This window comes from Taurulus bubalis (assembly GCF_910589615.1).
Source record: "Taurulus bubalis genome assembly, chromosome: 4".
Classification (NCBI taxonomy): domain Eukaryota; kingdom Metazoa; phylum Chordata; class Actinopteri; order Perciformes; family Cottidae; genus Taurulus; species Taurulus bubalis.
The window spans coordinates 30764349-30836437 of record NC_136592.1 but is presented as its reverse complement, the minus strand read 5'-3'; the positions used below and the strand labels follow the sequence as shown (position 1 = coordinate 30836437).

The window sequence follows — 72089 nt, the reverse complement described above, 5'->3', positions numbered from 1 at the left end:
ACACACACACACACACACACACACTAGACACGGTGGAGAAAGAAGGAATGTATCGAGAGAGGAGAAAGAAAAAAAATGTTGATGATTTTTAAAGCAATCACCAGCCCCCTTTGATTATTTGTCATCATTTGTAACCACAATGCCATCTTAAAGTCGGAGGACGGTGCTCAAAATCCTTTAGGTTGCTTCTATTCTTCCACCAATAAGCTTTTGTGGAGCGTACACTGGGAGTCCACTATGCATACAAAGATATGAACAGAGAGCCGTCAGCTGCTGCCATGCAAATCACCTTTCCACTCCTCCCGGGAGACCCTGATTAATGCCATCATTGTAATACAATTGGTCACAATGCGGCTTCCTTTGAGAGAAAATAAAGTCAAATATGTAACTCCCTAATAACATGATACTTATCACCAGGGCTGGCTTATAAAACTGTTAAACCATGACACCAAAACACACAAATCATATTAAGGTCCCGGTCACGCTCCCCGGCTCTCTCTTACACACACACACACACACACACACACATACGGAGGTTAGAGATTATTAAGCTGTCACAGACAGTGGGAGTGATAAGCGGCTGTTAGGTCCACAAATTAGGCCTAATTAAGGAGACATGTTGCCAAACAGAGGCACAGATATCTTCATCTGGCCCAAATATGACAGCATCCCCGTCCCATGCCAGGATTTACTGGGACAAATCAAACTGGGGATGAACTCAGGTGTTGGGGGGCAGATAGTGATGCCTGTGTGCTTTAAGTCTTTCAGCCGCTCGGTGTCTCGCTGGCTTAAGGGAAGCCGAACAAAGTTGTACATCTAGGGGAGGGGGGGGGGGGGGGCGTCGATGGCGGCCGTCCATTTTTCCCCTTCTTTCTTCTTCTTTCTTTCGTTTTTAAAGGGCTTAATGTTCATCCCTTGTTTATATCTACAGCCACCAACAGACATGCACAAACATTAATGAGATTAAGAGGAAGCGCTGTGCAATATTTATTAGGCTAGACAAACACTTCGGGGCTTTAGTGTGCTGGAAGCGGGGCTCTCTCCAGGGGCCGGCGTTGGCACAGGCTGCCCAGGCAGGAGAGGCAGATGTCTCGAATTGCCAAGAGGATCCGCCTGCCTGCCACCCTCAAGATTGCCGCTCCACTTCTCCACACAACTTTAAAATACACTTGATGTGCATGGGTGTGTGCGCTCGCATCGTGCAAGAAATTCCCTCCCCCGCTTTGCCCCTCCCCCTCCTCTTCATTTCCACAAGTTACCGCCTCCCTAATTTTTTTTATTTCTTTCTCTGTGTGACCGCTCTTTAAAAACTTAAAAATGCAAATGTGTGGATTTGTTGTGATCGTTGATGAGGAGCTCTTTGTATTGTGTGTTAACCTCCATTAGGCGGGATTACAGGGACAGAGGCACGCTGGCATTTGGTCAGTGTCACAGTGACAGCACTTGCTGCTGGAATGCCCGGCTGTCACAGTCGGCTCTATCGCTGGGCTTTCTCTCCTCCGAGTGTGAACTAATAAGCCTAGAAATTACAATTGCCTCCCTGCTAAATCCCTGATAGGCGGAAATAATGATATCAGTGCCCTGCTAATCTTCTTGCCTTGCCGCTTGGCATCAGCCTATTGAGGCACCAGTCATACTTACGTCTGATGAGATGAATTTAATCTCACTGTCCGTAATGACAACAGGGGCCATTTTAATGTTATGGATGATATTTGTCAAGGTTCTGTCTTAGATTCCCCCCAACCCTCTTTCTCTTGCACGTACCCAATTTGACACCTTCTGTCAAGGTATCAGGACACTTGGACATTAGGTAAAGCGGACGCAGATAGCAAGTCTTTCTTAATTTCCTTCGTGGAGAAACGAAACAAGTGGCAACAGCGGTGCAGTTTTTGAATTTAAATACGCTGAATGTTCCTTGAAGTAATAGGATGTTAAAAGTACTGACAGAGCTAAGCAGATGCACCCAGACTTCTGCCAAGAAGATACACTCTAATTTCTCCGCTGCTAGCTATTACCCAATGATGCCGGGTCATTCAGAGCTCCACAATGTCCTTCAACTCATTATAATCCGAAATGCATTTGACCACGTTCAGCATTCTCACAATACTAATGCATTTCATTATGAGGGATGTATATCATCATAAAGGTGTGTGTGCTTCCTCTAGCTGTCGTTCATTTCCTCCGGGGGGGACGAGCAATACGACAAACTTACATGAAATGTTATTCTCTGATAACGGCAGCATCCAAGGACACACCTTTCCAAGAATACTCCAATCTATTCTCTGCCAGTTGCCCACCACCTGAAACCACGTAGCCCATTGCTGTGAAGCGCCAAGGTCACACGGCAGCCATAGCAGTGACCTACCTGTGTGGTGCAACAAGAACGTGGCAGCGGGAATTTAGCTAAGTGTTTTGGAGAGTCCAAGAGTGGAGATCTCTCTGACTCTCGCTCACAGGTGAGTACTAACACATAATATGAGCTGCGTAAATATTCATGCACATTCTCTCTCCAGCTGCACACAACTCCCAACCTCCCTAAACTGCAAAAAAAAAAAAATGTCGCCAATAAATTGCGTTCTCTTTTCTCGCTCGTTCACAGGAGTGGAGATTTTACAGTGACCTGAGCCGGGACTCAAAAAGGGATCTGATCTGACGCAGTTTTAGGAAGATGAAACAGATTCACATTGCTGGTCTTCAAAAAAGTCTTTAGACTTTGAATGGTTGCGCAAAAAATGGAATATTTCTTTTGCATATATTTATATATTACTAACATCAGAAGTATGCCTTATATGTAGCACATTAATAGATTAGGCATCATTGCATTAATCTAATTACAAAATAAGGTTGATGTCTTAAATATATATCACTTTATGATCTTGCAGAGATACATTTAAAAGATCAACCCGCTTTAGAAATAAAGGTGATAATGTAGATGTTGTCAGATTTCCTTCACTTGAAAGACAGTAAAAAAGTGTTAATTTCCCTCAGTGCTTGACAATAAAGGATATCACAGGATTGCAGTTCAAATTCACTGGTGGACACTAGACACGCTGTGGTATTGTGATGAAATAATAAGAAGAAATGAAAATAAAAAACCTTGCGCCGGCAGCTCAAGAATGTAATAATGGAATACCTTTAAGGACAATTAGGACAAAGTATATCTGTCCGCTGTTCCTGAATGTGTTTTACACAGCAAACGCTTCGTGCACCACACACACACACACACACAGCGGGAGGATCGATTGTCGTCATAGAAACTCTGTCATTAGATAAATGACTGCTTCCCCGAGCTGTCAGATTAACTTTGACAGAACAATCAACACTATGTTATTTATGCTTGGCTGACAAAGAATCGTTTTGGCTTGGCGAGAACTGAACAATCCCACTGTGTCCCTAGTTGTCCTATTCAGGAAAGTACGCCATTACAAGGGTTGAGTTATGGAACATTGGACTTCCTTTACTGTCTGTTTATAGGCCAACATTTGAATCGTTAATGGAAATCAGGCTTCAGCTCATTCATTGACAACTTGTTGAAACCGACTTCCTCTCAAAACTTATAGTTTTAAAGTAGACGAATAAATAATTGGTGTATCCTGTCGGAAAAACTAAACATGTGTTTATAAAAATACAGTTTAAAGAGCGCGTTTGAAGTGAAGGGAACAATATATGCTATTATTATTTGATGTGTTTGGTAGGCCGTTGACATTTGCTGCAGCAAGTTACGATACCCGATTACATTTTCAATGGATGCCTTTCATGTGTTAGCGGTGATTAAGAAACACAAAAGATGCAGAGTTTACACCAACAGCCGTGGCCAAATGTTCAGCCACTGCTCGCGTACACAAATCCTCGTGCGTGGGAACACAATATCAGCACACCGTCTGCTTTGTTTCCATCCTCAGTGTTTTCTTTTTTTCGCCAAACTGATTGCCTCTGCTTTATGCTCTAATTTGAAATCTGTTTGGCTTTCCTGGAGGAGAGTATTGTTCTTTCACTGCACTGTGCTGTTAATGAGTACGGTTAAGAACATCATTATTTTTTAAGTATCATTTGGGTGTTCACAGTGGGTGATCTCGACAATAATCTGTTTTCTTGTTTCATATCCAGAGTGACAGCAGTGGGTGCCTCTTTAATACCCAGAAAATCATTAGTGAGAGAGAGAGAAAGAGAGAGAGAGAGAGAGAGAGAAATTGTAATGAAGACGTATTAACTACGGGTAATTTGGTTGTTCTTCAGCTTGAGTTTCCCTTCGCTCTGCTTGTTGGTTTTATTTGCATTGATGTCTCCTCAGAAGTAGTTTGCTTCTTGAACAAAGGGGCTGGCGTATGTTAAGTGCTTTTGAAATCACAAGCATTGCAGGCGCGAGGGCCGGCCCTGATGAAAGGGTGTGAAATACAATGTGGAAATCGATTTCGCTATCTTCCTCATTTGGCCTCTGCCAAAGCACGGTCTCACGTCAAAGCAGCAGACACGGGGGCCGCTGTGTGCATGCGCGTACATTTAGCGACACTTCACGCCATGAAGGGCTGGGGAACCGCTTTAAGCCTGATAAGTTCATGCTAATTTATCGCTATGCTATGGACAGAATACATTGAAGCTGTTTAGTCTTGATATGAAGGCTTAACCATTAGGAAAGAAATAAAGAGAGAGTGGTGGCGTGAAGGGATGCTACTGCACCATCACTGGGAGGGCCGCTACCGGCTAACTAGCTAACTAAGCCATTTGTAGGACCCCAGCACTCAAAATGGCAGCTGAGCCGCTGAGTAAAGTTCCCCAGGATGCCTCACGTTTTCACACCTGAGTGTCTATGACTCCTACGGGTTTTCGTTCATCTCCACAGTCGCCCGTCTGCTTGCTTAACTCTAAACTCTTAACAAAGAGTTAGCCCTGCGCTAGTAACCCGTCCCTTCAGGGGCTGCTACCGTCAACTGAGCATTAGCGTAGCATAACAGGACATGGATATGCACAAGTATTGATTTGGTTTAATGTTGTTCACTGAACTATTGTGGTCATCTTTTTGTACTTTTTGGGTATCGGGTACATTGCTGAGTTGATGTTAGTTAAATTATCTTTTAAATAAAAGGGCTTCATGAATCTTTACTGGTCTATTTAATGTTGTGCAAGAGTGAATGCTGCCAACCTCTACCATTCAGAACGTTAAAGCACTATTAGCAATTGATGTTGATATTAATGTTTGGTTGGAGCTATTCATTTAATTATGAATCAGTTAATAATGAATAATCTATCTTTTTTGAAGGGTGGTGTCCCCAGAAACTTAGATTTAAGTTATTATTTAATATATTTCTCCTACAAATACGGATGCCTTTTAAGCCGTTGTTCCTACAATGCAAAGGTCAAATGCTTTATTTTCACTTCCTCAAGCACACAGACAATGGTATTACAGTCACACTGATGTGAATGCTTGTCATTCAAAAAGAGCGATGGGTGGAAAAAGGGGCAAGCCACAGGAAGTCAGGGGGCCCTTAGACAGTGTATGCACATGATTATACTCGCTGCAATCTGTCAGCGCCGCACCAAGCTAGCATCATCAATTTCTTTCCGTTTCCAGAAAAACTGCTTTTTTTTGTCTTTCCAAATAGCTACGTTGTTGCCATGGCTCGGGTCATCCATCCCCAGTGTATGTGGCTATTGAATGTAAATGACAGCTCTGTGTCTATACTGTCACAAAAGGGCCACAGAAAGCGGGGGCGATGGAACAACAGTGCGAGAGCTCCAGTGTGGAGCGCTGGCAGTACCATCTGTGGAGATGGGTAAACAGGAAACGTACACAATGAAATTATAAGGTTTTCTCTCTCCTCGCTTCTGTGATTAATGGCAGTGATATCCGTCAAGCCGTTTCACCATATTTAACACCGCTACAGCAGTTTGCAGCTGTTGTATTTTCTCCCAGTACGACGAGAGAGAGAGAGAGAGAGAGAGAGAGAGAAAGAGAAAGAGAAAGAGAGCTAAAGCACAAGACAGTGACGGTGAGCCGCTCAATTAAAATACAGAATGACTCCTGGCTGTTTTTTTAGCACCTTAAATCAGAGCAGGGTGCATAAACACAACCAAGCGCACCCGATAACAAGACCGATTGACGCAACACCGGCCAAAACAACAAAACGACCACAGCGCTCTCCGTTTGGCCCCGTGAGACGAGGCCTCTTACTGCATGGGTGGGATCAGTGAGACTACAGGTCAGGCAATGAGCTAGGGGAGTCAATTAAAGGAGCTCCGTCTTAATAGGGCTGTGATGTGCAGCCATAACGGCGTTATCTTGGCTCTCGCTCGAGGTGGCCAGATCTCTTTTGTGACACCAGCCAAGTAAATAAATCGCCAAATGAGGGCGCACAAAAGCGTCGGCAATATCCCAGGGCACCTATTATGCAAGGGGCCGGGGAAAATTATGCCCTCAACAAATTGCTAATGATGAGCCAGTGATGTCTTGTTAAGCGACATTGTTTTCCCTCAGATCCCTTTGTGTCTGTGCCGTGTTCTCCATTTAACGAGACACACACACACAAAGCAGCCAAGCGGCTCTGCGATATTTTCCCTTTCTTCTCTTTCTCCTCCGTTCCCCTTTTTCCTTCTTCCTCCTCCTCCTCCTCCTCCTCTTCGTCTCTCCTTCGCAGTTAACTTGTGCATGCGCCTCTGTTTTTCCATCCCCTCACATCCGCTGCCACTCAAAGGGCCTGATTTGGCGCATGAGAACATGCTAGAGTGGGCCTGCTCAGCGGGGAAGGGCCTTTTGATGCAGACCCCCCTGGGATCCATCCACTGAACCAGCAGTACGTATCACAGATGTGACAGCTTTCATCTAACAGTTAACTTTTCCTAATTAAAGTCCCAAGTCTAATTACACACCAGCCTATCTGATATTTCTGAGATGGCCATAGCAGTTCTGGGGGCAGAGCCCATCAAAGATCAAAGCCTCGGTGATTTGGGGGGTGGGTGTTTGTTTTTTTGGAAGGAATCGAAGCGCCGCTTGTGCCCTGTGTGGGCTGTGGGCTCACCTGGGTGTGGGGGGCAGTGAGTGCCAAATGGCAAGGCCTCATCTCATTTGCAAAGATGCTGCCCCTGAATGTGGATGTGCAATTATGAATCAGGGAGAAAAAAAAATGGTTTGAAGAAAAAAACATTCCATAATTAGCAAGGCAACTCCAAGCACAAGCAATGGAAATTAGTCCTGGTGTAATAAATTAGCCTGTGCATATATTACATGAGATGAAGCCCCTTGGGGCTTCGAATTAGCAGTTTTGGCCGTACACTCCTGCGTATTTAAATAAACCAGTCACTCCTTCGTCCGGGCCCAATGACAGGCATTTCTCTTCAAAACCTCAATTCCTTTTTCTTTTTTTTTTACAACTCATCCCCACCGTGTCAGCTGGGTGTGGTCTCTTTGTGTCTATAATACCACATGGGCTATTGCATCCCACAGCCTCATTTCTCGGCACAGTCTGCCAGCCTTTCCCGGATTCGTAATCATTGGATATTTTGTGTTCCATTTTACATTGATTAGAGTTACCCATTTCTCCCTAGCTATTTTCTCTGGCTCTGATAAACAAATGTGAAATTAGAACCAGTTGAGATGAGCTGGGAGGAAATTTGCATCAAAATAATACAGTGTGCGGCTAAAAGACCAAAATCAGATAGCAGCAACAAAAGCTGGCAAATTGCAAATTAAAAGGCATGATGTAAATGGTATTTTGTCATTAAGCTTCAGCAGCCATTTTGGGGGCAGGAGGGGTGGGGGTGGCGGGGCTGGTGACGTGGGGCTCATGCCGCTGGTTGTGATGAGTCTTATCCAGAGCGATTATTCATACTTGTCCTTCTGCTTGAATTAAAGCAAGAGTGCTGGAGCCAGTTAAAGCCAAATACTTGAATGGCTAGTGAACTCTCACCTTCACGCGCATCCATTTAGCTCACAAATGAGAGCCAAGTACAGTCAGTGGAAAGCCATAATGGGTCTTTCTTCTTGCAGAGTGTGGCCATTACATACTAATTTCTTCTGGAGGCTCTTCAGGAATTTAAACACTTGGCTGGAGCCGCTGAGTCTTGTGCTGAGACGAGCAGACCCAACAATGCCAACACACAAGGTGTTTGTGCCGGTCACACTCATGTCGACTGACCACAATTGTGCTAAATTGGAGGGCTCCAGCATGTTGCTGCATTTGGATGAGGGGCTGCATCTTTTGTCCAGTGGAATGTATTTTTAGTGATTTAAAAAAAAAATGTTTTACAATGTTCTTCTCTCAAGACTCAAAAATGATACACATTTTGTGCCATCATGTAAAAAATACTTTTGAGATGTTCATTCAGACTAAAGGTTCATTTAAATATAATGGATATAATATTTCAAGTTCAAGATGGATAGATAGATAGATGGAAATTGGTTTGTAGCAGCAGGAAGCAAAGTTACATAGGAAACATACAAGTATTAAGTATGAAAATACTCAATATATACGATACAATAAAATAGCAGAGCAGAACATATTATTTTATGAAAATTAAATAATAAAGAAAATGCAAAAATGCTAAGTAAATACAGTGTATATAAGGTATATACAGTAAAATAGAATAGTTATTAAATGAATTAACTAAATGACAAAAGTGGTAGGGTTATTGATATTGGTTCAATTGAAGCAGGATCTGGCCAGAGGCAATATATTATAAAGTCTTATTGCAGTTCAAGGTATTTACTATTTAATGCACAACAATTACAGAGAAGCATGTGTTGGCAATTAAACCATTATATTTGAGGGTCCCTCCAAATGTGCTCATTTAAATATGTATAGAAATAGATTCACGCAAGTAAAAACGTTAAGTTAAAAGTTTCCTACAACACTTAAAAGTGTGGAGATGATATACAGAAAATAAAGGCATTGTTGGTCAAACATGTTATACATATACAGAGAATACATGTTTTCCTTGATTCACAGCTGAGTAGAAGCACACATTCAAGAATGCATCAGTATTACAATATCATTCTCTACTCTGACAATAAATAAACAAAGCCCATTTGTCTAATGTCACATCCAGTTTATATCACAATGGTGTAAAAACTGACCAGAACTGTTTGTGTATTTCTGAAGTTGTCCTTGCTGTGGTCCTAGACATCCATTACCATTATCAACCAGCCCACATTGTTGATGAGTGGTATTTTTTGCACCAGATTACCCACTGCACATCAGTAGCACCCAGGAGGCAGTGATTTAATTATGCAATTAGTGTGGTGGATGATTAACTGGCTTAATTAATAGAGGAAGATTGGGAATTTGGCTGGAGTTGACAATATTCAGCTAGCTCGCTAGTTTGTGTGGATCTTTCAATAATTGGTCTTTAGCTCTTTTGTTCAGCATAATGCATTGGTATGATGAGTGTGATGATGGCAAGGCAGCCATTGAAAGACTTCAAAATCCAACAATAGTTGCATTCATTTGGCTATTAGGGATTTAAAGTGACGTTCTTTTACTCACGGCTTTCAACAATAATGGCTAATATTTCTGCTATGCGACTCGCTAACTTGCTAATGACTCCACTTCGTGAATCAATAAATGTGATGATCTACCACTGTGAATGTTACTAGCTCCGTCCCACATGCTGTCTCAGCTGTTCCCATAAACACTAGGATTTCACACTTCATGCCTGCTTTGGAGTCATTAGATGTCCTGTGTTCCCCAGCTTTCCTCCTGTGGTTTGAGACTTGATCTTCAGACAGGATTCTTCTCAGTTCGGGGCTTTTGCCGAATTTACTGGATTAGTTCAGCTCCGAGCTCTCTAACACAGCGTAGTGTACACTTGTCCACTTGATTGACGGCCCGCGGGGAAACCAAGTGAGCGACTTATTTACTGCCCGTTTGTTTGCTCTCGCGGTGAGATGTACGGAGATACCAGATTGTGAGGTAAAGTCAATGGTGAGTTACACGGGGCCTTTGTCACTCACAAATAGTTGTTGCAAAGGCACAATCATTGGAGCGTGTCGTCTCCTGAGTCGAGCAGTGCTTGCCGTGAGTGTATATTGTTTGCAGCACTTGACACTAGAACGTGAGGGTGAGAGAAGCCTCGTGTTCTCCGGTCCTCAGACGCGTGACGTTGTCTTGTGTGCAAAGAAAGACGACCGTGTCGACGAGGCTGCTGTTCAACAGAATAGCCACCAGTGTGTAGCAATTTCTGTTATTCCTTCTTTGATACGGTAGGAAGGGTTTCACTAAAGATAGTGTTTCTTACTGCCGTCTGTCTGGAGTGGTGCTTTAATGCTTCGTACTCCCACAAACTGAAAAGGAACATTGTGGTAGAAGTCAATAGTTGTCTTTTTAATAGTTTAACCCCTATTGCACTGTGAAAGCTATGTGCAGTTTAACTTAATTGTCATGGATTAATTCAGAAATGAAAGTCTATTCATTTACTGCAGTATATGGTATTGTGTGCAGTCAATCAAGCCGTCGCTACAGTTGTCCGATTTTTCAATGTCTTGTTCAGAGCATGAATGCAATACAGTAGATATAATTACACTATTTTAATCACACATACTCAGTGGCCATAATCAAACGGGCAAATTACTAAGTGTGCAATTTTCCATATTTTCGTATGCACTAATAGAGGCTTTAAAGCTGGATATAATTATTTGCTTTTCATTTTGCATGGTTACATTATCCCTCTTTATTTTGTCTCAGTTGAATTGTAGCCAAGTGTGGGCTTCTCCCCACCCATTTTCAATAAAACAGCATCTCACTTACTAAATATCTGGTTCTTTAGTGATGCTCAGGAGGGTCACATTGTGGTCACTGCTGTACAAATCTAAAAGTCACTGCTGAATTGCCCCATGCATAAAAAATACAAAATCAGTATACTTAAATCTATATTTAAGTATTATTATTATTAATGCCCAGTATGTTACACGTACAAGGAATTTGGCTTGGTCCATAACAATAAACACTGTGCACTAGTGCAAGTAAAAATAGAAAATGAGAAAATGTACAATAAAATATGTTAAAGAAACAAACAAGAGTACGTTAAAACAAGTTTCTTACTAAAGTGTCACGTGTATATTAATAGAGAAGAGTTACCAATACTCCAAGTACCACAATATTCCAAGTCAAGTTAAGCAAAGTGTTGCTGTGAATATTGTAAATAAATCCACAATGATTGTAACAGATTTAAGAACACTAACTCCCACATTTAATCGCAGTATTCAAGCTTTTTCAGACGACTGAATAGAAAATACAATGTACCGCTGAAAACAGTGACGAGAGGATGATTTCCACCTCTGAACGAACTTGATGCAGCTTCCCCATGTTGCTGCCCCTGTCAGCAGCCTGTCAGTCTGCCATGCTGTGATTGAGACATCAACCTAATCCATGTTTACACTGTCCTGCACGTGTCACGCCTCGCCGTTAACCACACAGAATTAGGCCGTGTTTGACACCTCCCGCAACCCGCCACTTGAACCCATCATCGACTTCAGGCTCAAAGAGCAGTTCCAGTGCTCCGTAAGCAGTTACTGCATTGTCAAGGGCCGAGAAAGCAGAAATAAAGCAGGAGGCTATAAGGGGATCGGGGCGGGGCGGGGTGGGGTGGGGTGGGGGGTGCAAGGAGAAACGATGGATGGCTATGGGTAAGTGCCACTCCTTGAATATCCTCTCCGGCTGCCGTCCCACTCTGCCTCTCTCCCTCTGTCCTTCATTCTCCTCATGTCTCTCCTCCTCCCATCTCTCTCCCTCATTCTCTCTATCTTCCTCTGCTTCCCCTCTTTCTGTTGCTTACTCAGAGAAGCTGCCAGTGTTTGCTTCTCCTTATCCAGGTTTCTAATCCGCCGCCAGTGAAAGAGGGGGAGAGGGACAGGCAGGACCATTAGAGGAGAGTTTATCAGAGTCGCTCAATCTGTTATCACTCCTGTCCGTCTGTCCCTCCCGCCAGCCACCACCTCCCTCCCTTGTCACCGAGCTACTGATTGTAGCCGCTACCAGTCCCCACACACACACACACACACACACACAAAGCCCACCTCTAAGTGTGTTTGCGCATGTCTGTTCAACAGCTTTGTTGGCGTGCCTTGCCATAAGTGAGCGCATATGTTATTGTGTACCACTGGCCATCAATTTCTGCACCACCTGAAAATGGCCGCAGCCAAGAATAAATAAAACAGCCCCGCTCTTTTCATCGAGGGTGTACTGGTTAACTCCGTGTACCTGGTCACAAAGGGCCCGAGAAATTACATCAAACGCGGAGTATTTCACTGGGGAGACTGGAGAGGAGACGCTGACTGTCCCCTGAGGGCACTTTGAGGTGTGAAGCGGGTGCTCTAAAATATGCCTGCACAGTTTTGTTGGCATGGGTGCTGCTGGGACCAAGAGGGGAGGGCTAGAGTTTACCGAAAGGATAAATGTCAGAGGATCAGCTAAATTAGATCCTGCCTGTATTAAGACATCAACTGCTGCTGAAGTGGTGCACGTGTGCTCCGTATGTGTTGCTGTTCTGCTGTGTGGACCCCTGCTCTCAGACTGCAGTCCAGGCTAAAATGGAGCTCAAAATGGAAGTGGCAGAATAAGCCGTTACCTATAGTTCTGTCTAGTACAGAACCAACCAGTGAAGAGGGATGGTCCTCGTCTCTTATGTCACACTGTGCTGATCGTGGTGCAAATGAAATGCACTGCTAATAACTGCTGTTTTTATCAGAGATACAGAAGGTATAGTTTTGAAATCATGGACAATGGCGACTCCTCTGCTCATTTTTGTATGACTTATCCGTATAAAACCTAAAGCTCACGCTCAGAAAATGTATACATAAAGGCAGTTAAGAGTCTTCAGTGATATAAAGTGCATCAGAGCTCCTTGACCACCATCGCTGCAGGCTTCCTATCTCTATTTACCATTAGGGTTATATAGGTGGACACAGTGTAAGTACTGCTGCGGCCCTAAAGCATGAGGCAGGGAATAGGTCTCCTCTTCCCCAGGCCCGAATGTGCTATGTTGGCTGTAGCCACTGAGAGCACCGCTGCAGGGACTTTGAAATCATAACACCTACAACTACCACATTTGTTCTCGTATCTGAGACTACCCGGAACACAGCCTGAGAAACATGCTGGCTATCAATTTTATGTGAAAATACAGACGGAAAATGACTGCATTTGGATACAGTTGCTGTGGGTAATTTGCTGTGAAAACATTTCTGCTGGCTTTATTAGAATTTGTTGTGTTTTTTTTTTCAAAATGTGATGTCTCCATCTTGGTTTATGGGGGAAGCGCAGCGCAGCGTAAGGCAACAACAGGAAAATAGCTGGTGCGGAGTGACATTTCTGCCACTTCGTTCATGTTCCGTCATTTAGAAGTAATGGCCGTGACCACTGCCTCCCGTGTTTACATAGCAGTGGGCTCCCAGCACCCAGCCTGTGACAAATTATAAAAGCCAGGCCTCTGTAGCTGGGCTGCATTTCATTAAACTTTAACTTCCCTTATCTGCAGCGACAGAGGACGGAATAATAAAGGCTGACAGGTATCTAAAGATGTATGTTTGGACTAGGGGACAGGAACAGCATGAGAGCCTTAGCCAGCTTTGTCACCAAAGAAGGGACATATGTTGTGGGCTATAAAAACTGAAGGCAGATGTTGCCGTTTTACTGAAGCTGGGAGAGGTTGTAGACACTGATGGTGCTTCGCACATATGTCCACCATGAATGGCGGTCTGTTTCACTAACAATGCTTACGCCTGCACATGACAAAAAACAAAGAAATACAGGTGTTATTTGTTATCGGATCAAATACAGTAAGGATATAATATTCATGAAACATTTGTCAGTCCATTGCAGCAGGCGAGATATTACAATTTCTGCAATCTCTATGTTTTAATTGAAAAGAAATGACATTCATTAGGAAGTAAACGATTCAATTGGCGAGTTGAGGTCAAAGCAAAAATGTATAATGATAATAATATTGTTTGTGTAAAAAAAAGAGTTGAAGATACATTTAAGGTGACTCATTTAAAGAGGTTTCTTTGACTGCAGTGAATAAGTCAAATAAAAAAGAAAAGAAGATAACTCGAGGTATTCATTAGTGAGAACAATATGTCCACACACACACACACACACACACACACACACACACACACACACACACACACACACACACAAACACACACAGCTCTGAAATCCACTCTACACTAAAAGACCCCTCAGAAAAGAAACTTGGATCCCAGGGATAAGTTAGATGAGGTTTATATCTCAAAAGGACAATGTGGCAAGGCCAATATTAAACCATGTTAAGATCTTCTAAGAGAAGCAGTTGATTGATTCCATAGAACCTTGTTCATCAAGGCCACCAGGTTTGAACCAAAGACATTTGAAATGTGAGGAAGAAAGAGGTAGTTACGGCAACAAAAAGCTGCTGAAGCGGCCTTTGTACGTATCTGAAAGGACCTATCTACAGCTCGCTCGGCTCTCCCGTCGAGCAGACGAAAGGCTACCATGTAAATAAAAGCCAAGGGTGAGCTCACAAGTTTGCCTGCGTGAATAAAAATGCCCACAATAACATTACAGATGCATACACAAATAAAGCCAGCCATTCATTCACTTCCTTGTAATACCCAGCAGGCATCTTCTCTTTATGCAGCGCCCCCGAAAAGTATATGCATTTCTTGGTGAGGTTTAATTCAAAATACAAAAATAAATTGACAATCTGAGCACTGATTTTGTGAGACCAATGTTTGTCCAATATTGTTTTCTCACTTTATAACATCCAGTTTCAGGACTCGGCTGTGTACACATTTAAGTGCTGCCAATTTTCGTGATTTTCCTACACTCTCCATGAAAGGTTTCTTTTTCTTCTTCTGTGGTTTCACCAGTGTGAGCTGCTAGACAGCTACGCACACGGCGAGATAAGGTCAGATATGGCCTCCCCCGTGGGTGTTGGCGGTGGAGGGTATCGGCCAGCCTGAGGAGTGGACTAGGTGGCCGAGATAGCCTCCTCCTGCAGGCGAGTAGGTCTGGAGTGCTGCTCCCCCCAGCAGCCATGTCCTGTTGGAGTGAGCCCCTTCACCAAAGCTTTGTCTGAGAAGAGAGTAGCCGAAAGGGCCCTCTGACACACTGGACAAGACCCTTCAATATACAAGCGCTACCTCCACAGCCTCGTAACCAACCTCCACTACACACACACATGTGCACACATTCTGCATACGCTCATGTGTGGCACCACACGAGTGCTGATGTTGTTTTATCTCCTGCTTTTTGTGTGATTTTGGAGTTTGAACAGAGTGCTAAGCTCAAACGCAAACATTGGGAGCCGGAGGCGAGAGCAGGGCGCCATCTGCCCCGTTCAAGGCCTGTCGGGCTTTCACTGTCCATTCCCAACAAGAAGACCTCTGCATTCACTGCAAACCAGGGGAGAGAAAGGAGGCAAGATAGAGTTGTGCAAGTTTTAAATAGTTCTTTATCTACAGTTTTTTTTTTTTTTTGGACTGAATCTCCGGGAGGGGAAATAAAGATGTAATCAATAATGAACAACCTTGAAAATGACTGTAAACAGATGGCCTATTGAAAAGAGGCCGGCTTTCACCTTCTGTACTTTTTGCCATATATTTGTGTTTTTCTAATTTACAATCCAAAAAAGACGTTTTTGTCCATCGTCGTGCCCCTGGCTGCATCTGTTCCTGAGAAAAGATTGCAAGCCTCCCAGTCAATACCGGCACACAATTGTCTTTCGTGTTATCGTTAATAATAACAACCCACCTTTGCTTGTCTCTCAGGAGACATTTCCCAAGTCTCCACAGATAACTCACACCGTGTGTCACCGGGCGAGACAAAGCCCACACTGTGACATATCTAGACCGGCGGAGAGGACTCGGGGACGGCGAGGGAAGAAAAGAAGAGCGAAGACAAGAGCGGTGGAGGGGGGAGGGGAGGGGGTGCTAAAGAGGAATGCAGTATAATGTATAGTGGTTTTGTCCAGGTAACGGTTGGCTCGAATGCGGCTGTGACACATTTGAAATTGGCCCTGGCCTGCCTACAAAGACGGACAGAGGCGCTGCAAGCACTAGCCAATCCATACTCTCCAGACACCTGCTCGGATTGGAGAATCCTCAGATATTGACCTTCAATTCAGCCGGCATTCAGAGTTGATGAAAAGAGATAAGCACTCTAATCTGTCCGTCGTCTCCGCGCTCCCATTTATTGACTAACTGACACAGACTTATTTTAGCGCTGGCTGCATGCTGTCGCCACACGCCAATGGGATACATAAACCTAATAGATGTTTATTTGAAAGAGGCTAATATGAAAATTGCCGCTAAAGACACATGAATCAATTTTCAAAAGCAAACATAATTGGATATTCCGGGACACTTATTAAATGTGAATTGGCCCGGGTCTTCTTGTCTGTCACAGAAGTCGCCCCCCACCTCCCCCCCTTTGCTATGGTTCCTTGTGTGACATGTTATTATGCTCCGTTTCCCTCTGTCAGCCGTAGCCATTTAACAGATTGCCTGCCATGGAGAAACTGCTTTAAAACCTAAATGGTGTGTGTGTTTGTGAGAAATTAATGTGTGTATATCTAACCACATGTGTAGATACAGTCGCACGTTATACTCGGGTAGGTCCTCTTCTTACTCCTCCCACCGTGGCCCTACATTTTCCCATGACAGTTGCAGGCTGGACGTTAGAGGCACTTGACAATGAGTAGGGGAGTAGGAGGAAGTGCTTCCTGAGAGCCTCTGTAGAGGATAGTGATGCCCACATACTGTCTGTCTCACAGACCTGCCATGAGGGGTGACCATGTGGACGGATTCACACACACACACACACACACACACACACACACACACACACACACATACATACATACATATATATATATACATATATATATATATATATATATATATATATATATATATATATATATATATAATAAAAACATGTGCGAATGTGCAGATGATTGAAGGGATTCACATGCAGCCAACCACGTATCAGAGAGCCATCCGGTCATTTTCATATTCATATTTACATGTATATGAGAGCCAGCGCATCCCAGGAATACAGATCCATTTAAATTCAGACCGAATCCGTAAATACCCACCTCCGGAGAGCCGGGAGAGGGGGAGAGACGGAGAAAGAGGCCGGTATATTTATTTGAGTGACATTGTCTAAATTGAAGTTTGACACTCTTCACCACTCTAACCTTTATGCAAATGGGAAAACATCTATATGTGATGGACAGAATTCAATTAACTTAGATGACAGAAAATAATCTAGTGAACTGAATACATCATGCAGTTGAAAGTAACATAATCATCCTGGTAGGAAAGGGGGGTGGGTCAGCAGGAGAGAGACAGAGAGGGAAAGAGAAGGAGATAGAGAAGAGGAGGGGGGAGGAATGGGAGGGAGGGCACAAAGGAAGTAGAAGATAGAGCCCATTTCTCCGCCGTCTTATCGAATGGCACAAGCTCTATTTCTCCAAAGCGGAGTCTTCAGTCCACTAAACTCTTGATCTCAAATGAGAGACCCTGGAACACTGTTGCTAAGCAATTAGGGGGGCTTATTGAGCAGCTGATTCCCGCCGCTCAGCGTCCATCATTACAATTTTTCCTCAACCTCACAGACTTCCATACTGATGAACAACAGCCAGCGCCCAGTGACCACGGACAAGAAAAAGGGCCCCTATATGGGAAGGCTGCAAATTACACCACCAACCACCGCCACCCGTATTTCACCCAATAACACCCCCAAGCCCCCACTTTACCCCCCCAAAAAACAACAACAACTGTTGCTGCATGAGCCCTGATGGTGTGTGTGTGTGTGTGAGAGAGAGAGGGATAGAGAGAGAAATGAAGAGAAAGATTATGCTTTTTTTTTTGTGCACCAGAATATTCACAAAAAAGAAAATCTTCGACAACTCCCGGGTGTTTTCTGTTAAATCTCTTAAATCCCACGTTTAACACACCCGTGATCACGTGTCTGCAATTATTTAAATCCCCGTACGTCAACACAAAATGAGCATACGTAGTTTACGTACATCATCCATATCACCTAACATTAGCCTTCAGAATAGGAATCGGTGCAAAGACCGAGCCGTCGGGTGGGAACCGGAGGATTAACCAAACCCGCCTCGCACAATCCGTGCACACTGGTGAGCGGTTGGCCAGATGGGGGCACCCTTAACCAAGATATGAGCCACCAAGCTGCAGCAGTGGAGCCGCTCTCCACAAGGAAACAAGGAGGTGTGTGTTGTTATGCTCGACACTATTCAAAAGTTGAAATGCTTTACTTAGCGGTGAACTGTACCCGTGTAGACTTTTAAACTACCAGCACGCTTTCCTGCATGTAGCTCAATATGATACGCTGTGGGATCCACCCAGAACACATTTCACATTAAAAAAAAAAAAATCGACGTTGAATCACTATCATAGATCACTGCCAAAGCACAGAATGCTTCATTCAAATACGACAAAAAACAACAACATCGGTATAGATCAATATGAAATATACCTCACCGGTTTGCAAATCTCCTCTCAATTCACATATTTCGGCTCATTTGTATTAGAATGCTGATTTAATCCCCGTCCTTTACATGTGGCGAGATCACGGTGCTGCAGAACTGAAACCGCAGTCGTAATGGGCGGTTAAGTGACTCCTCACCGGATCTCTTACATATAATATAAGTTCCATTAGCCCCCGGAATGGCTACTGTACGGCATTTAATTAAATATAGCCTTTCAAAGAAACCCACGGCAAGCAATTTTGTGTGTGGTTACATTTAAAGCTTGTGTGAGGTTACCAGTGCTTTTAACTACTGCACCCACTGCATAAACTGTTAATTAACATATTGAGAATGAAGTAGATTTGCCATGCACTAATCGTTCTCTAATTCACTAAGAACTGCAGCCTTTCAAACAGTGGACAGTAATCAACATGCCAGGCCGAAACATTACATAATCTGTAATTATGTTTCAGTGAAAGAAAAGAAGAAATATATAAATAAATATACATAAATTAACAAAAGCCTATTGATGTGATTGGTTAATGGACGCCTTTACGTGTTGTGAGGGCTAGGGCTATTACACTTTGTGACCTACAATACACGCATTCACAGGAATGTAAGAGAGGAAGTGTCAGAAGAGGGAGCGTGTTCTCGAGTGCTCTTAATAACTTTCACCAATTTCAAATGTAGCGTTTCCTGCTCTTTGGAATTATCCCTCAACGATATAACCAATATCTGCTTGTTCCCCGACTGAAACTGTTATGGAAAAAGTGTCCACCCCACCCTGTATGATGCATGGGGCGGGCCTGTCCCAGAGGCCCCAGTGCACCATGGGTAATGTTTTGACTCCTCAGGTATAATAAGGGAGCTGTGGCTCGGCTGCTGAGAGGGAGAGTGGCAGCACTCCAGCCCTGACCCCCTCCAACTCCTGGGAAACCCATCCTGGACTGACTCCCGCCTCACTCTCAGCTTTAGGGTTGAGGAGAGAAACGGACCGCCGACTTGCTGCTCAGTCTCAGAGAGGACCAGCTGGGGCTCATTGTACCTGTGCCCATCAACAGGTTAAACATTGGACTTACTCTTAACTACACCCCTTCTGCTGTGATTCTCCTGCGGCTCTAACCGGATCACCTGTATCTACATTAGATGGGGCCGACTACTGAGACATAAGTACGGGAGAATACGTGGCTTATTTGCTAATGCATTTCAATTTTATGGCAAATAAATTATACAAGGCAGCACCCTTGTGTCATTACTTTATCGGTTATGAAATGTTTGTCTTCATTCATGGGAGCCTTGAATATACACCTGCACAAAACTGCAATGGTGGACGAAAACAAACCCCAAAAACCATTTCCTATTTTCTTTTAGATCATTTTAGTCAGTGGGAAAATTAACCATGCAAATTAGGAATGCTGAATCAGAAGAGAAAAAAAACGTGAAGCTCCATGGGAGGAAGGCAATCATTGGACGTCTTACTCGTGACCTAGGGTTACGCAATGAGCAAAACTGCTGCGGTTAAACAGTTTAGTATTATTAAAAAAAAGAAGTTTCTTTCTATCTTTAGTTTGGTTGCATTGCACTTAGGCACTGTGAGGGTTAAACACACATGTTTGGATTGAAAGAGGACCAATAAAGAGGAAACTCGCTGTGGGGGGTCATATATATATATATATATATATATATATATATATATATATATATATTCCTTAACGTCGCATTACTTCCCTCCCAGAGGCCTGTGGTTCAGTCACATACCCATCAGGAGAAGATCACACAGCAGGCAGGCAAGCCTCCGCTGCACTGGCTGTTGTCAGGTGACTCTCTCTGCGGCTTCGGCGGCGGCAGATCCCAGCAGGGGACGTCGCTGATTGCTGACCACGCACACAACAATGTTGCCTGTGAACCCACCGCTTTATGGCTGCCCCGGCTTTGATGCCACATCTAATTGGCCGAGATGAACTGTTGCTGTGGCAGCTTGGGGCCCGGCTCCACTGTACGCCAGTCCACACAGTCACTGTCTGCATTTAATTAGGTCCCCTCTGCCTTGTGAGTGTGTGTGTGTGTGTGTGTACTATATGTGTGTGCACACATGCAGTATATCAATATGTACATCTGCCTCTGTTTATGCAACCACTTCTGCGTATCTGCGTCAGTTGTCTGTGCAAGTTCGGTATTAAAAAAAAAAAAGGCAATATATTCGTTTGTGTCACGACAGATAGTCAGGAAGGAAATTATTTCTCACCCAAAAAAAAAGGGGAGGTGGGGTGGTTACACCAACAGGTAATCTGAGACAAGATGAGGCGCATGGCAGAATTAAGATGGAGAGGTTTAGGGCTTCATTGCCCGGCGGTTTGTTTTCTCAGTTCTTAGCACAGCTCGAGGTGCTGGTGATTGGCTCGGGTGGTGACGGGGTGCGGTCGACTAGAAGAAAGAGTGAAGGGTGTCGTAGTGGTTTGTTTTCGCAGGCCCTTCACTTCTCAGCGTTTGGCGATGGGTCTGGAGCCTGTTGTCGCCGCGGAGGGGCTGCGCGTGAGTGGCGCTTTGTTTAACTTCCTCTCAGTGCTGGAGGAACCAGCGGGGCCTGGTAATGAGTCTGCAAACAGGACTCACGAGGAAGAGAACCGCGTTTCCCATTACTAATTGCAGTGAGTGATGGTAATGTGTTGCTCTGCATTTTTAGCAAGAGGTTCTGTCTCAAAGGACACGGTGTTTACGATAATCACTCATTTGCCCATGAAAGATCGCTTTGCTCCGTGACAGACGCTTAAACACACGACTCGTATAAAAAAAATAAAAAAATAAAAGAATAGCAGAGCTGTGCAAGAGACAGCTACATGAAAGTTGCGTTGGCAGTTAAATGCCACAGACACAATCGTGTTAGCAATGAAGGGGCAATTTTAGAAGCTGTGCTGTTTTGTTTATTTGCATAAAATTGAAGAAATACCGCAAAGTATCATGTGTCTCAGCTTGTGCTGAACTCACCAGTGCACAATGACTGATTATGGCAAATTACTATCCCTGTACGAGCTGCCGGGAATCCGCTCTCTGTGCTGTATGTGGCCCTGAAGCAGGGAAGAGAAATTGTTCCGCCCAAGTACCATAAAAACAGATTGGAAGCTCAGCACTGTGAATTAGCTGCACAGGAAGCCCCCTAAACCCCCTGTTTTATTCATGAGCATGAAGGCTATCGGAGTCTAAGAAACCCCTGTGGTCTCGCCCGCTACATCAAGGTTGCATGCTGCGTCCATGGAAGGTTGCATCTTTTTTTTTTTTTTTTACACGCCACATTAAAAAGCATTAGAGATCAACTGCTGTTGTCATTTGAAAGCACACGACTAATGCAGCGAGAGAGATCAACCCAGCAGCCATGTTGAAAGATAAAATGGGAAAACCAGCATTCAACTCATTGGTATCCTGCTTGACAAGACCACAAGTTACATTTTCGGGGTCCGGGGCTTTGTTTGGCCAACCAGGGGGAAGAGCTGGTGTCGGAGGGGAGTGGAGGAACTTTGCACAACTGTTGATGAAATGCATTGTTGTTGGTAATCCTTTGGAAATTGAAATGGGGAGAGGCGGTGGCTCCTGAGGGAGAGCGGTGCAGTGGACACACACATGGCAGCGACATACACCAGAGCGTTGCGGAGCCTGAGAAGTTGGTGGTAGCCACAGGGGGTACAGTGGATTGGGGCCATGTGAGAGGAAGGTGAAGAGGCCACATCTGCCAAATTTGCAGAGGAGTGTACGAGAGAAAATGAGCTTTCGAGTTCCCAATGACTCCTGCAGTCTGTTTACTGTTTCACCGAACACTGTTTACGGCCACTGCTGTTCCTACAGCTAATTCTTCAGAGTTTAGCATCTGTTTTTAGGACAATAAAACAAAAAGGATAATTCTCAGCTCTCAAAACAGAGCCTATAAAAATAATACACATTGTACTGGGTACAATGTGTATTGTTTTGTTGCATAAATCCAGATGCTTTATTAAATCCAAACCTGAATACACAGGCTTTTAAATCTGTGGTATAAGCATGGAATCAAACATGAACAATTTACTTTACCAGTGAGAGGGGGATTAACTGGTCTATGTCTAATAAACAAGCAATAATAACAAAATTGCTATTTATTGCTTTTCCTTGTAGTTCCCCTTAAAAGCTATTAGATGCATCTCAATACGTCGAGCCACAGTATATGTAGAATTCAATGCCATGTGTCTTTGTTTACTTGGTTTGTCTGGGTGCCAACATTTCCTAATTGTCCTCTCTGAATTTAGCAACTTGGTCTCCCGTCATTACGGCGGCACTGACGTCCTAATGAGTGGAATTGTTGTCTGAAAGACGGCCCCCTTTTTTTTCCCTGCTGCGAAAGCACATTAGATCCAGACAGCTCATTTCCATTCCCCCTGTCATCTCTCTAGAAATGACGTGCAGTGCTTGAAACTGTTTATTTCCAAATTCAGACCTCCTCCGCGGCAGCCATCGGCTTCAATTACCAGTTTTTCCTGAGCGGAGCCATCAGGCAGCCTGACACTGAGGTCCAACCTAATTCCCACCTTCTCCAAAGTCAAGAGCATAATGTGCAGATAAAAAAGGTGGAAAATAGCCTGCCACTCATTAGCATGCAGCGCCTGCCTGTTCATTTGCTTGCTGCGAATGAAAGTTCTGACACTCAGCGCCTTGTGCAATACGAGAATAGTCCTCTTCAGACTGCCTCGTGTCCTCACTGCCGTGGAAAGGTCATCGGCAGAGGTGTGCGCTCACCAACCTGGCTCTCTGCTCTTCAGTGGCCCACCTGGGAGCAGGGTTAGCCGAGGGTATTGATTCAGGGAGAACCTCATTACCTGCTGAATCAACATATTATTGCCATGTTTCACCCAGCCGAATTGTTTACAAGTGTCTTTAGCGCGGGCAATAGCCTGCTCTGGTGGGCCACGACCGCATTCATTAGTCCCTGACCCCGGTGATTATGTGTTATCTGATACACTGCTATCTGGCTTGGCCGCATGTGCAGGGCCACTGGCCTGCATCGGCCTGGGCCCATTACAAGCCCTCTCCTTTTCTCTCTCCGTTTTTCTCTCCCTCTCCCCCTTGATCCCTCTTTCCCTCTGTCTGCGCTCCCTATGAATGTATCCATTAGCCTGCCGATGTGTAAATTGTTTTCACCTGCACTGCGGGCAGATGGGGAGCAGTGTCTCTGTCGTGATTTCCTATGCATGAGCTTTCTAATCAGTCGGAGAGTAACACGATTCCCTTGCTCCTTGCCAGAAAAAGGTGAGCTTGCGCGAGCATGCATGCACACATACATTACATACATGCACACACACACACACGCGCACTCACAATCTGCAATCAATATGCACGCTGTGTTGTGGGGATATTGGTGCGGCGGTAGTGGTGACAGGGTTCATTATATGAGCTCGCCTTACAACACTGATGGCTTAATACAGAGGAGAGGTTCTGGGCCCAGGCTGATCCTTGCCTCTGCCGTTCCCAATTTCAGTTCAAATAGATGGCAAATTTGACCTGGAACACTAAACCCACATAAGGGCAATGATATGCAGTAGCAGTGACAACCGAGTGTGTCCCACGGACGAGACAGGAGAGGATGCACCTCGCGCAAACAAATAAAGCATCTTAATGTGGATGTGACATGTGCCCCGTGGGCCTCTGCTGGAGAAGGGGGTCAAATGGGCCATCCAGGACTGGATTGGCTCTTTAGGAGTGGGGATGCTCATTAAAAGTCTTGTCTATTCTGTGGCTCAGATAGAAAGTTACAGTGCTTGGCACTGCATCAAAATTGATGATTGACATTGACCATTGTTGCAGTTTTACTGTATATGCAATGTTTGTTTTGCAATTATGCTGCAAGGTACAATAAAAACAGACACACCACTTCCACATTATGTCGGTGTAACATTGTTTTGTTGGTTGAACAAACAACATACTGAGTGAGATATAAAAAAAAACTAAATCAACACGAGCCACCTTCTTCAGCATCAGTAATAGGTTCACATCCGTGCAAGTCTCCTGCTCCCTGACAGCCAGGTCACTGCGGCTCAGCCTGAGTTGGTAAACATGGAGGTGGAAGGGCACGGTCTTAACAAGACCAGGGATGGTTGAAACCAACCAGGCCCACTACTGGAGCAAACACTAAGCCCTGGCTGTCAGACGCCTGACCCAAAACAGCCTAGCCCACATGAATCTCATCATCTGACAACCACACACGCTGCCCTTATTCGCCGCTGTGTACGACACCGCCCCTGCTATCAGCTGTCAGTCAAACTCCAGGCTCACAGACTTGTCAAACTGAGAGATGATCCTCTCCTTCCTGTCTCTCTCGCCCACTGACAGGATCTGCCCGCGGACCGCGAGCATGCGGAAAATGATTGGAAAAACGTCTGCATGAGACTAGCGGCAGATGTCCAAAAGGAAAGAATAAAGAAATTAAAGAAAATAGAGATTGAATCCACTCTGCAAACTACGACATCACTAGGCGTGCGTGTGCTAACAACAAGCCACTGTCATTAGGCCTGGCAGGCTTTGTTCAAAACCACACTGACGCATTGTGCTCTCAGACAGCACTCGAGACGGCCTTGATGTTTATTCAAATAAACAACAAGTGCAGCATCACGCTGAATCTGATCTCCCCATGCATCCTTACTGGCATGAGAGACAACATCTACAAAAAAAATAGATTAATAAAAAAGGTACAAAATGTATCTTTACACAGCTTAGCACAGCCTCTTTGTGTTCAATTTCTTCCTGAGTTGCAAAGGAAAAGGCGAGCATTGGAAACTAGTTCCCCTCCACCCCGTTCTATTTTGTATAAGCTTTCTTTTTCCATGAAATTATAAAAGGGGATTTGTTGCAGCTTTTCGTCCACTTGATAGCACTTAACTAATTGCTGTCCTCTCTTGGACAAAAACGCACTCACAAAAACATAGACATACAAATAAAGTACATGCAGGCATGCAGGCACATGCGTGCATGCACGCTGTGATATTTTGTAGCCTTTTTTTTCTCAAAAGATTTAATCAGACCTGGTTCTGAACAGTTGCTAGTGCTACTAATATCATCATCTGGACCCATTTAATCATTTTAATATAACTTTGTGAAAATACCTATACCTGTGCCAACTACAAGTGCCTACTTTTTGAAAACGATTATAAAAGCCCGGTCAAATCCCTTTCGCTAGGGGTATCAGCTAATTATAGAAACAAGTGACCATTGAATTAACACATGGAACTTGAAAGCTTTTGCACTCTGATGTAGAATGCTCTCTGGGAAAGAAAAAAAAAAATGTCAGACCTTAATTTGCAATTTCACAGGGAGTCACCTGAGTTCTGGTTAAACAATATGTTTCAACTCAATGGAAACCCAATGAGATTGTAAATGTTAGAATGTGCAACAAACGTGTTGATAAATGTCACAATTCCTCATCAACATTTTTGTAAATGCTATCCATACAAAACTATGAATGAATAATAAAAGTTAATTTTAAAACTTGCCACAATGGGCGACTCCTACACCGTCTTTCGTCACAGATGAGAATTGAGGATTTGCATTAACAGCCAACGCTGCTCCGGTATCTAAGTGATAGTGAAAGGAGTGAAGGGAGAGCCATGAAAACCAGAGCTGTGAAAGAACAGCCACAAAAGACAGATAAACCCAACACCACAGAGAGGTGAGCCAACTGTTCCAAGTCTCGCACAAGGGGCGGAAGAAAAAGGGAGGGGGCGGAGAAGATAATTTAGCATTTGTGTAAGCTGTTTATCAAATTATTAACTGCACAGATGTTTCTGACTAGCTAGGGGCTGAACATGGGCTCTGCCAGGCACGGGGGAACAAAGGTCTGAAGGATTCAACGGAGATGTGCACTGAATATCAATTTAATTTACTAGCTGTTAATTCTCATGCAAATTGTGACCTCTGTTAGGGCATATCAATGGCCATACACATTGTATGTCTTCAGAGGAGCAGCAGGCAGAAACACTGTAGAAAACTACAAATGGGGAAAATAATATTGTCAGTGGAGCCATTCATGCAGTAAGATTTGGGGAAATGTATGCACGGCACCTTCTTGTTTTTACTGATACACACACTTGTAAAGGCTGCACCTACTCTATCATGAAAACTGTTTTTGTTTTGCACCTTTTGGGCTGTCTATGCTTTCCGACCTAGAAAGGAGCTATACTGTAGGTGACTCATTGTGGAGTTAAAATGAATGCTGTTCAGGGAGCAGATAAGCACAGAAGAGAAGAGAGGATAATTCATAAGCCCTGAAGTTTTTCTGAGCATTTATCTATGCAAAGTGACTGAAATCATACTCACCATTATGAATGCACATTAATTGGAGTGTCTTTATTTTTCGATGCAATCGCGCTCAGGGTGCCAGGGCATCTTGATGAGCTTTCCGCCTGATACACAAAGTAAGGGAGAGCGTCGTGAGTAAACGGTGGGTGTGAATGTCATCTATATTGTGAGCCACAATCTGCTGAAAATGATCATGACTGCATGGTATGACATTCAGCAAAGGTTGATCACTGGCATAAACCTCAGCTGAGCTCAGCTGGAACGGCAATGTTGCAAGCCCCGATTTTTTCGTCACCTCCAAAAGGACCGCCTTTCAGCTCACCACAGCACAAACAAAAAGCCTGGCAACAATATCAATTATACATGCAGGAGGCAAACAAGGGGATTTATTTCACAACAAATAGCCTCATAGAGAGATGCTGAATGGGACCTATTAGCATTAGAAAAGGACAACAAAACTCCCCAGTTCAACAGCTAAAGAGCAATTTGATGGGACTGGAATTGGGGAAATTGCTTGATTAGGGTGTGCATTCGGATGGGGCTGCAAGGATGTGTAGTGGTGTCCCCTTTGACAGGATGACACGCTGCTGCAGTCAAAACATGACATTATGAGAACTGTCAGTGGTGAACTTTGATAACGCAAGACAAGATCAGGGGATGATACAGCATTCATCTGGTAAATGAGACATCAATCTGCATCTGATAGAGAGGGGGAAGCTTATCAAATGAAGATAGCCTTTTAATGGCTGGTATTTAGCTCTAATGTTGGAGACATTTCTTTGTGTGTAAGCACACAATGTGGTTTTCTCAAGTATACAATCCTCGAGGCATCATTTACACTTAATTCGAGTTAACCAAGTATAAAAGACCGCTGAAACGTATATGTAGTTTTACACTTTCTTAAAGGCCTATTTCAGTAAGTATTAAGGATTTAGGGAAATTACTATAGTTGTTCTTACCTGAAATATTTGTCTTACCTTTTTTTGTTTACCTCTGTATACCTCTACCATGTACAAATAACTTTTTAAACGGAAGTAAAACAAAAAGGGGGGGCTTGCGCCCGTACTCGCACCACGTGTTCTCTGTTTTTATCAGCAGGGATTTCTGGGTAGCGGTGCTCATGGTAACCGATGTAAACACTGGCCGTCCTCCTCCACCTCCCTGTTCTCGGCTCTGGAGTAGCGCCCAGGCGGACAAAAATGGCAAGCATGGCTCGCAGCGACGACAAGTACTACGAGAAGATATCATCGATCCAACAAGTCATGCATACAAGGTGAGCTCTCCCCTCTTATTCGTTGGCGGGACGTGGCCTGGTGGAGACCGCGGACTCGAGTTCTGATCTCTCCTGCCCGGCAGCCTCCTCCTGCCGCTTCCCACACGGAGCGAACAGGCTAGCTAGCTAGCTAGCTAAGCAGCGGAGTCAGGGCAGTCCGTTTACTTTGACGCTCTTTTTTTCCCGCTGTTGCGGCTGTTTTGTCATGTAGAAAAATGTTAAGCTAACCTGACATTAACTGTGAACCGTTCGCTTCCACATATGTGCCAACTTCTCCTGAAACTAATTCGCTCGCGCTTGTTTGTAATGGAGTTAGCATGAGCTAATTCGTACAGTACACCAACAATAACAAACGCATGCACTGTTAGCTGGGGTTGTGTAACGCAGCGTATTCGCACATCAACATTAGCATACGCGTTACAAATTGTTAACGAGTAACGTTAAATAGGTAAGTGCCGTTAATATTGATAATTACCCATTAATTAGCCGAGCAAACCCCGGGTGACAGTTCCCCTGACTGTGTTTGTGCAGGGAGAAACGGAGGCTGGAGCTGGAGAGGGACCTGTTTGCTTACTCCAGATCAGATTACAGAATGTAAGTGGCACAGATTTACTGTGCATCAGTACATATATTGTTCTTATACCTTGACTTACCATGCCCTGTTCTTCTAATTTGACTTTCATATTAAGCTGTAACTTTGAAATTGTGAGACATTTAAGTAGAGAGCCCTATATTAATGTTGGTATTTTATTTAAAATGTGTACCATACATGCATATGTTTAATGGATATCATGCATATAAACAACATCACAGGTGTGTGTGTGTGTGTGTGTGTGTGTGTGTGTGTGTGTGTGTGTGTGTGTGTGTGTGTGTGTGTGTGTGTGTGTGTGAGTGAGAGAGACGAGCCAGTTTTCATCGTAAATTGATTCTCATAAATATGAATGTGCCAGGTCAGAACAGCTGATAAGGGAGTTGAGAATGAGATTTAAATTTAAAACATATTGTGCTTAACCTTTTTCCTCTGAAAAGTCTAGCTCTTATTTTTTGACAATGTTCCTAGATAATATTTCTTTGGAATAATGGTTCTCCACTGCCTTCAGCTCACAGATAGAGCGTTCCAAACTGCGCAGTTATCTCAAGGAAATCTGTGACAGGGGAGCGCGAGCAAAAATGAGAAACCTTGAGCTTCTGAGAGATGTGGAGTGCATAGAAATTAGCATGAAGGAATATAGTCCTGACCATTGTCTCCTGCAACAACAAAAGGTATAACACACACACACACACACACACACACGCACACGCACACACACAAAATGTTTTTTGTTCAGTGGAGTAGTTTTTCTCATGATGGAGTTTTATTAAGAGCAATCTCAACAAACTCCCTGCCCACAAGGTTTATCCAGGTTTATACAATTGTACTTTTCTCAAACATATTTTATTACATTAAATTGTTTATTAATTTCTGGAGCACCGTGTGTTTAAAAAATACAAATTGTACACAATGCACCATGACTTTAGAATAATAATAATAATAATAATAATAAACTCACGGACCTAGAATACAATATAATTTTTCATGAAATTTATATTAATTATTATAGCATGTGTGGGATACACATTTGCCTGAATGCCGTGCTGTAATTTAACACAGTGTAGTAATATTTGCTTGCAATTGCTTGATGTGACAATAGTAAACACTCAAACTGTGCAATTTATCATGACAAGCAAATGAACGAGGGGGAAAACAATGAGCCAGTCAGATTATCACTTAAAACTCAACGACAGTGCTTGACAGCTTAATATCAAATTAACAAAATTGGCTAATTATGACTCGCTGAGTTAATTGCCCAATATAGAGACTCTGAAGTGCTCCAGAGGTTTAGTCATTCTCTCCCCTCAAGCAGTTGGTTTATTTCCTCTTGATGCTTTATGAGTCCTACATGTTTGTTGTTATTTTGGTGGTCCTGTTGCTCGTTGTTCCCATTGTATGAAGTCGCCCTGAATTCTGCTTTTGAAATATTATTGGCGCAGTGAAAAACTAAAATTCTCCAATGGACAGCGAGTAAATTGTAGGTGCACATGCCGAGGTGCCTACATTTATGACGATTTCAGTGTAATCTTTCTTAGTGTTGGTTAACATTTGAAAAACAAGAGTGGGCAAATGAGAATTCATGAAAGCTGCCTTTTTTAAATAGTCTGCTTCTAGTAAACTGCCATTGTTTTGATGAAAAGGTCTGGCGTGTTTGAGCTAATCCAAGTGCCCTTCAAATGGCCATTAGGTTTTTTTAATTGGAGTTGGGATTAATGCAGTAAATTAGTCTGTGGCCGGTCAGATAAATGTTAAAGGGTGTCAGCAGCTCCACAGAGGGCACTCACTTGGGAAAACCCGTTGTGATTGACTGATGCTTGACGCTGTCACCTTTTGCTCTCATACGCTCTGCTTTTACACCACATGCAGATAATATTCTACAACACTATCGCGGCGTTAGAACAGACAATTCCTAGTGTTTGCATGAAGAGTGAGTTTGCCTGCATATGTCGGTTAAATGTTACGTCTATCATATTTCTGTCATTTGTCTGCTCTTATCGTACTCTTATCTCTGTATCATTCTGTCTTTACATCTCTTACAGGCTGACGTTTTCAAAAAGATTTCCGGATTCATGCAAGCAAAGAAGAATATGGAGACAGGGCTCGATGCAGCAAAGGTAATCTTCAACATAAACTATTAGTATGGTAATAATAATAGAATTCATGCTGGGAAGTAACGTATTCTTACATCATGTGCTTTACACGTTTCGAATCTATGTATTGTGTGTCCTGTTTTTGTGCTTTTTACACATACTTATTATGGTTGGAAAATAGCACTTGCTTCTTTTTTTTCATGTTGGATCCTTTTTTTTTATGTTTACAAGGTTTATGCAGATCTCAGTTCTATCAAGCTATGTTTTCAGGGTTAGAATAACAAAGGCAAGTACACATTATGCCTGGTAAATCTGTAGAGGAGTCTACATTTATACTGTGTATCTGTAATAGCGCAGGTGTCTAATCCTAGCTGGTGCATCTGCACAAGCGATGTAGTTCAAGTCCATAGCTGCTTTCTCCCTTCACTTAAAGCAGTTAAAGCTCTTTTAGATGAAATGTCTAAGACATCTCATAATAACTTGGAGCATGCTGTCTAGAGCAGTCACTTGTAACTGTGTGCAAAACCCCCGTCAGCCTGTCGATATTGTAATGAGCAAAATGGTACCGTCACTCCATTATGCATACAAGCCATTGGCTGGCAGTGTGCATGTCCCTCAGGCTGCAGCATTCATTAAGGGAAGCTTACCGGGCTGAAAGCTGGAGACAGATGATAACGGGATATGATTTTCATATTTAATACATTCCTTGGAAGAGCACACGCGTGCCGCAGATTGATAGAAGAATCAATTGCTACTTTAGTGAAACACTTTCTACTTTGCCCTGCAGCTACCGATGGAATCACTCAGCCAAGAAATTAACTTTTCCTCTTTTTTTTTTTTTTTTTTTTTTTTTTTAACCTACTTTGTGGATCTGCTGGGCAGGCTGCATGGTTTACAGTGAATGTTATTAAGCAGCTAACTGTTTGGTATTTAAGACGCTTATCAGAAAAGAAACAGAAGCCATGCGTTTTGTTATTATGTTTGGAGGGAGCCCCCTCCCCTCCCCTCTCCCCCCCTCTGGTGACATTGCAGACATGAATCAAAACTTGTCTAAAGGATTTCTAATAAGATGAAAAGTTAAAACATTGATCCGGAGACATAAAAGATGTTGAGAAAAGCATTCTGACCGTGGCCCAAATAAGATACACTCATTCAAATTGTGAAAGTGGATGGAACATACTTGAGTTGCATTTATTTCAAAACAGGCTTATTCAACCTAAGCAATAAATGTAAAGTCTTTGAAGGGTTGTATATATTTACAAATATTATTTGTATGAGGTAATGGTATTTGTGTTATATATTTCATTGATTTTTTTTCTTTGCAGGATGAAGTGGTGCATAGACGGCACCCGGACCGCTCCCTCTCTCACCCAGCTCTGGATTTTACACAACCGTCAGCGGTAATTTTTATGGGCCGCCAGACCTCCAGAGGGTCTGACGCTGAAGCTGGCACCACAAGTGTACACTCACACCAAGCATTGCATCGTTCACCCAATCGCAGCATGCACTCCCGCGAACGTCTACCAAGTGGCCTTTTGAAGGACTTCAGAGTTGCCGGAGAGGATGCCGCCAGCCACCGAGCACATTTATCAGATGACATTTCAGGCTCAAACGATTCCCCTGACGGCTGTAATTTGAGTGACAAACATGAAAGAACGATGGCGGTGCTCCCGCCTGTTCCGTCCATTTGTGCCTTAATGGGCGCAGCTAGCGATGCGCCTTTTGGAAGTGATGATGAACAAGAACCTTCACCCCTGGTGACCTTGACGCGGCCTGAGAAGAGTCCGTCTCCCAGCAGCGGAGGACTCATGAAGGCTGAGAACTCCCCTGCAGAACACACTGACTCCCGAGAGGCGACTCATCAGCCACCCGTAATGGAAGACGGGGCGAGAGGTCTCGGCCATTTCATGCCTCAAACCACTTTTGGAAAAGAAGCTCAGGATATACCAGGTTTGCGATGCTATTCCTCGCTTATTACCTTGCAATATCTTTTTTACTGCTTTTTTTCCTCTTAAATATTTAATGCGTTACCCTTCAGGCGGAGGCAAGAGCGTCGGCACACCGAGCTCCGACGTGCTGTGGTCGGAGAGCACCGGTGATGATCTGTCCCTTTCGCTGACTGAATCTGAGCTGGACGAGGATCCGCCGGAGGGTGTGGCACCTGAGAGGAATGCCACTTCTGGAGCGAGCGATGATCACAATCGGCACAGTCCTGAATCCTCCCGCCACTCTGACGGGTCCAAGAACCCACCGCAGTTAAACTGTGAATCCTCAGCTCCAGGGGTGACATTGGAAAGGTACAGTGTGTATGACTTCTGAACATTGTTGTCTGGAAGTGGAAAGGGAATAAAAACACGAGCAAACTGCTTCATGGCAACACACTTCTTAAACAAAGGTGCACACTGCAGTCAGTGTTTCTTTCTCACCCCCTAAGATTTAAAGGCTAAGCGAGCTGCGAAAGGAGAATGTTCTGCACAGCCGCTCCGAACCACGGAGGGCTGTTAGTGATAGGAGCAGATGAAGACAGCGTACAGTTCTCGCCACCATCACATCAGAGGCTGACAGAGGGGATTGTGGGAGTCACGGTCCCTGCCGCCATGCTCGCTGTGGCTCGGCGGCAGCTGCGGTGGTGGCAGTGATGCATCTTATAGGGAGAGCTCAGGACCTGTCACCGACAATATTGCCATAATCCAAGATAATGCTGTAACAGAGCAATTTTCTGCTTGAGAGACCTCAGGAAGTCCCCAGTGGAGGAGGAAATTTGTGGCACCATAGAGTGTTCTGGAGGGTGGGCATGCGGACAGCACTTACTGCCACAAATCCTTAGCGTGATGATGGCCTCTGAGTTGAAGGATAATTTTGGATGGGGTTAGAGCCACAGACAAGCCTGTATGAATGTTTGTGCCCAGAGCGTCTGCATTTCCCTACAATATGCAGTATTTTATGAACAGGACCTCTCATGTCCTTGAAAAAGACGAGGAAAACTGTATTTGTTATGTAAATTATTCAAGGTCAGTCTCTTATTTTTGTGTTTTTCCTGCCCTTGGATTATGTACAATATGCTTGTTCACTGATAAACATAAGCACACATGCTCAAAATAATTCAAAAACAAACTCAATATTTCTGAACATTTTGTAAAGACGTGATCGAAGATGGGATTTTATTTTCTCTCCGCGTGTTTAGCATGTTCATGCCATGTGTTTCTGTGTGGTCTGCTATACTGTTCATAGTGTGACCTCAAGAGGAGCTGCAGTTAGCCTGCACCGGGGAGACGACGGTGGGGGCTGCAGCTTTCATTGTTAACACGAAGGGCTTCTGTGTATGAGGAGAAAACCAGAGGCTTTGATGTAAAGCTCAGAGAGCATCCAGGCTCTATCCGCTCCCTCTCTTTCTCCCTCTCTCTCTTAAGGTTAGAGTTTATAGCTCTCCCTCCATTCAGCTCACAGTCAGGAAAAACAAGCCTTGGCAATTCATTAGATTATCCCATTATATTTCTCCTCCAGCATGCCTGGGGTGAGTGAGGGTACATGACTGAAATATCCTCCAGGTTTTTTCTTCCAGACTCATCTTAATGGCCGCACTGTGTCCTGCTCTCAAATATGTCGTCCCTGAACTGCTGGATGGTTCTGCCTCATTGGGGACAAGTCTAGAGATGGAATGTACGATACAGGCTTTAAAATTATTGAAATTGTTTTCCGATGTCTTTAGGGCATTACATTTAATTTAATTGTTTTACCTTTTTTATTTTTTACAAACATTCCTCAGTCGGTTTCTCTGGTTTGATCTAGTCTTTGTGAAGTTATTGCACATTGCCACGCAGTACTTTGTAAACTGCTGCGTGCCCACAGGACATATCCCCAATTTACCCCTGCACTCAAAGTGTTCTTACTTGTGGTATATTTTTCCATTCCTTTGTGTTATATTTGCTGTCTGTGTCGGCGAGGTGAGCTCCTTCTGACACCAATCACTCAACAATGAGACCATTCCCTGTGGTAAATCACAGTACTGTACACTGTAGACCAATATCGCTGCAGAGAGGCTGACCCCTTCCTCCTAGCTAACAATACGCCCCTGATGATGTCGACGCGCGGACAACGGCAGCATCTAAAGTGAGGTTGGGGACCTTGACATGAAAGCTGGCGACAACACAATGAGCGAGAGAGTGGTTTTGCAGAAAAACACAAACTAATTCACTTTCTCCCTCTCTAAAGGTCTCTTTTTGAAGAGCGTTGACAAATAAAGTGGAAAAAAAAGAAAGATGACTATTTCAAGGCCCATGCTGATAAGGGAGAGAGAAAGAGAGAAAAAAGATGGAGCTTTTGCCTATGCTACTTCAGCCTCACTGAAGAGGATTTAGCACAGACGGATTGCACACTACAGAATGTCATGGATATTATTCAAGCTGCCAGCTTAATCAGGATGTTACCAGGAAACAACCTGCAAAAAAGAGGGAGCAATTGTTTGCTGACCCCTAACCCAGGAGCCCATTACAGATTGTCATAAATTCTTTTTGGCCCCTTTTATGTAGGGGGGCTCAGGATCTCTCGGCTTGGGGTTTCATGGGAGAATTCAATGAGGGCCACCCAGAGCTTAATGCGCAAGAAAGAGATGGATTCCCAATATCCACATGCATTAGGCATCAATTTCTCATTCTGCAGCCTCAGACAGGACCAGATTAAAGTGTAAATCTCTCACCAAAAGAAATCATTTCCAGCCCCCTTTTAATTTATTTTTGAACCTTTTTTTTTTTCCTTGTAAGGTGAGATGGTGGTGGCACCGTTACGTAGTTGTTAATATTTTTATTTCTAGAATCATATTACATATTTATGGTCATGCTTTTTCAGCCATTTAACGATTAAAAGCTGATTTTAAGAGTTTTACTTTTCACATAACAGCTAATTTTGCAAGCTCTAGTTTTGAATGCCAGGATTCGCACACAACCTGCCGCTACATGTGTTATCATCACCGCACTTTGAATTGAAGTGCCATTCTAATGATCAGATTCCTCCAGCAGTCCTTGAGTACTGTACCTCAAGGAAATTGCCTGGAAAAACGCATTACTGATTTATTTATTTTTTTGCAACTACAAATAGCAGGCCAATCGATAACTTGGCCCCCATTTGTGTTTCTTTTCACCACGTTAATGGGGAATATGTATTTAGTCTCTACCAGGAAGGCTTCTTTCATCTGCTAGACTACGTCGAAGGGCGACTCCATGGCGATCGGACCAGCGTCTACGTGGATTCTTCCATTGATGGAAGACGACTCAATAGAATTATCAGGTACATCCACCCTTCCTGTCTTTCCCCCGACTTTACAATCTCGTCCCTCCCCCTCTAAACGAAACGCTGTGTATATTTATTTAACGGCCATGGAGCTGTTTCTGCAGACGGGGAAAAAGATATTATCCTTCTGCCAAGGGCTCTCACTTTAGATGAAGTGTCATCACCAACATGCACACGTCTTTATTTCTGAGGGGCTTTCAAACACATGGGATTGTTATAGTAACCGCCCTGTTGAATTGTTATTGGGAGTCAGGGAGATGGAGGATGGAGAATGTGTTTCATTAGACCGGGCTTATTTTCCATAAGCCTTTTATATTTCATAGCATGATTAATTTACCATAATTGGAGTTCTTGTCGTAAAGTACGGATAAATGTCTGGAAAATGAAAGCTCCTCTTTCCCTGTTTAAACCCAGTTTACACTTATCCCCTTCTACACCAACACAAGTGTTGTAAATGATGTCAACAAAATCTTCACTCGAGAAGACAGTGGCCATCTTGTGTCGCGACCCTCAGCCTAATAGTCTTGCTGTGATATTATGTGAGCAAGTGTGCGTGTGCATCGGTGTGCATGATCATACTTGTATACTGTGTGGGTGAAGTGTTAGCAGCTGTTGGATGTACTCCATGTGCTCCTGACCCCGCCTGAGCCCGGGGCTCCATGGCAATAGCTGACTGCTCTCTATATATTGGACAGCCTTTGTAACCGTAGAGCGGGCTTGAATGACGAGGACCTTGAAGCATGTGGAGCAGTCATCCTTCATGAGCTTCAGAGGTTGTCATGGAGCACGGCAAAGGGCTGCCTGCTACCACAGGATCTAGTGAGTGCTCACCGGTCCAGCACTGAGCCTAATGAAATAAGGTAAGGCCTCCTGGTTTCCCTGAGCCCAAAACCAACCACTGATATCAGTGTTTTTTGTGTGTGCGTTTTTTTTTTCTTCCCCCCCCCGCTTAATGCAACTTGTGATTGTGGGATTGTAAAGCACAATGTTGTTTTTCTCTTTGCATGACATAACGTTGCATTGTGTTAGGTTTGGGACAAAGTGCGACCTCTGACATGCCAGGATAAAGCAGTTCTATGCTCATAGTTGTGGTTCAGTGTAGTACAGTGTGTGTTTTGTGTACACACTGACATTTTGAACTCTAATAAGTAGTGCTATAGTAATTCAGAGCACAAAATAGAGATGCTCTGAACGCTATAGGGTTCAATATACCTTTCTTTTCATAGAGACAGAGACCAGACTTACAGTAAAGGTGAATTCCACTTTTCAGACAATTTATATATATATATATATATATATATATCATTGTATTTATTTTTCCCTTGGACCAGGAGAGGGCACGCACTCACCGCTTTTCAGTCACTGAGATATTTCACGCTACCATTCGATGCAGTCTCCCCTGTCCACAAATGTAAAGGTCATCTTGGGTGTCACCTCCTGCGGCAACGCCACATGGGTGAATGTCATGAGTAAATTAAAATGCCCTATCTGAGACTTCCAGTCCTTTGGGTAATGAGTAGTTATACTCTGAGCCAAATCCCTGCTCTGCTTCACTACTCTATTGATTTCACCGAGACCTTTCCTGCTATGCACTCGATCCAAAGAAACACATCTAGCAGTCTCCCTCTCTTTTCTGCGGAGATGCATGTTGGCTCTCTCACCTTTCATCTGGTTTTCAACCAGGTGCTGTATTGCCGCGTGTGTCTATTCAGCGTTAAACGGGAATTCATAATTTTCCTTCATCTCCTGAAGTGTTAAGACGGACTAGCGAGCAGCCTTTTGAGAACGGCTTTGTGGTAGAAAAAAAAAAAATGCTGTGACAAATGTATTATATTCATGGTCAAATTTGAAAGCTACCTCTATTTTCCTGATAATCAAAGCGTCTCTCACTGCAAGGAGGTGTAATTGTAAGTTATTTACAGATATCCCACTGTGTATTCAGTGAGACAGCCTCTCTTTCTCTCCCACCACCCCCACCCTCGCCACAGCGCCAGCCTCCCTCCCGATGCCGCTCGGCTGTGGGATCGCTGGTTCAAGCACGCCCTTCTGCTGAAGGAGCGCGGTGTCCTCAGCACTGAGCGCTTGGTCCAGCTGTTCACGCCGCTGCTGCTGGAGCGCCATGCCACCTACAGCCACCAGGTAGCGTTGGAGGCCCGCACACTGCCGCGACACACACAAACAGGAGGTCACACACCCACATGATGATTGCAGTGACATGCCTTCTTTTTTCTTCTTCTTCTTTTTGTCCTAAAAGGCGAGTGTTTTTGTTTCTTTGCATGTGTTTTGTTGTTGTTTTGAAAGAGAGCTGTAGTTGGTACTGAGTGCCCTCTTTGTGTCTGGTGTTTGAAACCAAGCCTTGGCTGCCGACTCATCAGATTGCTCCACACGTTGACCTAGACAGAAGGGAAACCCTGACCCATGCGCTAATCGCAAATTACAGCCTCTGCTTGGCTTCTTTCATCTCACGTGGCGTATTCATGTGAGAAACACTTGCTTTTAATTTGGCATTAGCCAAAAGTATTGCCATCAGCTGGGTCCGATTGAATGAGGGGAGCCACTGGGACCCTCTCCACAACGGACAAGATTATTTTAGATTTCCCTCTCATTGACCTTGCGCAGATCAATTATACAAAGAAAGACATTGCAATTCATATTCACACTTAAAAGCCAAAGATAAGGTCAAGAGATTTGTCAGGAATCACACTTTTATTTCCAGGAAGTGCAGGAATGATGATATAGGCATGCAGGTTTTTATGTTATTATTTTCTGCGGACTCAGCTCGTGGTTCAGAGGTCTTGCTCCAGCGTCCCCGACGCAATGAGAGAGGCAAAGAGGGAGACTGTAGAGCCTCTTGAAAATATGAACCAACAAAAGGAACAGAGGCCCTGCCATCTACATCATTTTGTCCAAGTGCATCAGTGAAAATCTTTCTCTCCCCTTTATCTCTCTCCCCATCTACTCCCATCCATTTCTCTGTCCCTCCCTTTATTTCTCTCTCTCCTCTCTGTCCCCTCACACAACAGCTTACTCCCCTCACACAAGAGCAAACAGAAATTTCCATTCACGCAATGCCACACAGCCCGGCCACTCCGACAAATGGGAGCATGCAGCTCGCATGCACACACTCAAAGAGGTCCTTTGAATATTCAAGTGCTAACAGTTGCATTCATTGATATTTATGAATGCACTGGGTCCGCGAAAGCCCTCAACCTACGGTACATTTAACTAAATCTAAAAAAAAGAAAAGAACAAAGACCGATATCGAGGACAAGGATCAAGACAGTTTTTATTGTGCTGCGACATCAAATACCAAGTGGCAAACTCAGATTGGCATGTGTTTGCTTCTCTTCCCCTCGAGGAAAATGAAAGCATGTACATTGTCAATCTTCACTGCGACCTACTGATAACAACTTACAATGTACTTAAAGTTTGCCACTGTCAAAAATCCTCCTGATCATCCCCTCCCTATTAGTGCTCATTAAAAGTTGCAAATGGCCATCTGAGGCTGAGAGGCAGTCTTTGATCACGAAAGAGAGATGATGATGGCAGGATTTGATATGGGGGAGGGAAAAAGGAGAGAAAGGAAATCGGTGTGTGGCATCTCCCTGCTCCTCATCTCCCGGAACAGCTCCTCTTAATTGTGTATCCTCATCTCCCCAGAGATATAAAAAAAAAAAAAACGAGCTGGAGAGGGAGGAAGAGAGCAGTTTGTCTCAATTCTCGCAGCCAAGAGGGGAGATATCTGGAACGTGTTGCACATTAACACCAGGGTGATTGCATTCTTTAGGCGCTTCTCTAATCTCATGCATGAGAAGAGAGGGAGGGGAAAAAAAAGAAAGTGTGATTGAGAGTGTGCAAAATAATCATTTTTTTTTTTTTCTTAGCTAAACGGGTGAGAGAATTTGAAGTTATTTTCTCTTGGCGTTTGAACAGGCAAGCACAGCTGCACCTCTGTGCGAGCAGCCTTGGCCAAAGTAAATGACTTGCCTAATCGGCGAGAGTTCAATTTGACACTTCCTTCACAAAATGGGAACAATTAAGAGTGTGGTTTTAATTTGTGCCGCTCACAGGCCAAAGTGCTGCTGAGGACACTTGTGTCCCGGTCCAGTGAGGAGTGCCCCTCTTCTTCGTGTAGTCCTCCTTCTCTCCTGGCTGACGGTGATGTGAAGCCTGCCAGGCCGGTGCGGAGGCAACAGATCCAAGGTTACTAAAGATTATTACTGTTAAAATAAGCATGGAGCATTATAATTGGACCACGGTATTTATAAGCTGGGTTGTGGAGGAATGGGCTCTAGCTCTCCCCTCAGCAAGTGTTTTGTTAAAGTCGCCAGTAGAATCCCACAAATGTCCAAAACATCCCACATTTTCTGCCTTTGCACAGTAATATGAAACAAGGCCATTAACAGTAACAAATGTAGACTGCTGCTACTTTTTTTTGTGCAAGCCACCTCTGCAGAGAACTAAAACTTTGCTTTTATGAAAGAAATCAATTTCACCATAGAGCTTCTTTTTTTTTATTAATCCCTCCTGTCCCAGTTTTTTTACAGGCTTCTATTCAGAGCGAAAGAAAGACTCCCCCCATTCCCATTGCTATCCCGAGACTCCCGTCCTCCCTGCCACTGCTTCTCACTATGCGCTTCCCTTTCTTACAGAACTACAAAGTACTGAAGAGGACAGCCAGGACGAAAGCCCTGTGGAAAGTGTTCCTATTAGAGGTAAAAAGGCATCGCCGGTGCCCCAGCATTCACACTGTCCTTATGTTGTGGTTTGTTTTCTTCCCACTGCAGTGAATAATGGGCTCTTTTACACAGTGGCTGAGGCAGGATGATCAAGGTGAATCCAGGGTCAAAGTGCCACCTGAAGAGCTGTGCTAGTTCTCTCTAATTATCTCCGAGAAAACACTAGCTATGTTTTCAGCCTGGCCCGAGGCGTTCCGGCAAAGTTGATAATTCGCTGGTCCGGCACAATGCGGCCGCTTTAATAGTCAGGACGCCGGGGTGGGGAGCGCAAGAGATCTGTCATGGGTTCTCATTATCTTCTAAACAATGCTCTGGAAAGGACTGGACTTGAAAAATACTAGATGTGAAGGCATCCTGGAAGCAGCTGGTGTGCCCATCCCTAAGCCGCACCTCTGAAATGTAAAGCAACCCTATATTACCCATGGCTATCCGATTTCCAACGGGGTGTTTCATGTGCCTGCATCCCCTAAGGTGCACAGCCAGCAAAATGAGTCCAGTTTTCCAATCGCTACTCTTAATCAAAAGAGCCGTCGCCATTAAAAAAAGAAAACATGACAAAAGATTTCGCAAGGAAAGGGGTTTGCTGTGCTGAGCGACATCAATGTCACAATCAAATACCACGACCTTGGAACTGATAGTAATTGCCAATGCACGAGTGTCTGTATACCTAATGTTTAAAGAATGATGTATGACTACATGTAAAAGCAATGCCTGTATAATGTGCTGTGGGTTTTCTTAAAATTGGCACTTTTATTATGAAACCAAGTAAAGCCATGTTAGGACTTGGTCATTCAAGAGCACAATTGTGCACTCTCCTTTGATTTGATATGTGTATTTCAGCAACATCATTGAGACAACAGCCCATTTATTATGTACTTCTGCTATGTTTTCTTTTCTTCTTCTTCTTTTTTTGCCAGCGCAGTCTCTTTGCCGCTCTCGAATATGATACGTACTTTAGCGTGCCGGAAAGTAATTATGAGTGTTTTTAAAAGAGAAAATCAATCATTGATCTTCCTGGTAAGGGGATGCTGAGATAATGTGAGAAGCTGATTGCCGTCTCATGGAAACTGTTGCTACATACTGTAGGCTAGAATCAACAGTTTAGCTGATTGAGCACCGTGTTTTCCCCCTCACTCGGTCCAGCAGTGAGACCAAAAGACTCGGCTACTGAAGCGTGTTGTCTCATCAAACACGGAAACCTCTGAAAGTTGGAAACCTGGGTTTTAAGCAAATATTTGACGGTGACTTTTTTTTCTTCCCTGTATGTGTGTGTGTGTGTGTGTCCCTAAACAGAGACAAAAGCTTATCAGTTACTTAAACAATCAGCCATGCAGGAAAGGCTGCAGAGTTCTGAAGAGGAGGAGGAGGAGGAGGAGGATGACGATGGCCTCTCAGGTAAGGGATGCGGGCCACTCTACCAGGCAACTAGCGAGCAACAGGAGCTTAACCATCGGTCAACACTGGCCTTATGTTCTCACATAAGGACATCACAGCAGGACCATATTGTGTGTGTCCATAGATGTAAGCGAAAAGCAATCCGTCCAGGTTTTCTCAACCTTTTTTGTTTTAGCTCTTAATCTTATTTTTAGCAATGGAGGACTTGGACACATAATATAATCAGTGGGCCTATCAAGAGACGGCATGAATGAGATACCTAGTCTTTGCCCCTCATAAGCCTGACCATAAATGTCTATGTTGTTATGCATTGTGGATTAGCTTGTGATGAGATGTCCCAATCAAATGGTTTTATCTGGCCCTGTTTGCTCTTTTAAGGAATAAATCACGGCCATGAAGAGGACCTGGGGAGGGCCAAACGCTCCTCACATCAAGACCCTTACCCTCGGTAAGAACATTGTTGTTATTCAACGGGCCACAGGAAATGGGCCACCAGACACCAAAGTGGTTGATGTACATTTGCATGGCCGCTCTCATAATTCCCTGTTCATTTCCATAAGATCAAGGGGGCGCCACCCATTAACTCGCTTACAAAGACAAAAGGCCCCTAAAGCCCCTCTCACTCACTGTTTGCTGGCTTCAGCCGGGTTTTACCGAAATCAAAAACAACAAAAAACGGCCACCACGAAAATAAACTGGGCGTCATAATCCCACTGTTGTCAGCCTTGTCTTCAGAAGGCAAACGGATCACGTCAAGAAGAGAATCAGGGACAACTGTTTTGGAAAGAAGGAGACTCGAGTGTTGACAAGGACAAATGTCCTTTTCATTTTTCACCCTCGAAAAGCATCGAGGCTTCTCAAATCAGAGACCTAAGTGGGTCGGAAAAAGAAGATGTAATGATAAATAGCTCGGTGGAAGCTAACGCCGCCGCGGCTACATTTGAATATCAACACGACTTCATCAAATCTGCAATTGCGCGTCGGGTCCTCAGAGCACCTCTTCACTGCGAACCCATTTGGGCTGCTGTAATGGCTGGGTAAACGTTATGAGGAATAATCTTCTCTGATTTCATGTGATTACTGGGCACCACGCTGACACAAGGGCTGAAGTCTGTATCTCCCTGGCCTGGCAAGCAGGCGCTCCCAGTCAGCCTATTAGCCCAGGGAAGGGCCTAATGGGCTGGCTCTATTGTGGCCCTTATAGCCGCTGATGTCTGCCCCTGCCGGCACCGGTGACCACCCTCTTTAATAAACATGAGCCAATTTCAGCGCCAGACCCTCTCAGGTGGCGCCTGTCCTGTTGTCATTAATGCGCGTGGAATGCCCGCATCATACGTGATCAAACAAAATGTGCAAAACAAAAGGACAGAAACGGAGAATGACGTCGGCTGTGATGAGACGCACGTTGTGGACATGAGCAAAATTGGACGAACGGGTGATAATGCATGCATGACGCTGTGATCTCACTTTAGGAAGGAGGCAGCATGCAGCCATCTTGGTCAAAAGCCTTTCTTTGGTTCATGCAACTATTTCCCACGTCTTTCCTTTTTGCTTCCTGGACGCTGCCGGTTTAGGCATTCCACTTACCGCAGTCACTCCTTGCGCTTTATTGCTTCCACGAGTGGTCTGGAAGCCCTGCACTTAAGCAGAAGCACAACACTGCTTCCCTGCTTTCTCTCTGTGTGTGTCTCTCTCTCACACTCTCTCTCTTCTTTTGCCCCTTCGTCATCTATTTGCCCCCTCTTCCTCTCTGTCTTCCTGTGTTTTCCTCTCCCCCCCTCCACCCACCCACCCTACTTGTTAATTATTTGCTTTATTTTGTCAGCGAGCTGATGAGTGACATCAAAAGGAGGATGGAGCTGGACTCGAAATACAGAAATGGCTTCCTCTCTGTTGTCTTAGACAATAATTATGATTTGCCAGTTAAGCCTGGACTACAGCAGAGGGATTGTAGTTTAAAGCAGAGGCTTTGGTGCAAAAAATGCATTTATAGCCCTTTGTGAGGCTCCTCATTATGTGTGGGCCCGATTCATTAAGTAATTGGTTTGCAGTTGTTTACATGAGTATTAAGGCCTTCTATTCAGGGCCTTTGAGAGATACATTGTGCAAATGTTGCATGTTATGAATGCAGAATGAGAGGCGGGGGGCCAGTCCTATTGGCCAAACACTGCACTCGGCTGAAAAGCGAGAGAAAAGCACTGGGTGCTGCTTTGCATAGCAATGACTAGGGCCTTAATAAGCTTTACAGATTAAATACATGCAGTCTATACAAGATGCAAAGAGATACTCTTAACACATTTATATGTGCTCATTTCACTATTATGGCATTGGAGAGAATTGAGGTCTTTCATATTCTTTACCCCCCCCCCCCTCTCTCTCTTCCTTGCTCTCTCCCACACAGTGTTTTTCAGTCAGATACTTTCACAGAATGTGCTGTTTATTGTATTATAACTCGTGGGGAAGCGACTGATTTGTCCATTAGAAATCTTTTGCTTTCTTTGTGAGTGGCAAAGTAAAATCACTTTGTGGTTGAGTGGGGATGAAAGGAATAATGCACGAAGGAGTGAGTCTTAATAAGCAGCTGCACTCCATGTAAAGACCACTTGTTCCCCTTTGTATGCGGGTGCATGCCACTGCTTCCTCTCGTGCAAAGAATCATTGTGCTCCTTTCTACTGTAGGCATTTCAGATGCCACTCCTTTTCTTATTTTTCTTCTTTTCTTTTCTTTTAATACCTTCATACCCCCCCACCTGTTTGAACACATGTGCACAGACACACACACACACACACATACAAAACAAAAATCCTCCAGCCAACAGCCGGTGTGATGATTGTTGTGCCTAGTGCCTGCTTGACAAAAAACCTTGACTCAACAATTAGTGGTTTGCAGCTTTGCCTTGGACAACAGGATGTGCTCAAGCATTCAACCTCAAATCACTCAAAATGTCAAAATCAGAATCTCTCTCTCTCTGGATCTCTGACAGCTCACTGAGATGAGGGGAGGAGGGGTGGGGGGGACATGAGCTGAGAGAAAGGACTGGAGGGGACGGTAGAGAGAGAGAGTGGGAGATAGAGGGAGACAGAGAGGCCGTCGTGGACAAAGAGACGTAGTGAAAGACGTCTTCCTGTTGAAGGGAAACGCATGTAAACAATTTAACAGACGACATCACGTGGTCTGGACGTTAAGTCTGCACTTCTGCACACGTTTGTTTTTGGAGACTGGCACTGACCATGTTTTCCTTTTTTTTTTTTTTGTTCTACATTCAACAGCAAATGAGTTGATCTCCTTCAGTTTGGACCAAAGAATCAGACAGTGGTTCGTGGAGAAAGGAGCATTTAGAGGATCCAACCAGAGGAGGTCACTGTCCTACATGAGCTTCCTCAAACCAGTGAAGATTGCTCTATAAAAACTAAATAAGTTGGCTTTCAAGCACTTTCTGTGCTCTATCTTAACGTTGTTGATTCACTTAAGCTTGTTGACTTATTTACTCTTCAGCTGCCTGTCGGAAAAAAGGATAAGATATAAATAATAAGTGTGCTAATTTACTAGAACGCCGTTTCTAAGGGCATTTTGCCGGTTTGCTCTTTATTCTAAATTGGTCATGTTATTTTCTTGACATTCTTATTTATGTATACCGTACGTGTCGGGACAAGCCCGTCAACGTTCGTCCACCCTCACACTGGTTATGGCTGAAGCAGCGTGAGGTGGTCTGTCCTTCAGCCATCCCCTTTGCACTGACCGTCTCCACCAGTCAGGAGGAGAGCAGCGTTGTGTTGAAATCATTGGCCCCCCGATTCCCCTTCCTCAGAGTTGCAGTACTCGCTCATTGCCAGCAGAGAGCACTCACATGTTAGAGAGGACCCACTCACAGTGCACTCACAGTTGCCTCTCACTGTTTGCCCCCACTGAGCGCTACATCCTGCTACCATTCAGGCCTGTTAGAGTACATCTAAACGGAGCCTAAACAATGTTTCTGCGGGGTCATAGCTGGGATGGGAGTAGGAGTTGATGGGAATGATGAGGTGATGGGTCTCCCTTTACCTTTAGACAAGCACCGCTGCGCAAAAGTGCTATTGTGCTATTAGCATTTGTGTGTGGGTGGCAGGAGCTTGTGAAAAAAAAAAAGAAAAGCCAGGGTAAATAAAAGCAGTTTTTCTGGTTATATGCGTGTGCAAGGCTGTGTTAAATGCTTGGTAAACATTATTTCCTGTCAGTCCTGATAGTTCCTAATGTGACAGTGAGTCCAAGAAACACAGCCTCCCTCTTGCTTGGCAATTATGTGAGACTGCATAAAAGGACAGTATGTTCTGTGTGAATATTTGTTAATGCACAACGACAGCACTGGACACAGTCTTTCTTAGGTTTAACCCAGCTCAGATGTTCGATTGCAGCCTTTTATAATGTCTAAGTGTCTGCTGCTTTAACTGTAATGCATGAAAACGTGATGTGCAGCACGTTGTTTAGGCTGAACGCCAATTCAGTTGCTCAATTCAAACCGGTAATCTCAACGGACCACACTTGTATTTGTGAGAAATGTGCAGGAGTAGTTTGTGTGTGTTTGTTCCACAGTAGATGCACCTTGAGATATCGCTACTGATTTGGGAAAACAGAGTCAGGATGCTGCTCTTAGTTGCAAGCCGAGCAAATAGAAAGAACATGAATGGAGTCTGCTACACATGTTGAGAAATCGTCTCAAAAGGTTCTTTAAATTTACCGATCAGATTGTCTTTGTGTTTATTCTTGAAGAGCTTTAACTCGGCTCGTAGAAAACAAGTGTGGCGCAAAACTGACAAAACAAGACAGAGGTTTGATGAAGGAAACACACAGACATCAAGCTCCAGTTGTGCGACGAGAACAAAACCCATCACACACTTTTAGAGGTTGCTGTGGACTTTAACAAAAACTGTTAAAACACCGGACAAACAACAATATGAGTTGTAAAGGCCGGAGAAGGAGAATGAGCGAGGCATCGGGGGAAAAAAAGACATTACAAGAGCTGTAATTTGCATTATTTTACCAGCCTACCTGTCTACCAGAGCTTGCAAAACACTGGCCAGCCCAGTCTTACATATTCAGATAATTTGCCTCAATTAAGGGAAACTCACCAGAAGATGAACCGGCATAAATGTTTATGGAAACGGAATATTAGATTGGTGGGGTCAGATCCAGATTGGGCTCTCTATGGTAATAGCCCTGTCTTGAAATCAGCCCGGTCCCTCACTGAAGTGGAACAGCTGATAGACTATTCCCATCCCTGGGGGGGGGAGTTCAAGAAAAAGAAAAGCCCAATTTGCGCTCCGTAACCGCTATTATTGTGGCAAAGGAGAGGAAGTAATCGTGTAGATTATTGCTGTATTTTTGCTGCTGCAGGCTCTGGTGGAGATCTGTTGCCTAACAGTTGTAAATGGATGCAGTGGTTTAGTCTTTATCCCCTATTCACTTTAACAAGCTGAATGTGGATAGCAGGTGGATTATTTTTTCTTTATATATATATATATATATATACATATACTCCTCACTTTATATACCCTCAGCCTGTTCCATAATCCTTCAACATATCAGGACTTTTGAGATATCATTTTGACCAAAGTACAGTCACCTTCCAAAATAAACAACTACTAACTCCCAAAACAACTATGATTTTTATTTTCTTTCATCGCAAAAGGTTTGTACATGGCCATCTGGAAATGATTCTGCCAAGTAAAAAGAGTTCACCCGTTCTGTTCTTAATCCCAACATAGTCTAGGGATAACAATACCATCATTTTGAACATATTTTGCCAAACAAAATCCTCTATTTTAACAAAACACTGTCATATGCAAGCAGATCAAATTGATTATCTCTCATTGTGTCTTTGCTCTCTGTTTTTTTTGGCAGTGCCTCATTTACTCAGCCTCTGCTTTGATTTGCTAGCATTTGAAGCACCTGAGGTTCAACATGCTGTCGGAACAGATGCAAGAACCCTCCAAATGTACGAAGCCCCGTCAGCTTGTGAATATAAAGGCTATATTACAATGGCTGTATGGGCTGTATGGTATATATTGCGTTTAGCACCAAGCAATCTGTTCACAGTTAGGAATGGGAGTTGGGTCTTTTTATTTTTTCTCTCGCATGCTGCCTTGAGTGCTGCAAAGCAGTAATAGTTTGGAAGATGGCAATTGGAACGCCGCCAGAGTAATTTGCTCCTTATACTCAATGTACAGTCACATGTGCCAAGACTTGGCGGAGGGAGAGAGGAGGAGATGAGGGTGATTGAGAGTATGACAATCAAAGAGGTCATGGGTTTGAATTGATGCAGATGGGGATGCGCACCGCTCAACACTTCACCAGAGCTCATCTGCTTAAAAACTCTGCATCCTTTTTGTTTTTTTTCCTCTTCCCATTTCCAGGAAAAGCGTCGACACATCTCCAATATAGAAGGTCCAAACATTTAAGCCGTATGGATATGTATGCTAACCTGGGAGATGATGAGGCTATATTGTGGGTTTGAATAGGCTCTGTGATGATGTAAATTAAAGAGGAGGCCTTTAAAAGTGGAACAGGGGGGCCTTTTCGGAGGTCACACATTTACATAGCGATATCACCAGAGCTATGGGAACCTGGCAACCCTGTTTTGGGGACTATTTTAATAAAGTGGAAGTCCTTTTGCACAATTAGAACGGGAGTCAAGGAAGTTGACTCCGCTGCGCTGTCTACCTGCCTTTTTAAAAAATTTATTTTTTATTTTTTTTGGTCTAAAATAGTGTTTATTTTTCAAATAGCAGGTAATAACTTGGTCAATAACTGTCCTTGTGCTTCCAGGGAAGAGAAGACTAACTCGAAAGCTCATACTACTCCACAGTCCAAAGGTGAGTAAAGTCGTCAATTACAGGTCCATGAGTTTGTTCACTGGCATGTTCACTTTAAAAGTCCTACTTCAGGACTGCTGTGCTACTGATCCATCCGTAAACAGCTGCTCTGCATAACCCTGAAAGAGTATTAATGATTCTAAGGGGGAGCAGACAGACAAGTTTCTTCGCTTTGACATTTCTGATGATGTTTTTCATTTTTCATCAACACATATCTATCGACATAGTAGATTGCAGTTGACCACTGGTGTCAGATTGCATCTCAGTTTCTCTTCTTCTTCACTGCTCTATAGATTCTATAGAAATCTCTCTAGGCCTGAGCTGCCAAATAAATATGAAATCAGTCCTCTGAATACGGCTTGAGCGGTTGAATCTCAATGTATGAGTGCGACACTCTCATCTGTATCTACCGAACAGGACATAGATGTAATGCACATTATCAGGCCGTATTAAAAGGATGAATGATTTTTAGAAAAAGCGAACGATTTTCACGGCGCAGAAAAACTCAAGGTAAGATTTAGCTTCAGTGGAATGCTTATAAAGAAAGCGCAGAATTAACTGGAGAAAGAAAGTATGTAGACGATGCGAAAGGTTACACCTCATGTGAAGCCGGGAAGGGTAAACATTGTGCTCTAATATTGTAATCTTGTATTTCTTTCTCTCCACCTTTTTTGTATAGCTTTCTGGGGGGACTCGGATCACAGCGACTCGGAGATTGAAGCAGCCTTGCGTCCTCAACCTTTCAGCACGAGCAATAATGACATTGATGGCTTCTTTGACTGAGATTTCCCCGCAGATGTTTTTTGTAAATGAACTGCATTATTTCTCAGGCAGTTTGGCTCGCATTAATCCCCCCTCTCCGCCTTCCTGATCATTATTTTAGTGGTCTGCTTTGTAAATCATATGCACGCTGTATCGTAAAAACAAATAATAAAGTTGACAGCTCTCACGCTGGGTAAAGTGCGTGAAGAGTTGTCCAACACTCTGATGTTAACCCTGCTTCAGTCTCTTTATCTGAACAACTCTCCCGGCTCATAATAACAGCTCGAAATAGATTAAACTGATCTTTTAAAGCGATTTGTTTGCACTAGGCTGGAAATCATGCATTTTGAATGCCGCAAGCATCTCCGAGTGCTCTACCTCCAGCATGCTCGAGTGTAGTGATGTGAGTCACCTGTGAAACGACAAAGCACAATGGCCACTCTGCACGCTGCTGTGCGACCTGTGAACCTGCTGAAGAGGCCCATCTCCCAGGGCACAAAGTGTTGCAGCGCTAACAAACTCCCAATATTTAGAACCGCCCAACAGACGCTCCTCGCACATATCCTCGCCGCTGCTTCTTTGATGCCCACAAAGACGCACGTCTAAATTCCTCTGAATTATTGTGTAAATGAGTCACAAGTAGCCGGATTGTTGCTGAAACCACACAATGGCCTTCGGCAATTTATCATTTTGCAGCACATTGAGCACTCCGTATCTATTAATAACTTGGGGGATGCTGTGTGGGAGGCAGCATTCCCAAGTTTACATTCATAGTTCATTATGTCTGTAGTGTAAATTTCCAAATCTGCCATTCTGGGATGTGGTAAAAGCCCCTGGCATTCAGTGTCAGCAGGATTCCATTAGTCAGCTTTAGGTGACTTTACATGCCTGAACCTTTTAAAGTAGGACTCCACATTCATTACCAATAATGGCTTCAGACAGCCCTGACCCACCACAGAAAAGGGACTGTGGCAGAATAATTTGGAGTTTGCTAAAAGGCTCCCTAACATAATATCCATGTTAAGGAGCATGTCAACAGATACTTGTGTGCGACAGATAGCTCACGGTGGAAGCGGGAGCTATATTATACTAATGTGTACTAACACAATAACATTTTTAAAAAGGCACTTTTCTGATTCCGTGCCAGAGAGACGACGAGGATCCAGCTCATTCTCTCCGGAGCGCGTGTAGTCAGGCGGTCACGGGAGGACGTGGAAGGTTTTATTTGATCTGTCGTGTTGAGGTTGCCATTAGACGGCGCCGCTCAGGTCTTACGGCAGGCAATTGGAGAAGGTGAGCCATGTTTAGTGTGATTAGATCGTGAGTGAGGGAGGATGGAAAACCAATGTATTTTCCAAGATAGTCCAACAATACATAATAAATAAAGCTGATTCAGATTCTGACAATAAAGATAACTACTATCAGACATTTATGTGCTCCAGAGAACATGTGAATCTGAGCGAGTGTGCCGTACCTACACCTTTTGAACCAATTACAAACCAATAATAGATTGACAAAGTTAATGGATTATAGTCTCTGGTATTTAGTTGTAATATTTCTTTCAGGACACTGAGCTGATCCTAATAAATGACATCCAAGTCTTAATGTTTGGCATGATCTAAACCGCTCACCTCTGAGATGCCATATGAATAGTTTAATGATTTAAAATATGGAAATATAGTTCACAATGTTAATATATCATTGTATGAATGAGTTCATTCAAGTTGTATTCCTCCAGTGCAAACATACTTTTTAAAGTATGACTCTACTCTTTAGTAAAAGTTGACATACCTGACGCTGGAATGGATTATACAATATTTGCCTGGGTATTGACACTTTCTTTGATGAAATGAGAAACTAAAGGTGTTGTATCTTTACCAGATGTGAAATTATCACAGATTTACACTCTACTGTTAAAGTGACAGATTGGACGTGTTTATGATTCATTATTTTTCCTTATTTTCAATTGTTTAATTTATTGTTATTTTGTATTTATTACTTGTATTTCTTCTCATTTCTCACTTTACGTTGTCTGTTTGCTCTACCTTCCTGTCACTTTATACAGTATTACTGAAACAGAACAACACACACTAAAAAAATAAATAAAATACTGATCCCTGTCGCTATATTGTGCACATTCTCTAATAAAGTATATTAAATAAAAAAGGGCAGAGAGACTTCTTGACTGCAAGCATGTTTCCCTTTTAAGATGAAAGTAAAAGGCAAAACTGTGAAAGCACCCTCAACAACTAAATTCCGATTCTCTTTCCTTGAGGAGCTTCTTTTTATCTTTCTTTTTTTCTTCTCTTGTCGCTATGCACTACATATTATCAGCTATGTGGGCTTTTCTTCATCAACGGCCTCAAAATGGAACCAGCGTCAATTAAGAGTGGCATTTGGGATCAGTGAGGTCATTTCTGAAGCAATATCTTTAGCTTTTAATGTGGTGTGGAACATGGCGCCGTGTCACTCATTTTGGGCGTCAATAGAAGTTGAGATATCTATTTTTTTGCCAAATGAGAAAACACAACAGTGATGTGGCAACGTGTGAGTACATCTCATGTTTACTCTAAATGCTTTGACTCTTTCTTTATGCGCCCATAGAGCTCCACATGTATACCGTGTCTGTCACTATAGCTTTGTACCCTATAGTACAAATACGGCGTCAGTTTGACGACACAGCAGGCAACACTTCAGTGATATACAACAGGCGAACCACACATCACAAACCAGAAACCGACAGCAATGATAAAAAATATCGACCAGTCTGCTCGGCTTAGCACATGAACTGGTTTTAACCTGTTGAGGTCCCACGATCGGGGGACCCTTTTATATCAGGAAAATCAAGAACAAATCATGGTATAAATCCCTCCCCCCCCAAAAAAAAAACATGTTAGGTATCAAATTAAACATAAAAATCAGGGCTACAATAATATATAATCCCGATGTGCAACCTCTAAACACAACTCAAACAATAAATAGGATTAGGGGTTAGGGTGTGGGTTTAAAGGGTAAACACATTCCAGTCTGCAACAAGCTCGATCATCAATCGAGAGATTCTCAAATGTGGAATTGTCTTTAGTTCAGACTGCTGTTGGGATAAAACAAACGAGACATTTGAAGATCCCATCATGCACCAACATTTTATAGACCAATTTGTTCAATCAATTGAGAAAATAATCGGTAGATTAATCAATAATGAAAATAATCGCTTGTAGCTGCCACACGTGATGTTCATAGTGATATCTTAGATCATTTTCTTCCGAGTCAAAGCTCATTGTACCGGTGCAGGATGTACAGCACAGCCAGTGCACACGAGGTGTCATCCAAGCATGGCACGTTATTCAGGAGTATGGCTCCAGATGTCATCTTGTGTTGTACGTATAAAGAGTACAGTGATCCCAAGAATCCTGGAACAAAGATTGAAGACCAGAGGAGGTTACAGAATACACAAAATAACATAAATATATTTTGAATGTGAGCTTGCAATACATCTTTATGAGTAGGGAAGCCGGTTCCTTTGAGTCTGGCATAAAGACATTCATGTTCAGTCCACATCAATTCTGCCTTTTTTTTCATTTTATCTCTCTCACCGATTGCTGCCATGAGACTGGAAAAGTTGCGAGGAGGGTCTTGCTCCCTCACAAGCCTGGCTGACCTGCTTTTTGTCCAGACAACTTCCAATAAGAAGGGGTCACTGCTCTTTCATTGGTGCCTTGCATTTGAGTCTCCTGCATGCGTCTGAGTTGTTAACCCAAGACACTTGTGCAACTAGCATCAGAGATACTGGATGTATCCCTCCATCATAATAGATTTCATGTCTATGCAAACTAATGGGTTCTTTTTTGAAAAGTCTGTCAATCCTCTTTGTGCTTTTAAAATGGGGAATATGCATTCTGGGTTTCTGTTTGAATATGACTTTAATGTTATCTGAAGTTAAGGGGAACACATGGATGAAAGCAAGTGGGAAACTTAAACACATTCATCCACCGTGCGACGGTTTTGCTCTCATATGTTTGTCTAATATATTCCTGCCTGCAGGACAAGCCCAGGCTCTCGAATGTGCGCCTTCCATTCTCCCCGAGCCTACTTTTATTTTTATCACTGAATAATCATTAAGAGCAAGGTTATTTTGATCTCCTGGCTCAATAGGCCTCAATTAAATATTCATTCATTCTGATGTGGCCTCCTCGGCAGCTTCTTTGGTATGTGCGTTAGAGAGACAAAAGGCTGTGCTTTTGATTACACAAGCTTGGGCTTTTTCAAAGAGATCAGGCATCATTATATAGAGTTAAACAATCTGTTCCACTGATCAACAGAGTTGTTGGTAAAATGTTTACTTTGGCGAGGATAAATTAATTTGTCCTTGTTGAAACTAAACTAAGTCAGTTTGCAAAGCTTAAAGAGCTGAGTCTCCAAAGCTTCTGTTCCATGTGTTGTGCTGTGTGTGTATATATATATATATATATATATATATATATATATATATATATATATATATATATATATATATATACATATATATATATATATATATATATATATATATATATATATATATACATATATATATATATATATATATATATATATATATATATATATATATATATATATATACTGCTTTGAACTGTGGCTACGCATCATGTGTTTGCCTTATTGACAAGAATATAGACTATACCTTTTCAACGTGAAATTGTAACACCATTAAATCATTTTAATCTGCAGGAAGTATCAAACTCAAAACGTTTTATTTCTATTATTATTATATATACATGAGTACAACATAGTGTTTAGCCCATTTGCCATGTGTTCATGTTAGCGGTGCAGGGAAGGCAATCTTAGTCACTTGCTCTGTTGATGCAACACTTTGGTAAATAACAATTTGTTGGATGGGCAATGCATTTAGTATATATATTAATTTTCCACAGAGAATTCATTGATTTGATTTTATTGATCCTGACTTTTAAGTTGGATTGTTCACACCTGTTTTTCCTACTGCGGCATGTCCAAATGTCGGTCATTGTACTTTTGACACCACAGCATCAAAGCAAAAGGACTTTCAGATACGAACTAGAATACAGGTTCAGTATTTGGACGATTTCTTTCTTTTACAAAAAATAAAATATTGAATACATTTACATTCTGTCCTGTTGTAATTAGTTTTACATCTGATTTATATTGTGTAAAACATTGTATATGTTCAAATGTTACCAACAATGTTTTGTTTCATAGGCAAAGAGCTTTGGCCTAATAAGGGATTTTCTATGGATTTTTAGTCATCATTCACGTATAGCATGTCATACTTAACAGCATCTGTCTTTTTATAATGGCCACACTACATCACCAAAAAGGCCCTTACGTTTATTTGAATGATGCGGATACTACACTTCTTTACCTTTTCAAGATTTTAATCAAAATGATTGATAAGTAAATTCATCTTCTTTACTTTCAGTTAGTCATTATTTACTGCAATATAAAATAATAGCCACGCATCATACACCTTGTCCAAAATGGAAGCCAACCAGCCATTAACACAGTTGTAAGACTTCAATGTGTCACTTTTGTCTCCAAGCATGGGAACAATACTGTCTGATCCTGTCAGCAAACATGTTGGAGAAAGCGTACTATATCAAATAAACAAAGAGAAAGCTATATTAGTATTACACAAAACAATTAGGTTGGCCATTGTTCTAGCTGTGAGTGCTTATTATTATAAGTCTTATTATACCTTTTCACTATGGAACATGTCTTCAGCCCTGCCATTACATTCATCACTTGATTCAGCAAGTATCTGAAAGCGCAGTGGGTGAACAATAGGTCCAAGGATGATTTGCACATGAATGATGTCTGTGAATGAGAGTGGGTTACAGAGGAAGGCTGTCTCTCCATAGTCGGGGCAGGAAGGTTTCCTCCCCTCTGCCCCCACTCCAAAGACCAGGTGAGATTCTCCGACACAAAGGGCCAAGTGAAAATGTGTTCAGCATGGACGCCTAAAACCCTTATTATGGTGATGCTTTATGGAGGATTTCAGTGGACCTATATAAAAGCCCTGGATCCTGCTTCTTTATGGATGTCTGTTACATGTCCAACGGGCTTTCATTACACGACAAAATGTCTTCCATATATCTAAACATATATAGATATAAATATAGTACAATACTACAGTATCCATTTTGGTGTGGAACCAAGATGAAACTTACAACTCCTCGATTTTAATGCTGTTGAGTGTTTATCCTAAACCGTTCACTGCAAAAGCGCATCTCATTTGTCCTCTTTTTAAATTGTAATTTGACCAAAATTAATCCCCTAGAATTAAAAAAAATGAGAGTATACTTTCAATATTTGATATGGCTGTGGTATTTCGGTTAGTGCAGGCGTCTTTGTTTGTCACTCGTTTTTTGGGTATATTTAGGTTTACACCGTTCAATTACATACACCTGTAACATATGTATGTTTTCATTAAAGGGGACATATTATGGTATTATTTTAGGTTGATACTTGTATTTGGGTTTCTACTAGAAAATGTTTACATGCTTTAATGTAAAAAAAAAACATTATTTTTCTCATCCGGTCAGAATTTACCTGATTCATCATCGGTTTGAAACACTATGTTTTAGCGCATGTCTCTTTAAGGCCTTCTCCCGAAAACGTATTTCCAGTTTTTCTTTGTGGATTGAGAGGGGGTGGTGCAAATCTAATATCCTTTGGAAGTGTGATCCAGCTCTGTGGTGCTAACTATATGCTGCCTATCCATGTTCACTTTGTACCCTGAGAACAGCTAGCAGTCTTCTTCCCGGTGACCGGAGAGGCAGACAGAGCTCAACTGTTTTTTTTTTTTTTTATACTTGATATTTTATTGAGGCATTTTTACAGTTTAACAAACAAACAACCTTCAAAAGTAAGAAGGAATATAAGGAAGTAACCATGCATATGGCTAAGTGGGCCCTAAAGAAAGAAAACAAATACAAAATTAAGCAGGTAAATAAGTAAAAATAAGAAAACAAAGCAATCAAACAGCCATTCAAAAGCATCGTCAGTCAATCGTGTCAACCATAAATTCAATCCAACATACAGATATATTACACAAATTTATATTCAAAATGTTATATTCACAGGGTTTCATTAACTTAGTTTTAAACTTATTTATATGGGTTGCATCATGATGAAACATAGTCTTTTCATGAGATACTGAGCTTCTCGAGCCAACAGAATCCAGTAACCCGTGAGGTTAGGGAGGGCGAGTCATCTGCCCATTTCCTTCTTTTGACATACACTCACCTAATGGATTATTAGGAACACCTGTTCAATTTCTCATTAATGCAATTATCTAATCAACCAATCACATGGCAGTTGCTTCAATGCATTTATTCAGAATGGGAAAGAAAGGTGATTTAAGCAATTTTGAGCGTGGCATGGTTGTTGGTGCCAGACAGGCCGGTCTGAGTATTTCACAATCTGCTCAGTTACTGGGATTTTCACGCACAACCATTTCTAGGGTTTACGAAAAGTGGTGTGAAAAGGGAAAAACATTCAGTATGCGGCAGTCCTGCTTGTTGATGCTAGAGGTCAGAGGAGAATGGGCCGACTGATTCGAGCCGATAGAAGAGCAACTTTGACTGAAATAACCACTCGTTACAACCGAGGTATGCAGCAAAGCATTTGTGAAGCCACAACACGCACAACCTTGAGGCGGATGGGCTACAACAGCAGAAGACCCCACCGGGTACCACTCATCTCCACTACTAATAGGAAAAAGAGGCTACAATTTGCAAGAGCTCACCAAAATTGGACAGTTGAAGACTGGAAAAATGTTGCCTGGTCTGATGAGTCTCGATTTCTGTTGAGACATTCAGATGGTAGAGTCAGAATTTGGCGTAAACAGAATGAGAACATGGATCCATCATGCCTTGTTACCACTGTGCAGGCTGGTGGTGTGGTGTAATGGTGTGGGGGATGTTTTCTTGGCACACTTTAGGCCCCTTAGTGCCAATTGGGCATGGTTTAAATGCCACGGCCTACCTGAGCATTGTTTCTGACCATGTCCATCCCTTTATGGCCACCATGTACCCATCCTCTGATGGCTACTTCCAGCAGGATAATGCACCATGTCACAAAGCTCCAATCATTTCTAATTGGTTTCTTGAACATGACAATGAGTTCACTGTACTAAAATGGCCCCCACAGTCACCAGATCTCAACCCAATAGAGCATCTTTGGGATGTGGTGGAACGGGAGCTTCGTGCCCTGGATGTGCATCCCACAAATCTCCATCAACTGCAAGATGCTATCCTATCAATATGGGCCAACATTTCTAAAGAATGCTTTCAGCACCTTGTTGAATCAATGCCACGTAGAATTAAGGCAGTTCTGAAAGCGAAAGGGGGTCAAACACAGTATTAGTATGGTGTTCCTAATAATCCTTTAGGTGAGTGTATATTTGGTCCATTTTGTCCATCTGGCCATGTATATGTCACTTCTCAGTAGAGCTCAACTGTTAAAACACAGTCAGAGATATATTTGGTCAGTGAAAATATCTGAGAATTGGTGAAATGACATGTATATATGAGGATGTGTATGTGCGGGTGTACACCTTTGTATTGCACTTTTCTTTCTTCTTTTATTTGTATGATTATGTGCATTTGTTTCTTTATAAACATGTATTGTGCACATCTTTTCTTTATATGCATATCTAGAAAATCAATAAAAATGTGATCACAAAAAAAGAGAATTGGTGAAATGTCTTCACTTTTCTTGGTCTTGAGTTGTCAACTGGAGAAAGATGAAGCACTTCCAATCATTCGTTAATTTAATTCCCTTGCACAGAGAATCTAAAGCTGCGTTTCCACCAAGCAATCCAGTTCCGTTTGTTAAACATTAAAACTATTATTTTCATGTTTCCATTTGCAAAAGTTGTGGATGGTATAGAGCCAGACAACACTCTTTGTACCACCTTGGCAAAGCGAGCTGAGCCGGCACTAGAAGGTGGAGTTTGAACCCGGCAGACCACTGATTGGTCAGAGAGAGTCGTCACTAGTGCGGCGCGGGACATCCTGACTTGCACAAACCCTCTGGTTTTAAATAGCCAAGCTACTGTCAATAGCAATCACGTGTTTTTAAAAATTGGCAGCTTGCAAACCTGCGCTGCACTATGCATGTACACTATGCTGTCCAATTCAGGAAAGGCAGATCCTCTGTTTGGTTGCTGTTGAAAGGATTCAGGGAATGTCCCGTTGAAGATGATGTCACAGCAGCTTCACGCTCGGTTGCAGCAGCAATCCACTGACAACCCTGCCTACGCTGATGTGGGACTATCTGCATGGCAACACGGCATAGGGAAAAAGACCTGGTACCAAAAGGGAGTCGGGTCCAGCAGAGCCGTACCATACAGTGAAACACGACATAGGGGACTGAAGTCAGTTGGTGTGAGAGGGACATGTGGGTGTTATCTGCATCATTATGGTAGTTGATGTTATTGTTTTAAATCATGTGGCCTAATAGAAGCATATGTAAGGAGTGAGCCTTGGGAAACCCCACATCCCTCTGGCTCTTCCATAAACAATTATGCCATTTGGGATGTCATAAGAATCATAAAATAATCCTAACAGTTTGTCAAATTTGACCGGTACGTTTCTTTGTGACGGAGCAAATGCCATCTTGGGCTGCGACTTCATTACATCTTCATGTGGTTCACATGAAGGTAATCTGGTCTGTGGGTCCCATTTAAAAAAAAATCATACTCTGATTTAAAACACATGAGTTACTAATTGCAGCACTGGATTTGGAAATATTCCCAGGTATTGTAGTTAGGGGCGTAGCTCTCTCCTGTCTGAATGAAATGAACTAAGTAAGCGTCCGGGAGTCAGAACAAAACACCGCCTCTAGTTAGTTTTTGTGATCCTTAGGCTGAGGGAACAAGAAGGACCGGCTATTCTGAGCCATGATGAAGAGACCCAAACTGGAGCTGTGGTCATAAAGCTCCAGATCTAGATTGCCAGATTCCTGCTCGAGATGCTTCAAATCACATTATAATTAACCGCATTTAGGATGGAGAGCAGAGAGTCCCTGCTTATAGCTATTCCCATGATTCTCTCTCTCTCTCTCTCTCTCTCTCTCTCTCTCTCTCTTCCACTCTCTTCTTCCGCTGTCCCCATCTCTTGCTGTCCCTATTTTCAGTTTGGGTAATTAATATGGAAAGATGGAAAGGCATCATATTCTACAAATTCCTATGAGATTGGCTTGCAAAAGCTGTTAAAGCCAAGTAGGTAAATTAGTATTCATGCAGGTTTTCCTGTTGCAAGTCATCTTTTCCTGTGGGACCAAGTAGTAGATTGGGTAGACAGGCAATGCTCATCCTTGATTATGTGAGCAGAATGCCACCACAGAGCCAAAGCCCAGCAGGAAAAAAAAAAATTCCTTAGGCAGTAAATCAATTTCTGTGACCTGCTAAATGTAATTGACTACACTCTAATTCTTTAACCCTGTGTATGACGGTGAAAACACATCCTGAGGTGGAATGATTACCAGCTATTATACAAATCCATGGTTTCTGTGTCAGTTAATATCCATTTACAGCAAAATTATACATACGCCACAATTCAGTGGCAATAAACAATTACTTTAATGCACTAGTCATGTCTTTGTTTAGTCAATCAACTGGATCTCAGAAAACCACCTATTATTCAAAATAGGAAAATGGCTTGGTAAAGAGATTTTTGCTTTTAGATGCATGGAAATTTGTATGTAAATTGAGATGTTAATATTTCAGCTTGTGCTGAATTCTGGATATGGCCTTTAATGTTATGGTTCATACACCATAGGAGTCGTGGGGACCATTTGATGCAGTTACATGACACAAAATGCTTTAATGATTATGGCGCCGCATTACTGTAGCTGCAGAGATTTTGCACAGCATAACAAAGGTTATAAATATCTGATGTCAAATACAGTGTCAAATATTTGCTTGAGGACAGATAATGCACCGTGTTGTTGTTGTTTATACCATTCAGCATTCAGTATTATTACAGATATCACAATGAAAAACAAATAAAAACATACAATCATCTTTCCCCAAAGTTTGTTGTGAACAGCATACATCATTTCTTTCATTTCTCTTTTGTCTCCCCAATCTTGTGAAACACAATCTCATTTGACAGTACATGCATCTTTTGCCTGAACTTGACCATTTGCCAGCGGGCCCAGGACATGGGCTGTGACTTTGGCCAGATTAATTAGCAGTCCGCTCTCAACAGTCCGTTTCCCAATTCCTATTAGACCCAGCTCAGCAATCTGGTGGAAGGTAATTTGGTGCTCCATGCACACAGGGCGCAGCATTGACACCTTATGCTTCGTGATTGAAGGCAATCTCCTGGGGACAGCGCTAAATTTATTCATGGTGCGCTCTCCCACAGCCACTAGAGACACGTCTGTGCCCGCCTGCCACACATCCACAGATTTCCTGCTCTGCATCTTTTCCCCCGAATGCACAAATAATACTAAATGATTTGAGGGAGTTGTTGCGGTGTCTTATATTCCTACTCTTGCGGGAACCTGGTGATCTCTAGGTGAGTGAATTGCCTCTGCTGCTGCTGCGCTTACGAGCCTCTGAAATGAAGACAATGCATTATGTCAGGCTAGTGAATGTTATTGCGTGTACAAATCTTCGCCCTCGCCACCTCTTCCATTCTCCCTTTCTCCCGAGGGAATACACATGCTAACAAAAGGTCTGCACACACACACGTTCGGTGCTCGGTGCAGCTGGGTCACAGGAAGTGGCATTAATGTAATTCCTTGTTGATGGCTGAAATCTGTTGATAATAGAGATGTTAGCAAAGGTGATCAAAGCAGATTAGCCCAAGACACAGCAGAGAGATTGGTTGGACCCCCTGTCATTAATACAGACTGCTATCTGGGAGCTGCCACGCTCCCTCGTCCTCACTGGGGGAATACAGGGTCAGCCATTACCATGGAGTAGAAATGCTAATGCTCAACTTCAATCAACAGACCTCTGACTGCCTGCCACCGTTTATTTACTGCCGAGGTTTCCCAGCCGTTATTAGCCGGTGACCCAAACATGTGAACGTGTGGCTCTGCTAAGCTTTGTGGGTAGTTGCTTTCGAGAGGACCCGGGGTCACCGAGGGCATAACCGAGGAATGGCCCTTTGTCACCAGGCACACGCTCTACAAAACAAGCGTGAGGCTGAAGCATAACATCGCATGTACAACCTGGCGCTTTAACCTAAAGCATCACAAACACTACAAGCTGCGAGCGCGACGCAAAGGTTAAAGAAGCGCTATTAGATCGCGGTAGTATCTCTGAGAGCTTTACTCATCCCCTTCGTGTCTCACGGTGATGAAAGGATGCACCCGCCATCACTCCTGAGGCTGAAAACTTGTTTGGAGTTATTGAATCATCAGAGCAGAAGAGGCAAACAAGTGCCCTCAAGTCTTGCAGCGCTTGAGGTGGAAGAGGTATTTTGACAATTAGCCCTATGAATTTGGTTCCCTCGGCATCAAAACACGAGTGCTATCAATATTTGTTACACAATACACGCACTTGCTCTTCAAAGACTGACGCTAGCCTATTTCCTTTGATAAGTGACAATATTGCATAAATGCAACAGTATTTCACCTTGAGATAGATGTACAGCATTATCTCACTGATGTACTGAATCATTACATTGTCTATGTCACAGGTGTGCACTTATTGCCAATCAGCATCGCTCTACATGGAGAATTATGGAGAGTAAAAGTTGATTTATCCAAGGGTAGAGTTTGGATGACATAAAAGACGATATGCACAATAAAAGAAGTATTTGCAAGAAATATATATATTATATACTGTTGTATATTATCGTATAGGGCCATATCCAAATAATGCATTGTCAGTCCATACAAGACAGATGTAAGGTCAACAACACAATGGAGCACTTGTTTACTTCTGTGCCATAAAAAACCTGAATAACAATAACTGCACGATACCGTATAAGTCGATCAATCCATCGTTCAGCATCTACATACTCGAGATTTCAGCCAAATGGATAAACACAATCTTCTTTTGCCTTTCCGTCATTCCCTCTGACACGCACACACACACACACACACACTGGACTGGTAATATCAGGTTCAAAAGTCTATTCAGCGAGGCTTTCATTTGGTCAGGGGATTGGTTTTGACACATCTTTTGTGCCACCTTCTAGATGCAGACTCAAGGAAATTGTGTTTGGTTTGCCACACAACCAGCCAGGCACAGGGAAATAAGTGTAGCTCTTTGTATGTAAACGCTGCCATGAACACAGCAATGTATGCCATTCAGTTAGTCCTCTTTTCAAAAGCCCCATACGCGGCGAAGGAAGGTCAAACTTCTGTTTCCTATTCATGAGCCCCTGCTGCTTTCCTCTATTTATTTAGTTCCTCTATTTAGTTAATCATTCAGTCACAATCTTCTATGATTCTTTTGAATTGTGTTTATACATTGAAATACAAATGTCATATAAATTATTGTAAAGAAAATGATTACTTGATTCATCACAATTAGTTTGATTTTAGCCTTAATTCAACATATGTTTATATGATAGAAAATATGCTAAATAGTCCACATGTAATGCGACGTGCAAGTTTCTCTCCGTAGGAAACGATCCAGTTTGAATAATAATAATTCCCAATAATGCGTCACTTTGTCTTCGTTTTGGATACGTTCTCATGAAATGCCTCGAAGTTCTTCATCTACATTGAAGCTGCTCATTTCCACCAGGCAGGTGTGATCATATCTAGACGTCTATACCAATGACCTCCAGTAATATAATATACATACATATAATACATATAATATTCATCCTTCAATCCATCAAGGAATTCACTCATTAGTCTTCATACATCAGGTTAAGAAGGATGACATTGATTTATTTTCGCCTTTAAAAAATGTGGAGCTGCAAAGTCTTCATCACCTGCATGGAATTAGCATGGAGGGAAGTCAGTATTAGGCGAGGCAGCTTGTGATCTGATGGATTTAGCGAATTCAGCTTCAGGTCCTCAGTGAAAAGGAGAAATCCACGAGGCTCTGCAGCTGTGGTGGAAAAATAGGCGATTTCCTTTAATATCTTTCATGTATTCTTACACTAATTACCAGTGTTGGGCAACTTACTTTAAACAGTTATCAGTACCAAGGCTATTCAACTGTAGTAATTAAGTAATTAGTTATATTATTACATTACTTTTGTTCAAACACCTCCAAACCCTTGTGTCACATCTGTATTTAACATCTGTAGGAATAGAAAACCAGACATCCAGCAGATGGATTGACCCGCAGTGAGCTAGCTTTGAGTGCTTAGCGCTATATAAAATTAAAGTAGTAGTATTATTATTATTATTTTAGCAGCAGTGAGTGCACACAGCTCTCGAGATGTCGCGTCCTCCCAGTAAAGCTGCTGGTTTCAATCAACCTCAACTCTAAAAAACAATTGAATTTAGGCTTTCCAGTGGATTAGGCCGGCGAGCCAGCTAAGAACACACAACGAATATGAATCCTAGAATGAAATTCATTCATTCATTGATTTAACCATGCAACAACATAATGCCACTGCTTCAAAATCAAAGAATATTAATCAGGGCACACGCCTAAGAACGTTGCGTGAGAGGCATCTCTGAATAAATTCTGAATTTTAAAGGATGACTCAATGCTCAATTGCGCTCATGACTTTTTTCTTTTAAACAGATCATTTGATTTGCCATTTGATTTCCATAAAAGCCGCCTTGTTAACCTTGTCAGCCTGTTTAGGTGGGCAATGCTGCAAATGTTGACGAGCAATTTCTTCAGGGAATCTGGGGGACAAGTGTTTCATTCCAGCTGAGGTATCACATGTATTATTTTATTGATTTCATTTAATATTAATGATGCTCTATAAAAATGGAGCTTTGAAGAAATTTTGCTTCATTCATTTGTTCATTTAAAATCATAATAATCACACATTTAGAACAAGCTTCCACACAGGTAAAATCAGATCGTGATCCTTATTGTACTCTCCTCTGCAACTGTGCATGTATCAACTAATACTGACAAGACTTCAGGCCAGATGTTGAATTAGAATCCTGCTGCAGTGTTAAGATTTAGGGGCAGCTTTTTCCCCAGAGCTGTCACCTTCCATAACACTGCCCCCACCCGCCCACTCCCTCTATTGTAACTGTTTCCCAGGCAACTCAGCTCCACTGCATAATACACCATATTCATATAGAACTGTCTATTTTGTTGCCACCACTAATGTGCTGTTTGCCTCATACTGGTTGTCCTTGCTCCTATAGGCTGACCGCCTCCCCCTAACCTGCACTCAGTGCTCAGTCCCAAGTACCCAGACTGCACCTTGTCTCTGCCTTTTTCTTATGCTGCCGTGCTCAGCATGCTACGTCAGTGTAATGCTACTTAGTGCGATGATAACGTACACATCCCCTGTCATGCAATCTGATTGTTTTAGCTATATTTCATATCGCATGACTAATTCCGTTGCAGCTTCTCCAGTTTTTCTTATTTTATTTTTTGGGATTGTTTGTTTTGTTTGCTCCATTGTCTTTCTATATTTTTGTTTTGTTTTTGTTCTGTTTTGTCTCTGTCAAGCGTCTTTGAGCATTTGGATAAGCGCTATATAAATTAAATGTATTATTATTATTATTATTTAATTGCCTCAAGTTATGTCACTTGAGTGTGCATCGTCCATTGGGGTTTGAGGACTTATAATTTGTATACCTGGAAAATATCCAGCCAAAGTTGAGTTGAGCCAAAGCCAGTTGAGTTGCGTTGTGGGTAATGTAGGAAGAAGAAGAAGAAGAAGAAGAAGAAGAAGAAGAAGAAGAAGAAGAAGAAGAAGAAGAAGAAGAAGAAGAAGAAGAAGAAGAAGAAGAAGAAGAAGAAGAAGAAGAAGAAGAATTCAATTATCACAGAATGTTGTTTTAGATAAGATCTGTATGAGTTATACATCCTGCTGATCTCTGGGCCACTGACAGCCTAAAGGTGAGAAAGTGTGAGCTGAAATGGTTGCAAACCTGCTGACTGGTATAAGTGATACTCTTTCACGCCCCGTAATGACGACCCCATCTGCCGTGGTCGCTGGAGTTTGTCTCGTGGTTACATTTATTACGTCTGCAACTTAAGAAAAGCTATGAAACGGTAAATAACAACCAGAAAATCTTTCTTTAACTTCACTCTTCATGTGACCTGAAAGGCGGTTTCTCCCCGTTGAATTGTCTCGTGGACTTTCTAACAAACAAACATTAGCAAACATTATATTCCACTGCATCGCTGGAGCTTGAACATTGTCATGTCACATCCCCTCACATCCCCGCTGCCAGTAGCAGTTTCATATTTAATACCACCACACAGTTTGATCATTGCAACCGCTGAAGAGAGAAAAGAAAGAAACAACTTGCTGCCCTACCTTGACCTTCCTTCTCGTATTCTTCTTTTACACTGGAAAGGCTGCGTGCTTTTTACTTGTGAGGAACCTTGAAGCTTTTTTCCGGAAGGTGCCGAGCTTGACGGCGTATGAGGCTGGAAGAATGAGCGAAGGGCAACGCGGTCAATCAAAGGCCACCTTTCCCTGCTCGGCTCTTGCTTTGGGGTCTTCCTGCCGGTAATTCTCTGATTTGACTTTGATGTGCCAATTTGTGCCTGATGAATAATTGTCTGGTTTGCTGATAACTTGTGGGAGTCAAGTGTATTCTGGTGGCACTCAATGCAAATGGGAGATATTTGGGTCCTTCAAATCACGACAGTAGCCCCTCTACATTTGCCTCCCCGTTCCGTGAGTAAACTGACCAATTAGCTGTGTTTGAAGAAGCCATTTTCGATTAGAGCAATCAGTAAACAGCAAGGCCGCTCTGTGATTGTCCCCCTGATTAGATGAGTTGTCACTTGAGAAGTTGTTTGAGATTTTAATTTATGGCCTTATATCGCTGAAAAGTATGGTAATTACCTAATCCATTCTCCACAGTTCAGCACTTGGATTCAAATTCATCCATACTGCCTGTGTCGATGACCTCATTTTTCCTCCTAAAGTTTCCAAGTAGTCTCTGAATCGACTGAATCAAGCCAATAGGACAGCCACCATTTATGTAGTCAGTGGCGATAAAGACCGTACAAACAGCATATTGAATGCAAATGTAGTAATATATTTTTTCGGACAGATGTTTTGGTTCATTTCCGTTACTCGCTGATGGATTTCCATACTGCCAATCATACTGTTAATCATACTGTTAATCTGCATAAAGAAAACGCTCATTATTATTCACACCCATCTTTGAGTGTCTGTGCATTACATCCTTATTAACACTATGGCCCAGTTAATGACTGAAATAAGTGAAAAATTACTACGTCTCTTGTGCAATTAAATGACCTGTGCACTAATTCAGTATACATCAAATGAGCAATTAAAACATTTGATTGACAAAGCATTCTGGGTAATCTAACAGCAAAAAAAGATGTGTTAACCTATAGTTTAATTGTGCCAGTACAGCACACTTTAAAAAAGATTCAAAATATGCACCGGCACACCATTTTCACAACACATTGCTCATTTATTTGAAGACACTGTTATGGTTATGGTCTATACTGTTGGTCTGAGCTTAAATCCACATCAAATAACAAGGAATGGTTTCATGTATCATACAATCTGACTTCATACTGAAAAAAAAAAACTTTATTCACAATATAGAAAACATGCAAACCAACATCATGTGTTTATGATTCTTATTTGTTTTATGATTCACTTAGATATTAATAAACATAGTCCTAACTACACACAAAAGACGTGAAAACAGCAGAGATTCCCCAATAGGCCAATAGGAGATAAGGAAAAAGGCATTATTCATAACAGAAGCATCCAGCATGTACATCATTAAATACAGCGTTGAGATGCAAGGCTGCTTTACTTGTGTAGAGGTACATTAGTTCAATCATATTACTGAGTAGTACTTTTCATATAACATTTGTGCATGTCTTTTACCTGAGTATTAGTTATTAACACTTGTTTTCCTCGCATATGTTTTAGGTTATAAAATATAATGATGCAAGAGAGCTAATACAGTAATATGTGCGCAATCACCAACAGGTCTTCAATATTTTTTGAATACCCGTGCCGGATGTGTGTAAAGAAAGCCACCCATGTCACCTATTGAAGCTTAAAGTTGCATTTGACGACATCATACAATGTAATCCAGGGCACACCTACGGCCCATTGCAGATTGCAGTGTATTGACCACCAAATCCCCAATTGATGCCTTAATCAATACGGCAGACGGGGTAAGTAGGCAGGGGAAGGCTGCATGTGTGACACAAAGCCAGGATTAGGCCTGATTAGGGCAGTTTCTAACGTGTCCTGCTGATTAGGGGCCAGTGGATCTGACCGCTAATTAGCTGTGAAGTGTGGCTGGCCGCACAGGCAGGACAGTGGCAGGAGGAGGGGATGGCCGCCCAAAACCCGCCCCCCTCCCTCGTCCACTCACCGCCTCCACAAAAGGGTCCGGGGCTCTTTGATTGGGTCGTGCTGCATCGAGGAGAAGGGGAGTTGAAAAAGAATCCCATTTCCCTTTTGCTGTGCCACTACCCCCTGCTGGGTGGAGTCAATGTGCCCTTTCTGTGCCTTCGTATGACCAGCTGGCTACAGCGGGGCAAATAAACACTCCAGATCAACTGGCCAGTGTGACTCCCCTCTGAAACGGAGCCTTTGTCCCATGTGGATTGTGCCCTAATTGTGTCCCTGAGACAAATTCTAAGCGTGATTGTTATTTGCGCTGATGAGGTTTTAACAGACAGATAATACACAGAAGATACAAGTTACAAGTAAATAATAGACTCATGTTAGCCTGCTGGGAGGATAGAGGGAGACTCCCCACTTTTTCAACTTAGATGCAGATAGTTGAGAAACTAAAACGAAAAAAAAGAGCTTTTTTCTTGAAATAAAGCAGACCTTTAGTAAAAATGCAATACCACACTTTTGTTTCCGATCAAAAACGATGGACTTTGAGGACCTGTAGATCAGTGGTCTCCCAACATTTTGGGCTTGTATTCTCTTAGAATGAAACACTAGTGGGATTTTGCGGCCTTCATAATGTTCATGGCCTGAAGGGAACCTACTCTCTATTTCACAAGAAGTCAAAAAAAAGTAAACTGTGTCACACTTGTACATTTTGAATGTGATTCTCTGCTATCGCAGTAGTGATCCCATGACCCCTCCGGATTTTCTTGCGACACCTTTGAGTGAACTCGACCCTGGGTCGGGAACCACCGCTTCCGGCCTCAGTGTAAACCTTATCCTAAACATAGCCAAAATGATTCCACGTAACCTCAACCTGAAATGAACAAAACTTAGTAGAGTAATAAACCAGAAAATAAAGCCACCACTTTTTGAAGCATATGGCATTCAATTTGTTCTTGTCCTAGAAACTGACATTTTATGACTGTGGAATTATCGACGTCACAAATACCTCAAGCGATCTGCGTGTTTGCAGACGTAGAGGGGTATTCAGTTGTGTACCCGCATTTCCTCTCCCTGCCTCCACCCGGAGACCACCTGACCACAGCAACTCAAGAGGCAGACGGGAGAGAGAGTAAAGGAACATGGGATTTGGGGCGTAATCCTGTTTGTCCTCGGGGTCACATGCTCTACAGAGTTGGGATTGTCAGCTACAGTCTGGAAGTTTATTCGAGGGACAAACAGCAGTCTAATTGTAATTCCCTCTGGAGAGCAGTCAGTGTCTCCTGCTGAATGCTGGAGAGGAGGCAGGTTGCTGCAAGATGATAATTGAAAAGAAAGTGGGTGGTCCTCTTTGGCCCCCGTGGCCCTCTGGGACGGTTATATTGAGACGCCTGCGTGTTTTGGAGGGGGCAGATTACAGAATGTTATATTTGAAGAAACGATTATGTCCTTCTGGGCTTAATTTGACAGACGTAGCTATTGAGTGGTGGCTGTTTCTGTTATCTTTCGCCATTCATCTCAATGTGTGTGTTGATTTGTGTGTTTGGCTGTTTGCTGTTGGATCATCGTCCTCCATTAACCAGCTCTGAGAGCATTCTTTTTATTTTTTTTATTTTCAAGCGTCCTTGAATTTTCCAGATTGTTATTTTTCTTGCACAATTTCTAACTCCCTTTTTTTTCTCTGTTTTGTGTGTTTGCATGATGCACACCCATGTATCTCAAATTAAAATGCATGACATGCACATAAACACAATGATGGTACGGTGAGATTGCGTCTACATAAAGATAACAATACACATAAATAACACAAAGTAACGCACACTTACAAGCACAACTATGCCCTAGCCAACACACACTGATCTTATCCATTGCCTACCTTCATTGAACTGCTCTTCAGCCCTGGCCCTATTAACCAGTAATCCGCAGACTGGCAGCTGGCCATTACTGTGGCAACGGTGAGCTGGGAGAAAACTGCTTGCTGGTTCAAAAGTAAAGAGGACTGCTGTGAAGGACAGAGATGAACTCTTTTGTTCTGTAAATGTGTCTTTTTCATATTTCTGAATACAGGAAAAAACAATTTCTAACTCATTTTCACTTCAACTCTTTACATATTTGGACGTGACGATTAAATGTCTTTTATGCTCGCTTGATTTTTATTTTTTTTGTCGGTCGATTGAAACCAATTCCAAGGATGGAGTATAATTATATCATGTGTGGCCTTGCCGATATGACAGACAAACAGAGGAGCACAGGAGTATTTTGAATGGCTTACAAATCTCTTACAGAGAAGCTTTTCCTTCATGTCATGAAAAATATTGGTTACTTATGTTTAGAGTCAGCCATTTCAGCGCGTTAGTTAACTCATTTCCCCATTTCACTGCATTGATTTGGATTAGAAACATCTGATTTATAAACGGTGTGGAATGATACATTTTACTACATTTTTATGGTGACAAATGTGAATGAAAAGTATACATATTTTGGATTTTTTGGGGATTCCAAACTCCGAATGTAACATTGTTTAGCTTGAAATGCTTCCCTCACAGAGGCTGTGCATCATTGCAGTGCAGGTGTACAAAAACAACACAACCAACTTAAACTAACACACGTTGTGAGGCTCTGATGCATCTCCAGCATGTGTTGTCAATATCACAAGACGGAAAGGGTTCAAACGATATAGAAAGAAAAGAAAGAGTATACATAGGGATGGCGTGTAGCGTGTAGCGTGTAGCCCCCACACATGTCTCTCCCCAGTGAAGCAGGTCTTTCTCTAGCCTGCTGTCTCACAGTCCAAACACAGTGGCACCTCAGTAGGGGCTCCACGGCTGTAATAGATTTTAGAATTGGCTAAACTCATTTTCTTAAAGGAGTTTGTGGGACTTAATGAGGCATAACTAATGGAGGTCCCACAATCATCAGTGCCATGCTGGAAGCACCGTGGCAGGACAGAGCAGCCATTGATTCTTGCTTCAAACCACTTGAGTTCCTAATCAGCTTCTTTGGTTGTGCGTTTCAGGCCTGACAAACCCATTGTTGGCCTGTGTCGCTGGAGGTCAGTAGTTATTAGTGGCAACTGAAAACAGTTTCTCTAACTACTTATGAGCGAATTGAATAACATGCATAGGGGGACTTGGAGGGGGGATTACTGGCAGTGCAGCGAGTCCGGCCGGCGCAGGAGAGAATGTGACATGGTTCTCTAATAAGGGATGCTGCCCCCCTCACACACACACACACACACACACACACACACACACACACACCACACACACACACACACTCCTAACCTGGTCCTCCAACCCCCTCACTCCCCCAGACATTTGTGAATAGTCTTCAAAAGGTTGCTTTGACACTGCGATGCCTCGTATTGCTAAAAATATATTCATAGTAAGCAATGGAATTAGCCAATGCAAGTCCTAGTATAGCATATAATTGTATGTGGGCGCATGTGCGCGCGCGTGTGTTTGTGTGTGTGTGTGTGTGTGTGTGTGTGTGTGTGTGTGTGCATTTGAGTTAATGTTACAGTATCTTCAAAACCAAATGCAACGGTGAAAAAAAATGTGGTTTCATGTATTTAATTTCATGGAAATCTATTAGAGTGAGAATTGCTTTCTGAGTCCTCTGACCTTCTTGAAATGTTTTTTTTCCACTCTGTAGGAAGATGATTATTTTCAGGCTATTTTTTTTTTTCCAGCAATTGGAGAACTTTCTGCTTCCCGGGGCAAAGACTTGCAGACTTGCGGTGACTCATTCTTTGGAAACCGAGCAAATCCAGCAGGCACAGGTTTGTCATAGAAAAAGAGAAAGATTGTCTCTCCTTGGCAGAAAGCGAGGGCAATACACTAATTAAAATCTCGCTGTGTGTCTCTC

The 72089-nt window shown here is 42.8% G+C and overlaps 1 protein-coding gene across 1 annotated transcript; it reads left to right on the top strand.

Moving 5' to 3' along the window:
- The first annotated feature begins 27949 nt into the window (after positions 1-27949).
- kiz (kizuna centrosomal protein) lies at positions 27950-49936 on the top strand. The gene is made up of 15 exons (XM_079217502.1): positions 27950-28048; positions 28580-28642; positions 29149-29311; positions 30680-30754; positions 32056-32680; positions 32769-33027; positions 35894-36013; positions 36712-36876; positions 38005-38155; positions 40087-40219; positions 40669-40731; positions 42049-42150; positions 42529-42598; positions 48953-48999; positions 49679-49936. The coding sequence occupies exons 1-15, from the start codon at positions 27975-27977 to the stop codon at positions 49780-49782; spliced, it is 2214 nt and encodes a 737-aa protein (XP_079073628.1). The 5' UTR covers positions 27950-27974; the 3' UTR covers positions 49783-49936.
- The last annotated feature ends 22153 nt before the right edge of the window (positions 49937-72089 follow it).

Bases quoted from the DNA above. Each gene is read 5' to 3' on its own strand.
- kiz (XM_079217502.1), top strand. From the start codon at position 27,975: ATGGCAAGCATGGCTCGCAGCGACGACAAGTACTACGAGAAGATATCA. The intron at 28,049-28,579 runs GTGAGCTCTCCC...GTGTTTGTGCAG, and splicing joins CAACAAGTCATGCATACAAG to GGAGAAACGGAGGCTGGAGC. The intron at 49,000-49,678 runs GTGAGTAAAGTC...TTTTTTGTATAG, and splicing joins TACTACTCCACAGTCCAAAG to CTTTCTGGGGGGACTCGGAT.